At 46.0% G+C, this 70,738-nt stretch overlaps 3 protein-coding genes across 3 annotated transcripts; all 3 read right to left on the minus strand.

Moving 5' to 3' along the window:
- Positions 1-5,790: 5,790 nt before the first annotated feature.
- Serpina6 (serpin family A member 6) lies at positions 5,791-16,172 on the minus strand. Its single transcript, XM_032908858.1, has 5 exons — positions 16,045-16,172; positions 12,937-13,543; positions 10,807-11,077; positions 7,724-7,868; positions 5,791-6,176 (listed from the first exon to the last, which is right to left on the minus strand). Exons 2-5 carry the CDS (start codon positions 13,523-13,525, stop codon positions 5,991-5,993), a joined length of 1,191 nt encoding a protein of 396 aa, XP_032764749.1. The 5' UTR covers positions 13,526-13,543; positions 16,045-16,172; the 3' UTR covers positions 5,791-5,990.
- A 10,095-nt stretch (positions 16,173-26,267) lies between these two features.
- Positions 26,268-33,502, minus strand: LOC116904880 (alpha-1-antiproteinase-like). Its single transcript, XM_032907480.1, has 5 exons — positions 33,266-33,502; positions 32,203-32,828; positions 29,768-30,038; positions 27,612-27,762; positions 26,268-26,552 (listed from the first exon to the last, which is right to left on the minus strand). Exons 2-5 carry the CDS (start codon positions 32,825-32,827, stop codon positions 26,352-26,354), a joined length of 1,248 nt encoding a protein of 415 aa, XP_032763371.1. The 5' UTR covers position 32,828; positions 33,266-33,502; the 3' UTR covers positions 26,268-26,351.
- A 12,949-nt stretch (positions 33,503-46,451) lies between these two features.
- Positions 46,452-52,617, minus strand: LOC116905870 (alpha-1-antitrypsin 1-6-like). The gene is made up of 6 exons (XM_032908859.1): positions 52,549-52,617; positions 51,066-51,158; positions 49,897-50,525; positions 48,497-48,770; positions 47,537-47,684; positions 46,452-46,740 (listed from the first exon to the last, which is right to left on the minus strand). The coding sequence occupies exons 3-6, from the start codon at positions 50,522-50,524 to the stop codon at positions 46,552-46,554; spliced, it is 1,239 nt and encodes a 412-aa protein (XP_032764750.1). The 5' UTR covers position 50,525; positions 51,066-51,158; positions 52,549-52,617; the 3' UTR covers positions 46,452-46,551.
- Between the last annotated feature and the right edge of the window lie 18,121 nt (positions 52,618-70,738).

A 70,738-nucleotide genomic window follows, 5' to 3' on the forward strand; every position in this document is an offset into this window, starting at 1 on the left:
AGTGTAGTTGTCCACAGTGGCTCACCACCTTCCTCTGCCTCAGTGGGAGCTGCCCCTCAGGAGCTGTCCACAGTGGTAATATCTTTCTTGTCTCAGCCTACAACTTTCATGAAATACCACTATAGGAGCTTCCCCACAGGAGTTGTCCACAATGGCTGCACATCCTCTGCATGTCCCCATCCCCCAAGCCCCCCAACACCCTTAGCAGTCCTGCAGAGATGGCACTCAGCAAAAGCAGGCTGTGGCCAGGAAGACTTCTTACCCTAATCCATGGGCCTGATACAGGGAAAAGGGAAAGGGAAAAAAAACCCAGGAAAACTCTGAGCAGGAAAACCCACCAATCCCTGAGATTCCCACAAAACTCCACCAATCCCTGAACAGGAAAACCCACCAATTCCTGAGCAGGAAACCCACCAATCGCTGAACAGGAAGAACCACCAATCCCTGAGTGCACTCAAGCTCAGGACTTGAAATCCCACAAATCCTCACACTGCCTTGAGAAGCTTCACTCCCTCAGTAATCCTACATAACCACTGCCCCTTTGTCCAATTCCCTGCTGTCTGCTCCCTGGGAGCAATGGCCAGCCATCCCTGGGGTCGTTCCTCCACAGCCCGGGCCCTCCAATAAATCTCTTTCACCAGATTCCTGCCTGATGTGACTCTCTCATTGGAAGAAGCCACAGAGAAAAGGAGCACAGCTGAGGCCCCTGAACTCCTTAGCTCAGGTAGGGATTCTCTCCTCCTGGGAGCTACAATGCTCTGCTGAGGAGGCTTATCATAACTGTGTGGTTCCTGGGCTCCCATATCTCAGGATACCCTCTTATCAGAGCAGGAACACAAGGATGTTCTCCTTTTCACACTTGTGTAGCTTCATTTCTTTTTACATTTAGATCTCTGATCCTTTTTATTCTTTTTTCCATTAATTTGTCCACTTTACATCCCGATTGTAGCTCCCCTCTTTATGTCCCCCACCACAGCCTGTCCCCCACCATCCCCCTCCTTTACCTCTGAGAAGAGGGGAGGGGTTCCTCCTAGGCACCAACCTATCTTGGCACCTAAAGTCACTGCAGGACTAGGCACATCCTCTCTCACTGAGGCCAGTCAGCGTAAGCCCCAACTCCAGTTGTTGGGTGATCCTCATGAAGATAAAGCTGCACATCTGTTATGTACATGCACCCCAGGGGTGGTCCAGCCCACGTATGCTCTTTGGTTGGTGGTTCAGTCTCTGGGAGCCCTCAAGGGTCCAGGTTAGTTGACCCTGTTGGTATTCCTGTGGAGTACCCACTCTCTTCTGGTATCTCAATCCTTCTCCTAACTCTTCCACAAGAGCTCGGTCATATGTTTGGCTGTGGGCATCTGCATTTGTTTAGGTCAGCTGTTGGGTGGAGTCTCTCAGAGGACATTAGGCTAGGCTACTGTTTGTGAATCCAGGCTGACAGATACAAACATAGCCTGAGGCCCCAAGGTAGTTGAAGGAGGAAAGCAGACCTACAATATGTCCTTATTGATCATCTGAGGACAGTTCTACACATTCCTCCCCAAAATCGTCAGAGGCTGCTACTGCATTCATTTATGTCCATGTCACACAGGGTGTCCAGGCTAGCAGTGACAAATATGGCTGTCAACAGTGTCTTCACATGTTGTATCGTTGTGACAAGGCTCTGACCAACAATGAGGCATCAAAGTCTCACAGTGTGTCCCGGTGACTCCACTACCCAATGCAGGCACAGTTGGAGCTGTTTCTTCCATCCACACATAGACCTCCATGGAGAGGTGGCTGACTGGCAGGTTCATCAAAGTTGAGTTTACAGTGGTCTTCATGGACTCCAGGTACACGGTCACAGAAGTAAGATCCAAGAGGACATGGCTGGGATCCCCACTTGCCATTTTTGAACTCACAGTTCACACCAGAATACTCTTGAGGACAGACGCACACGTATCTTTCCTATCTCACCGAGGCATACAGCCTCATTCATGTAGGGATCAGAAACACTGTCACCCGCTTCCAAGCCACCCTTTTTATTCCTGTATGATATCTCACATGTTGAATAGATCAAGGTCTGCTCTCCCCATCCCTGTCCCTGATTCAAATGGTTATTCAGTTGTCCCTGTTATTTAAGCCATTCATTATCAAATATTATTGTCGTTTGTGCTTGGGTCATTTTCAGATTTTCTATTTTTCCCCTTTAATTATCAATCATATTAAATGATGTATTAATCACAGTAAATCAGTGAGCTAGACTTTATAATCAAAATTTAAACATATTTTAAAATTATCTTACAAAGCAGCAGTTTTCCTTTGTTTGTTTGGTTTTCCACCCACACTTTGCTTGGGTCGATTGTCCCTCATCCCATTTCTAAAGTTCTTATCCTACACCATCAGTCTGCCTGTGTTCATGTACCAGCATTTTGCCTATGACGTCTGTTCCCTCCACTATCTCTCTGTCACAATATCCTCTCCCCTTCTTCCTGATCCTGTAGCTTTTCCAAATTACTGTTGTCCTGGAATCCTTGGGCATTTTCTAAATAGATTTTGATATCATATTGTCAGATCAATGAGAAAATTTGTTGGTATCTTTACTGGAACCCAGTAAGTTAATATATTACATTAGAGAAAACAGCATGTTTCTCACTCAGGAAGGGGTAACTCTCCACTTGTTCCCATCTAACGTTGCAGATTTAAGGGGCATCTTGCTTTACTCAGTGTGGGTTTGGAGCATTTTCACACTCATTCCCATGTTGCTGTATCTTTTAGGCTATGCTGGCTTTGCTCTGCCACTGCATGGCTTGTTTGGCAGTTACTTATGAATATGAAAAGTGTCATTTTATGCTCATTATAACCCAACATCTTGATGAATCCGTTTACTGAGTTTGTGTGATCATTGGTTTTCCTGTGTAGTTTTTATATAGACTTTGGCATCGTTTGGTCTATTTAGCAATGCAGGCTATGGCTACAGCACGAAAAGGCTTAAAGTTTTATCCCCCGCACCCCAGTTTTGCTTTCTTATCTTTAATTAATCGCCTCATCTGATAAATAATCCTAGTACAGTGTGATGACAGTGGATATAATCAGTATTTATTTCTTAATATTTGCTTTAGTAAGATTCAATTTAATGTAAGAAAGATTCTGGCTGTAAGAATCAGGTATGCATGAGTGTCTACTTGGGCATTCAAGATATATAGTTGAGAAAATTAATCTTTCAGCTATTATTTTTCAGGGTACATATTTCCATCATCTGACTACATCTATACAGCTACATACCCATCTTTCTGACTATATTCTGTATCTCTAGAATCTATCCTCCTCCCCACCGTGTGTGTGTGTGTGTGTGTGTGTGTGTGTGTGTGTGTGTGTTTGTCTGTCTCTAATTATCACCTGCTCTGTCTCACTTATTTGGTCTGAACCAGGAAAGTGAATAAGCCATTTCATTCCACAATGTCTCTCTGGTACCCTCTACTGACAAAAGCCGGCATTGTGCCCAGCGTGGGATGCAGAAGCATTAAAAATGCACTTAGATTTGCAGAGCAGTGATGATGGAAGGACTTACAGCTGGTGAGCAATAAATTAATAATTTGCATGCCAAATTGTTATGGTTTCTGTTACAACAATTTAAAGACACCTTTGAAACATTGCCCCCTTTGCCCACAGATTTACATCTCTGATGCTTTTCCTTCTCTCATACAGGTCCAAGTTCCCACCTGAAATCATCTTCCTGCCCAAATAACTACTCTAAAATTTAATAACCATAATATGTTTTATCTTTTGTCTTCCAACATTCATGCTGTCACATGTTTTTTTTTTATTTATCTGCGCACCATGTGTGTGCAGTACCCACATAGTCCAGAAGAGGGCGTTTATCCCCTGAAACTGGAGTTAGAGAGCAGCTGACAGGGTGGTGCTGGGACGTGAACCCAGTTCTTCTGGAAAAGCAGCCAGTGCTCTTAATTGCTGATTTGTCTCTCTGGGCCCCTTGTCTTCATTTATGAAGGTTTTTTTTTTTTTCCTTCTTTCTGAAAACTGTTATCACTGCCCTCCTTCACTCCCAGAACTTTAAAGACATCTTTCTTTATATAGTTTTCAAGAGTTCTAGTTTTTAGCTTGATATTCTAAGTATCCCTGAATTTACCAATATGGACCTAACCATCATGTAATGATCAAACCCAGCAAATTTATAGGTTACTCTATTGTGTAGAGACTTGTGAAGGAGTTGACTGCTTACCTTATGGTAGACAGGAAACAGAGAAACAGACTAGAGGAAGTGGCTAGGGTACGGTGTAGCACCCAATGACATACCTCCAGTGACTGTTCCTACCAACTCAGCTCCATAGTCTACCTACCCCACATTCCAATAATGCTAGGATATTTTCTCCACTGGTTTTTTTGTCTCCTACATCCACCCTCTCTTGTGGCTCCAATTTCAGATGATATTGCTATGTGGAAGCCTGAATCATAGGCAGTTTTATCGTTACAGTATTGGTTTTATAGTATCCCGGGAAGATATATACGAAAAAATATTCAATCAGCCACCATTGTCCCCAACCAAACACAACCTCCTCCTGGCATTTTAAAATATTAAGTGACAAGGTAGAGAAATTAACTCTTATGTCTTTATCCCTCCCTCATTTGTCTTTTAAACCTGGTTAGCTTTGTTTATGAAGTTCAATGCAGCAACCCTCTCTTCAGAAATTCCGGTTTTAAGTATACTTCATCCTTTTGAGGTTTGTTTTAAAACTGTATACTTCATGATTTAATGATTTCAACTTTGGTGCTCAAATCTTTGATTCACCTGGAATTGTTTCAAGGATGAGAAGAATCACACCCTTCCTTCAGTCTCTACTGGTTCCCAAACAATATATGGCTTAATAAAATATTTCCCCTATTGATTTCAAATGACACTCTTGATTCATGCTCAATTTCCACTTATAAAAAATGCATATTCTGAAACAATATCACACATGCAACCCACACATGTTTAAGAATGGTTGAGATTATGAACTTAGTTTGGTTATTCTTTGGCTTGCAAAAAATGAAGAAAAACAAAAACAAAAACAAAAGAAAACTGTAACCCTGGTGGGGCAAAAACCGTTTTCTGCTCAGGGTCACATGAGGCACTCTGGGTAGAGGAAGGGGAACTGCCTCAGCATGGCTGGCCCAAGTCTTGGGAGTTTGCATTTGTGTGTGTGTGTGTGTGTGTGTGTGTGTGTGTGTGTGTGTGTTGATTTTTGTAGTAAGAGAACCATCAAGTATTAGAATTGATACCACACATGTGTTGCTTTCTTCTCTGTCAACTCGGTCCGTCCACCATGACCCTTCCACTGTGCGTCTAAAAGTTGCCAGCCCCTCTTCCCCAAACTTTCTAAAGACAACCACACTCTTCTGGTTTCATCTTACGAGCACTCTGTGACCTGGCTGGGCTCTGTCTCAGTCCAGTCTCCCCCTGAAGCCACGCACTACACAATGGACCTGTGACTGAGATCGAAGATGCCCATGCCCATGTGTGGTTCCTGTCAGAATGAGAGGTGGCTTTGTTGGCTGGACTCACCTCTCTTGTGGTAGGACTATATGTTATGAACTTAATGTCTTACCGATTCATTTTGATAGCTAGTATTTGAAACCTATCAGGGAGTCACATTAGGTCAAATGGGTGGAACCTTCATGAATAGGATTAGTGCCCTAGACCCTAGAGAAGTGAAAGACCCTAGACACCCTAGAGAGTTTTCTGCTCTTCCCCCATGTGAAGACAGTGATAAGGCACTGCCTATATTTAAATCAAGAAAGGGGACACCAGAGTTTGCAAAAACATCCTTTAATAACTGTTACCTCTTTCTCAGTGCTCCCTTCTCAAGTGACTTTGTCTTGAGAGTAGCAACAAGGGCTACTCATTGCTAGTTATCTAAAAGTAGATTGGGTTGGGGAGACCCTGAAGAAGACTGGGGAAAGGCTTCTATCCCTCAAAGTCAGATGGCACCAAGGCTTCTCAGGACATGCTCTTAGGCTGGATTTACCACTCGGCTCATCATCAGGCTGCTCCATGTGAACTTGTCAAAGATCAGGATGACGAAGGGCCTGTTGAACTTGATGGTGAGTGGTTTGGAGCGCAGGTGTAGGGGAGCCCCATTTCTAGAATTAGGCAACACATTCCCTTCATCCAGTTGTAGCATGGCCTTGTGGACCACCTGTGAGAAACGGTGAAAAGGCAGGAAGTAAATCCCTGGTAGGAGGCAGGAGCTGCTCACATCCCATCACATGGGCATCTCACTGTGTGTTCCATGGAAGGCGAAATAGCCAAAGTGCTCAAAACATCATGTGTTTGCTCTGTAGCAAAACAGCAGTTCTGACCTCAGACTGCACCCAACTCTCTGCTAGAATGGCAGGTCACACCCACCACAGGAGGTCAGAGGAAGTCTTGGGCTCTTCTTACCAGACCCAGGGCTTTAAGAGATGGCCCTCTGTCTAATCTGCTATGCAAACAGCAGAGTGGATCTTGTATGATGTGCTTGTGCCTACTTGGCTTAGGAAAGCCTAGATTGAAGCAGAAATGTAAAGCCCAGGTTGTTGGGGTGTTCATTTTAATGATTAACATTCTGTAGAAGTCTGAAGACAGCCAAATGGTCAACAGCTGGTTTAGAAATCCTGGGACAGATCCCACCCTGACAACTAAACAATGGATGACAGTCAATGTATTCTTTGTACCCCCTGGGGGGAAACTCTCTCATCGACTTCATTTCACAGCAAGTCTGAGGGGCTCAGAATCTCTCTGGGATGGGCTCCTGCAGCCAGGCAGAGGCTGAGCCATGATTGGAATGCACCTCTGCAGTAGGTCTTAAGGACTTGAGATTTTGAGTTGACAGGTCGAAGGTCAAGTATTCCACTGTTCTTGCTGCTGCCAATGATTGTTTTTCTGCTAACTCTGTGAGCACTTTGAGCTCTTCACCCTAAGTTAAGGATCCCTCTGTGTACTGGGACAATGTGTATTACCCTTGAATATGAACTTAAAGCTCCCATCATTAATCAATGTCCTTTAGGGCTTAGAAAAGTCAATTCTTCAACACTACTATGCAGTTATACTGAAAAGTACCCCTTCTTGTTTTTTTTTTAATAAATTAATGATAAAAAGGAGACTTTTGTGTGGCTGAGTCTTCTCAAGGACTTTCCCATTCACACAACACATTAATTGAACTCATACATCATTAAATAAGGTTTTCATGCACCCTGAACCCTTGTGTTTGGAGGACAGTGTCCACATCTGAGTAATGGAAGCAGATCCAGATCCTAGCACAGGTACATAGTAGATATTCAATCAAAATGTCCTGAACAAAGTTATGAATTCAGAACACCAAGCAGAAAATTGAAACATGAAATTGAGTAGAAGGCCTGGTGTGATGTTAATGAGACCTCCACCCTGTCTTCTATTTCTTTTTGCCAGGAGCTGCTCTCACTTCTGCCATGACAACTTTGTTTTCCATTGTTCATCCTCTGTGAGGCTTCATGGGATGGGTAGCCGCCCATCCCATGGTAGCCAAGATGTCTATGACCCTCACTAGTCATTAGCTTTCTGTGTGGTTATTTTCTTGCTGAGCCTCTGTTTACTGAACTGTGCTTGAAGGGGCTTGAACCTGGGGTTTGTCATTTGGGACCTATGGGATCTTTAATAAATAGGCTGTATTGCTTGCTATTAAGATTTTTAGTGTAGGTTTTGGAGAAAGGCTCCCAAGACACTTACCTTTAATGTCAAGGGAACATCTTTGGTGTTGCCTGAGAAATCTGATTGGTTGGTGAGCAAGTCCTTAATGTTCAGGTCTTCCAGCATGTCTTTAAGGTCATAGGTATCAGACATGGAGAATTTCGGGATGTATAGATTCACCTGCCTGCTCAGGGTGAAGTAAAAGAAGTTAGAGGGTTCAAGGTTAGGTCTGGCAGTAGGCAACACCATTCTTTCTCAGACAGATGTTTACTTCTTTGTGTGATCCCACCAGCATTTGTACCACCAGCCTAACTCACTCACTAGGGGTATAGGGAAAGGTATCCCCTGGATGATTCCTTTCAAGAAAACATTATTTAAATTGTGGCATTGTTATTACTTGCTGAATTTATTCAGATTTACAGGGAGGAATATCAGAAAATCAGAACAGAAAGGTGTGGAGAATACATAGGTTGGCAATGAAAGTAACTTATCCTGGTTAAAGTTGGGGATAGGATGGGTTTAGATAAAGTGACCATATTTTTGTTAAAGAGATTAATGTTGTTAATGAGAAACCAGGAACTCTTCACTGGGATAATAGAAAAGAGCCTTGAGTGCCAATTCCCACTCACTCATCAAGAGCTCTAAATTATCATTTGAAAAGATAGCACCTGAAATAATAGAGTTTTCAAGATACCTGTAAGAAAATAACTGCCTAGGAAAGTATCTTTTAAGTATCAGACACAAAGGCACATGTCTGTGGTTCATTTCAACCAGACAGCAGAACTTGACATCATCCACATTATAGAATTTGGTAGCATGAGAGATGCAAAATCAAAGGGTCATAGTGGCTGGCACTAAGTTTCCAGAAAGTCTCTGAGACCAAACAATGTAGATCCCAGAATGTTGAAAATGATATGACCTTGGATGGCTGCCAAGGAAACTTTAGGCACAGAGTGGAATCATCCCAAGAGAGACTTCATCATCTTTAGACAGAAAAAGTGAGAAAATGGGGCTACCCAAAGCTGTCGGAGCCTAGGTCATGCCACCAAGAGATCTAGATGCCAGACATGAAATTGCAGGATATTGTTTTTGTCTTTCTGAATTTCAGTCTTGCTTTGTTCTATCTCTCCTCTCCCAATCCAGACTTTTGTCATTGGAAATTTTACTCTGTAATGTTGTTTATTAGAAGTATGTAAACTGGTTTCTTAATTTTACAAGGATTTACAGTCAAGATCATTGTATCAACTGCATCACGTCTCAAAGAAACTTTTGACTTTTGAGCAGTGTCAATAATATTAAACCTACTGAATTTTTAAAGAAGTATTAAATTCATTTTGCATTATGGGATAGTTATGCACTTATGGGGGCCAGTAATAGGATTTAGTAGTTTAAAAATGGTGTTTTGAGTATTAAGTTGTCAAGAGATGAACTTGTAATGATTATTCTTCATTGTGGATTTTAGAATCACCTAGGAGATACACTTTTGATGGTGTTTCCAGAGAGGTTTAATTATAGACGGATGACCAATTCTAAATGAGGGTTGGGTGTCTTGACTGAACAAAAGGGAGCCAGTGTTCTGCTTCACCACAGATGGGTCCAAAAACAACAGCCAAGTTATTATGGACTGAAGCCTCTGAAACAGCAGATAAAAACATATCTTTACATCTTTTTAAATGTTTCTCTCTAGTATTTACGATAGCAATGAAGAAAAAACCAACACAAAAAATTGGTACCAGGAATGGGGTGATTTCTGCGAATACCTGACAATGTGTTTAGAAGCCTTGAGAACTGGATTGAGGAATTTGGAAATGTTTGGAGATATGGGCTACAGAAACTCTACAAGTCTATAGAAAGGAGTTTGACATGTGATTAGAGTAGGAGCTCAGAAGATCAGAATGAATCATATCTACATAGGACCTATATGGTCCTATACAGAGAGTAAAGAGTGCTCATGTTTGAGTTTCAAGTGGGAACAAGAGTGGAGTGGGAAACAGGACAAAAGAATGTTCATGTTACATTCCGACAATCCACTCTTTGTTCATGCCTTGAGACTTGCATGCATTTAAAGATGATGAACAAAATCACATAGCACTGGACATTTCAAGGTAACTCTGCAGTCAGGCCATGACATGGATTCTGCTGGATGCCTTTTATTTTTTTGGGCACGGGGGTAGGTAGGGTGCAGATTTACAGTGATGGCAAGAACAAAAGAGCAGAGTGGAAAGATCTAAAAAATATATACAATCTGGTCAGAAAAAAAGCATGTTAAAAGTTGTGAACAAGGAGGGAAGGGCATGGTTGTTAAAGATATTTGTATAATTACAAAGAAACGAACCTGGACTTTATGTCACAATCTCGTAATCTTAGCAACTCCAGACCCCAGAGCAGGAGTTTGATGTGTCAGAGCCTGCTTGAGGCACAGAATGAGTTGATAGCCGGTCTGGGTAAACTTTGTCTTTAAAAGGGGGTTATTGGAGATAAAGTGCAATAGTAAGTCTAGAAAAGAGAGACCCTTGGTTTAATTTCGAGTACTGAATTTTAAAAATGAAATAGGAGCCACACCTTGAGGTAAGATCATACACACCACAGCGTCCAGACATAAAAGTATAAACTCATTTACAAGACATTTTCTTAAGAAAGAAATGCAGCTAGAGCATCATGCTCGCACGGGGCACCTAGACATTTGTTTCTCCATGAGTTTTTCCACTATGGTCCATTGCCCAGGATGCAAATGCCAATTGCATTGTATTTTACAGAAGCTCCAAAGATCTACACTGAGGCTTACTTTTATAGTAAAGCCAGCCAAGAAAATTAAAAAGTTGGGAGGTTAGTGTTTGGTGAGCTCCCTCTATAAGGAATTGATATAAAAATATAATATTCAAGATGGGTATGGCTATAAAATTCACAAGAAAGTACGACTGGATTTGTGGCATGTCCCAAGTTACCTCTGGATAGAGGGATCATAAGTATAACTTCTGGGCTAGAGAACCTCACAGCTTATGGGAAAAGTAAGACCTGAGTGTGCGTGTGTGGGTGTATATTGAAGAGAAAAAAACTCTACCTGCCTCATTTCCCAGAAACACATACCTTACAGAAACACACAAGCTGGCTGCAGGGCTTACCTTGGGGTCATAAGCTTGCCCCACCTATCAATTGTGTCCCGACTAAGTGCAGCGATGACAGTGTCCATCTGGCCCTGGTCTGGAAGAATGAAGAAGGCAGTGCCATTTCCCACATAGTCCATCTGTATCAGCTGGCAGGGGAAGACTGAGTCACGAAAGTAACCAATGCTGCCTGACTGGACCATCATGGGCACCTTCACGGTGCTTTTCTCATTCACATAGAAGTCCTCCTCTCTAGTACTTTCTGGGCTGAAGGGAAGTTCCCATATGCCTGGAAAGATGTGAGGGAGAAGAAATGAGGTGGATATCAATGATTAGGTCTGTAGACTGTGAAATTAAAAATAATCCTTGGATACCCTCTTCTGGGGCAACAGGTCATCAACTGTTTCTGTAGGAACCAGCTCTGCAGCCACCTGCAGTGTGCCAGGAATAGCTCCAGATTTCCAGAGTTTTGATTATTCTCCAGGGGCTTAATGCCTGTTCTACAAGCAACCAAGTGGAGCAGCAGCAGGAAGCTGGGCTGTTCTTTCCCCTGCCTCTTGGATGGCTGAGGATTAGCTCTGCTTGAAACTGGTTACCAAACCCAGGAGGTTAGGGACCAGGGGCGAGGAGAGAGACAAAACAGCCTTGGGTCTCGGATTTAGGATAGGTCCCACTTAAGCTAAATGCTTGCCTGAGCCTCTGGGTCAGAAGTAGGCCTCAGTGCTGAAAATTCTAGTGGTCCTAGAACTCAAGCTGTGAACTCAGGGTCTCTGATGGGAAGACAGAGGACCTGGTTTTGGGAGAAATGAACCACCTTGACAGTGTGGCCCATTCCTGGAGGAGGCTCATGCCTCTGCCGCTTGGAAAGAGAGCAGACAGTGAGGCTTCCTGTGCATAGAGTTGGGATACAGAATGCCATCAGGCTCTCAGTCCCCTGTTACCCTCAGCTGGTGGGGTCACCATCCAGCCTGTTTGCTTGTGGTATTACTGGTCAGTTCTGTCGAAAGAACGCTGCTTCTTAGAAGGAGTCAAAACTTGTCTGATGGCAGCACTTCCCCCTCAGCTTCTTCTGTCAGGAGCTAGTTCCTCACAGAGTGACCCATTCCATTTTCCTGACTTCCATGGTTGTCAGCTAACAAATGCATACAGCTATTTTTCTGCCATAACTTGTCATAGCACTGTATTGGGAGGCTCATGTGGGCTCTGGTGGAGGCAAGATGCACAAGGACAGGAGGAATTTGATATTGGAGAGAGAGAGAGAGAGGAGAGAGAGAGAGAGAGAGAGAGAGAGAGAGAGGTATGTATGTGTTTGTGTATTTGTATGTGTGTATATGTATGTTGTGTATGTGTTTGTATATCAGTATTGTGTGTGTGTGTGTGTGTGTGTTTGCTATGTCTTGAGAACTTAGAGGAAGAAAAGAGCTGAGGCACAACTCTGAGAAGACAGAAAAAGTAGATTTTAGACCAAGGCTTTCGACCTTGATAGTCTGAATATTTAGGGATCATGGCACCATGGGGGTGTGGGGGCTGTGTGTATTTGTTTGTGTATTTGCGTGTGGTCTCTGTGTTTGCTTGTGTGTGCATATGTGTGTATGTGTACCTGTGTTTGTGTACATTATGGTTAGTATTGTGAGTGGCCATGTTCAGCAGCCTTTTTGGTCTCTACTTATTGGACACAAATAGCTCATCCTATCTCACCCCTCGTTGTGACATAAAAAACTGTTCCCCAAGGTTGCCTAATGTCCCTGGGAAGGAGGAAGCATCATCACCTTCCCTTGAGAATCTGTACTATACAAGACTTACAGATTTGATTCTAAGGGATGAGGTGTCTCAGGGATGAAGCGACATTAGATTGGTAGAGGGGCACACAGTGATGACACCTTCTTGGTTGTCCTGTAGAGGTTTCATTCCAGGAGGTCTATCATGAGTTCTAGAATCTATAATTTTAGCAGTTCTTTTAAGAAGTGTTCAAGAACAGTCCTGTGGAGATCCTAGTTCCAACCTGGTAGAGACTGGCATTTGTTACGGGGTAGGACCTGGTCAGAGATGGCTGAGAGCTCTAGGCCATTTTGAGTGGGATGGCTTTGGGGATTCTAGAGAAATCTGCGGTAGAGGGAACTTAGCATGATAAGGAGGGGAGAGCAGTACCTCTGAGGAAGATGTAGTTGACCAGGATGAAGGAGGCTGGACTATCCAGGTCTGAGAACACATGCTCAATTTTCCCCCGTGTCTTATCCTTGACATGCTGGTTGATCTGTTGCCTGGCTTTAGTCCAGTCCTCGAAATCGATGGCCAAGGCCTCTGACTCATAGTATTGTTTGACGTCTGCTAAGAACGAGTCCTTCAGCTTCAGCTTCTGGAGGAGGAACATGGCATTGCCCATGTTCATCTCTAAGCCAGTATCAGACTGCTTGAGAAGGTAGTTGAGGTGCTGGAAACTCTGGTGGATCTTAGCTTCAGATATCTCTGTGAGGTTGAAGCCTAGGCTCTGGAGAAACTGAGTGTGGGCAGAGCCAAGGGATACCATGGCCAGAGCCATGGAGATGCTCACTGGGGAGATTAAGGTGTTCTTGTCTGGATTTAGGGCCACTAGGCGTTGGTACAAGTTGAAGGCAAAGTCAACATTGGTGGGAGCCAGGCCTCGGTGAGAATTTGAACTCTCATTCGTTCTGGCTTGGGCAGTCCAGAGGCCACTGGTGCAGAGCCAGAGGAGGCAGGTATACAGGGCGAGTGACATTGTTCAGTTGACCAGGCCCTGCCAAATCAACAGTGCTTGTTAGATGCTATGACAGTCATACAGTCAGGGGCACAAGGCGCTGTGAAAGGCCCACTTTGTCCCTATCCTTCCTTCACATTGGCTGTGACCCAGGCAACCCAGAGCTCTGGGCTTCAGGATCCTCATTTGAAGATGTGTTTGACTCAGTGTGGTTGCTCAATGCCTAACACCCCCCAAGCATTTTGCCTATATTCTCATGCAAGTTTTGTTTTTAAACCCACAAAATAAACTTCATTAATTCATCTGTAAGCAGTGAGAAACTCTCACAGGTTAAGGTACCTACACAAATCACATATTCAACATTCAAGGGAAAAAAAAAAAGAAGGTTAATCAAGGATAGAGGATCTGTGTCTGACCAAGTTTTCCTTCAAAACAGAGCGCTTGCTAAATCACACATAGTTTGCACATTACTAAATTCTGCAAAATGGGTTTCCTTTGGACTCCAGGTCAGAGGGAAAAGTCACTGGACATCAACTGGAAGCTGATGGAGTGACAAAGGAAGCCACCAAAGGGCAGGGTGCAGACAAGTCAGCAAGCTAGGGGCCAATGGAATGTTTACTGTGCAAACCCACCCTTTAACATTCTGTGTGGTTTTTAAGAGCTTTGATGTTGACTTGATGGCCTCTGTGTTAACCACTGTATACGGCAAAAAAGAAGCTTCCCTGATAAGGTAGGCTTGAGAGTCATGCTCATCCATGAGCAAACCAGGCTCTGCGTTGGGGGCATCTGGGAGAGGGAGAATCAGTTCTCTTTAGTAATGCCACTCCTGAGAGACTAGCCAGGCTTTGGTAGATGGCCCTACTCCTGTGCACCCACTGGCTACATGAAGCAGCCTCTACATGAAGTATCTTTTTTATTTTTTATAGAGCACGTCAAAATGAGAAGGATATAGGATATAGGAGAGTCGGACCCGAAGGAGAGGCAAGGGCTAGTGGACTTGGTCGGAACACACATTCCTGTGTGAAGTTTTCAGACAACAAGATGAGCTATGGATCCAAATTAGACATCAGTGTTTTGAGGGTTACCCAATCCAGAAAGATAGCATCTGTGACTGAAGAGAGGTCAGGGCAGGACACTGCTGTGCAGAAGCTGAGTTTACAGGAGTCCCCCCAGTGCCCCTATGGGACTCACCCTAACTGATGGGGGCTAGAGGTCCTCATGACCCATTCCTTTACTCTTACGTTGGACTGCTCGCCATCTGGCTGCAGCACTGCTGAGTGTCACAGCCCCCTTCCCCATTCTTACTCTGTTGCAAGCCAGGTCAGAGGTTAGGGCAGGACAGGGCAGGCAAGGCAGGGCAGATCACTACAATCCCCTAGTGTTTGCTGATCTCTGGCCTGGCCTGAAACCTGGAGATAAAGATGGCCGTCTTCTGACTCTGCTCCCTGTGGCTCCACTGTAGGCCCACCCCTTCCTTCTCTTCCCTGGCTCATTCCCTCCCGGTCTTTGAGACTCAGGTGCTTGGTCATTGCTTCCAGGAAGCCGTTCTCCACCCCTTCTCTCTGTCCCCATTCTTGTGTTCTATACAGGGACATCTTGGTTTCAGCACTGGGTCATGCCTATCTATGAATCCCCTTTGGGGAAAGGACCCCAGTCAACAGTAGGCTGGACCTTCTTTCTCTTCCTGCTGTTTCTGGGTGCAACTGTGTGCTTCGCTCTCCCTCTGTCAGATCTGCAGGCTGGAGATTAAATCCCCCTGCTGCACAAGACTGTTATGAATGCCTGGAGTGGCCGTCATCAGTGTATGACTTACAAACTCACTTTGTGAGTCATCCTGTACCTCATTGCAGAGCTGGGTGAAGCAGAGCTTCCGTGTAGGACTGGGTGTGCGTCCGTCCTCAGAGCCACACCTCTTGCTTTCGCTATGAAAACCACTTGGCCAGCAAGGTGACTCTTTAAGGCCAGCCAACACAAAAGGCTAAGGGTCATGTGTTTCTAGTAATATCTTCCTTGCCATTCCTCTGTGTCTGGGACCAGGAAGGGATTTAGGCATCACAGCTCTTGTTATGATGCAGAGTGAAGCAGGTCCTTCTCCTTCCAGCTGCATCGCCCCCATTATAAGTTACCAAATGAGGAGTTATGGCAGAGGGTGTGTGGGCACTCTTTAGAGGGTCCCCGTGTATACCAGCTGTGCACTACGACCCCACCCAATAGTGCTACCTGGCACTAATCCATCTGAGGTCTGAGATTCCCTCCCATTCCTGGATGCTAAGGCTGCTCCACCAGGCAACAGGTGACAGCCTCCTGCAAGGTAAGGAGTCCAGGGGAACTCAAACCCCAGTGGCTGAACCACCGACTGTAGGATCTGAGAAGTCCTCCACATGGTTGCCTCATGCCATAGCTAGCTGCCTCTCATGCTCATCTATTAAAATCTCAAGCAAGCCACAGGCATGGCTGTGTTCTGGAGTGCAGCAGATGTCGAGGCGGGGATCATGGCAGGAGCAAGAGGTACAGAGTGCTTGCTCTCAGGGGTGACTCACGTCTGCTACTGTGGGGTCCGGTTGTTCCTTCTGGCTGTGCTTTGCTGCCCAGGAATCCTAGCACACGTACAGTAAGGCTTCGGGGAGACTCCTACTAAATCTTGTTTGCTGGTATCTTGCTGGTTAATGGTTAGAGGAGAGGGGGCAGTGGCCTTCACCATTTGGTGGTCCCCACCCCCTGAGCATCAACCAATGGGAGGCTTTATAGAAAGTGAGGGTAAACATGTAATTCTGCAGATTAACTTGACACTGCATCCTGTCCCCTAGTTTTATTTTTAATATCAAAGTGTGGCTGGAGTTGCATCAGTATTTGTGGTTGCCCTGTGCCAAACTGGCAGGGGACTCATTGGTGTTGTTAAGAAGTACCATGGCGGGGACTCTGTGGGGAGCCAAGTGCCTGGCACCAGGAGGGGAAGAATCATGCAAGGGTGGGAGAAACAGAGAGGCATGAATGAATGTGTGGCCATGCAAGGACTTTCCCTGGGCTATCTCAGGCCTCCCAATGATTCAGTGAACAGACTGCTACTATCTCCCTTCCTTATGAGACTGACTTGACCTAGTTTTGTTTTTGGTTTTAATTTGATTTTTTCTGTAGCTACCAGGGACTGAACCTTATGCATGCTGGTCAAGGACTCTGCCACTGAGCTACATACCTCAGCAGCATCTCGTCTTTAAATAAGGAAACTGACAAGGGTTGCAGACGAAGTGAGCTGCCCTGCAAACATTTCCATCCTCAAGCCCAGCACCCTTCCTCCCACCCAAGTGTTTTATTCCCCAGATCGACACATGCATCAAAGTTACAAGAAATATCATTTGTGGTTGTTTGTCTTTCTTCATGAATAGGACTCCCAGAGAGTGGAAAGGGTTGCAGGGTCTCCAGTCAGTCGCTATGGCGTTCTTTTGCTTCTCTCTCATTCTGTAGTACTTCCACGTTCATTCTATTACTTCCTGTCATTGCTTGGGGAGAAAGAGTCTTCCGGGGCCCCAACTGATATGGTCTCCCGAACCTCACAGGCTAACAGCAAAGGAAAATATATCGATTGGTTGGTTGGTTGATTGACTGATTGATTGACTGCCTCAGAGTTTCTTTCATTCCCTCAGAGGACAATGGATAGGGCTATTTGTCTATCCCTGGACCAGCCACAGTGTTCAAAGGCATGTGCCTCTGTGATTCCCCACCCTCAGCTCTGAGCCCCCAGCCCCAAGTACAGAGCCCTGTGTCCCAAACCCTGAGCCTGAGGCCTGGAGCCCCGAGCCCCAAGCCCAACGCTCAGAGCTCTGTGCTTGGTGGACAGCAGCACCACTTCCAGTTGAGAATGAAGGAAGCTGCTCCCATGGGAAAGAAGAAAGGTTGGAGGTCATGCCTGGAAGTCTGGGCACTCTAGTTTTGTTAATTGTTACTCTTTTTAAGCTTTCTATTTCGTAATCCCATTTTGGACTTGACGGCCCAGGATTTATCTCCTTCTAATTTGTAGATTAAATATTATTCACAGTTAGCTGAGTGTGGTGCTGTGCTCCTTCAATTCTGGCACTGGGGAGGCAGAGTCACTGGGTGATATCCTGGTGGGCACTCCCAACAGGCCCGAGCCACTCTGCTTCCACAGGCCGGTGTTTGCAGCCCACACAACCTGTCTCACTGGTTTGCTCATTTTCTATGACTTTCCTTGGCATGTTTCTGAACATTCCCAATTCCTGGTATCCTTGGCATCCTGGGATATCCCCCGATGCTCAAATGTTACACCTACAGTTCACACATTATTAACCATCCCAGGGGCTCTTTTGCGGGAATTTGTTCCCACTGCATGCAGTCCACCTCCCTGGCCTTCTGTAGGAATGTGTGCAGATGCCTAAGTGAACCTGTAACTCTTGTATTCTCCATATCTGTAAAACCAGTACCATGTGGATGATGTGAGGGTCAGCCAGGTGGAGAGAATCACGAAAGACTCAGGAAGTCAACAGAGAACTCACAGGGCTCAGGAAACTCCTGAAAGTTACAAGATTCACAAGGCCCCGTCTCAAGGTTATATAACTGGTAACAATTACTGGGTAGAGGAGACTCTTCCACAGACTGAGCACCATGTAAGTCTCCTCATTCCAGAGCTCCAAGGAGTCTTTCATTGTGACCCACCATGCATGCTAGTGTAGGAATTTTGTTGATAGGGTTGATTTGAGTCACCACAGCTCCCATGAGTAGGCCTAGTAAACTTGCTGATTGACTAAATGGACCTTGGAATATTTTCTTGGATCTGTCACAGTGGGACTTTTCCTTAGTAAAAGTCACACAACAGCAGTGCTCTTTGGAATCTCATGTTCAGAAAAACTGGGCCCAGGCCTTGCCTGGCATGGGAAAGATCATGTCAAGCCAAAGATTACTGTGATCATTTTTCAGAGGAGTCATTTGGCTGGCCTTCCCCAATCTGGCTATTTACTCAAGGAGTCATGAGCTATGTTGGCAAATACAGATGTCAACCAGTGCCATGTGTCAGTGTGTGGGTGACATAGGGAGGCTGGGTGCTCTCCAGAGGGCTTCTAACACTTTTCTTAAATCCTGAATTGAGAATATGGAACCTGGGCTGTGGTGTCACCGACACTACAACCTGTCTTTTGGGCCATGAGACCCACCTATGTCCTTTCCTGTTGGTCATAGCCACTGGGGCCATCTGTTCTTACTCTTGATCTCAGGCTTTGGGGCAAATACTGAACCAGGTACTCCTCAAGCCCCCATCAGCTATCATGGGAAGGCCACTTATTTTGCTTTACTCTCCACGGCTTTCCTAGTGAGGGGTCTGAGTCTATTTAGTTACCTGCTTTGTTTTCCCTCTCCCATCATACTGAGTTCTGTTTTACTCTTCACTCCGAGGCATGCAGCTCACTGAGTTGAGTGCTATGCCTGGCACCTCTCACAAGCTCGCTCGCAGCTCTGCTATTGGATGTGCATTGACTGACTGGCTTTTCCTTTCAGGAACCCTATGGGGTAGATGTATTTTCATCCAGGGAACCATAACAAGAATAAAATCCAGACCTCTCAGTGGTCCCTAGGATCGTTGCAGTCCCCAGAATCTCTCTGGAATGTCATGAAGGTTAGCACCAGCAATGCATTAAAAGAGCATAGGATAGTGTTGATGTTTTGTAATTTACTTACCATGGATGCCAGTGAGTGTTGCTACCTCCACTGGGCATTTGGGAAACTGGCAGAGATGTCAGACAAATTTCCTGAGAAACTTGGGCCGGGCAAATGGACTATGAAATGAATTTATGAAACTATGCACCACAGCCAGAGCCCATGTGCCTCCCACTGACCTCTACCATCCTTCTTGGTTCAGCTCTCTCTTGCTATGTCTCACACGGGGGCAAAGGTCATGGCAGTCCAGGTTTGAGCCAGTGGAATTTTGTGGACCACATCCGGTGTCAGAGTCTGAGGGAGTATGCTGAGCTGGGCTGGAGTGGTTGTGTGATTGTCTGCCATTCCTTCAGATGTGTCCCATGGGCTCACAAGTTAGCAGTGGCTCAGGGAAGTTCCAGAAACATGAGGTAAAGGAGGCAGATTGTGCCGGGGCCATCATCTCTTTCTTGAGGGAAATTGAGTTCTACCTGAAGCTCTGTCGTGATCAAGGTCAATGACCCTCAACAAGTTGCCTCGAGTCTGAGGCTCAGTGTATTTATCTGTTTTCCATTTTTGTAATGAAATGCTAACAGCTGTGAAACTTCAAAAAAAAAAGTTCATTCACTTCACAGTTGTGGAGGCTCCAGGGAAGTGTTCTTCAGCCTTCTTCATGCTGCCGCCCTCACGATATGGGGACCCCAACCCTAAAATTATTTTGTTGTTACTTCATAACTATTTTTCTACTATTATGAATCATATTGTAAATAGTTTTGAAGACAGAGGTCGTGACCCACAGGTTGAGAATGGCTGCTCTAGGGAATTTTATGGTCATCATCTTGGCTCTGGTGAGAACCTCAGTATGGATGGCATCACAGTGGTCAGAGCAGTCACAGGTGTGAGAGATCACAAGGCAGGACAAGCAGCCAGAAAGCAACTGGGGAAACAAATAAGGACCTATGCTAACCTCTTCTGGGTGAACACCCTCAGTTAAGAATTTGCCATCAGGCCTTAGCTGTTGGAAGTCATATCACCTCAATACTGAAATACCAAACTGTACACAACAAGGCACATCCAGATCATAACTTTTAGCTTTTTAAATATTGTGTGTGTGTGTGTGTGTGGTGTTGTGATGTGTATGTATGTGCATATGTTATGCAAGTGTGCACACACATATGCTAGGCTATATATGGAGGCCAGAAGTTGAAATCTAAAATAACTTCCTTAATGAATTCCTTGTTTTTTTACTGTGATTAAACTGAAATTGTGAGATCCAGGCATGGTGGCACATACATGTCTTTAAATCTCAGCTCTCAAGACACAGAGGCAGGCAGGTGTCTGTAAGTCCAAGGCCAGCTAGGGCTACACAGTGAGATAGAATTTCCCCTTCCTTCATCCCTCCCTCCATACCTCAGAGAGGAGAGAGAGAGAGAAGAGAAGAGAGAAGAGAGAAGAGAGAAGAGAGAAGAGAGAGAGAGAGAGAGAGAGAGAGAGAGAGAGAGAGAGAGAGAGAGAGAAAGACTGAGACCGACCTTGGGAGAAGCATAATGAGTCAGTATCTAGCAAAGACAAATAAACTCAGACAACCAATGCCTGGGAAGCACCTTAGAGATCACTAGGACAACTTGGTAAGCTAAGTTTCCATCTCGGCCCCCATCTTGGGTCCTATGTGGTACATCCTGGAGGATTATTGTGGTAGGGGGTTCTGGAACTGTTTGAACAGAGAAGAAATAGAGCCATGGTGATTAGTGATGTCTGCCATGAGCGTGAGGGCAGAAGGACTGGCATAATAGATCAGCATTTGCCATTCACAGAGGCCACAGCTCTCGTTGTGCAGATGAGGAAATATAGAAATATAGAAATATAGAACCTGGACCTTCCCAAGGGTCACCCACTGGAGTCAAATGAAAATTATTTAATAAATCTCATTTTGTGTGTTTTATGCTCTATACCAGAAAGTCCTCTTTGCTCTCCCATGGCTTCTCTGGGCATTAATGGGAAGCCATAACCAATTTCCAGCCTGTCCAGTGAGAATAAACACCTGATAGCAACTGCACATTGAATTTGATCTCTACACATGCACACCCACATGCCTCTGACCTTCACCTGCCTCTGTTTATTGAGCAAACAAACCTTTGAGCCAGTTTACTGAACCTCACTGGCTAATCTCAATGCTGTTTCAGGGGTCTCGTCCCCACTGCTTGAGCACCTACTGTATACTTGGAGCTTTAGCTGTAGTGCCATATCCAAAAAGCAACCTCAAACCCTAGAAGGAACTATGAGTCCCCCTCCCCAACCTTTGTGAAAGGCGAAGAGGACTTCAAGTGTATTAGCCACTTAGTCACTAAGACATAGCTTGTGAATGGCTGGCTGAAGGAGTGGACCCCAACCAACATGGCCAAAGTCAGTCATGATAACAACTCCATGCTTATTGCCTGGGTCCCGGTCATGAGTTCAGATCCTAGGGAGTCTATCCCTTCATCCCTCCCAGGGCAGATGTCAGTACATGCTCATTCCCCAGGGTCTGACTTTGCAAGAGGGGTTTCCTTTCCCCAAGCTCTACTGAATGTCCTCCTTACATGGCTACTTAGGTTCAAGGACAAAGATCTGCTCAGGATGCGTTCTTCTCCAGGTTCTTCCTTCTGTGAAGACTAGACAAAACCATCTATGCTACCCTTCTATGATAGCCACAGTGGAATACCACAAACTAGATGGCTCAAAACCTAGAATTCCTTGCCTCTGCCAGTATTGCTGGGTTGAAAAATCACTGTTTCTTGACATCATCAGGCGCTTGTGCAGGGTCACTTTGTATTTTCCCCTCTTGAACTTAGATTCCGTCACTTCTCCCAGAAGCTCCTGTTTCAGTGTTGTGACTGACATTAGAGACAAGGTTTCAGTGTTTCACAGCCCCTTGCAGCCTTACGGTGCTGTTTCTAGATTCTCAGCAAACTCTCCAGGAACATGCCTGGCAGCAAACCCATGCACATGCATCTATGAGCACCTATGCATATCCAGTCTATGAATATATTAAGATAAAATGTCAATTCATACTTATACTTCCAGCTATCAGCCATAGGATAATTAAGTTTTGTTTATATTTGTGTGTGAGTGTGCCTGTGTATCCATGTGTGTCTGTGTGTGCAAGCCTGCGTGCACCACAGTGAACCTGTAGAGGTCAGAGGACAAGTTGTGGGGGTTAGTTCTCTGGGTTAGGAGAAGGAGGAGGAGGAAATAAAGAGGGAAGAGAAAGAAAAAGGAAAGGAAGAGAGGAAGAGGAGGGAAGGAGGGGAGAGGAAGGGAGGAGGGGAGGCAATCGTGAGAGGGAGGAGAAGGAGCAGGGAGTGAATGTCTTCTAACCCCAGTTTCCTTTTCATCTGAGTAACAAACATTCTGAGGTCAATGTGTTGAAAAGATCATGCATTCTCAATGAGATTTCCTAGGCACATTTTCTTCTTGGATATTGAGTTTTTAGTATCTGAGTTTCTAACTTAATGATTCTATTTTTAATTTAAGGCTTGCACAAGGCATGTGTGTGTGTGTGTGTGTGTGTGTGTGTGTGTGTGTAATTGAATGCAGGTACCCTCAGAAGTCAGAGGTTTAGAATTCCCTAGAGCAGGAGTTACAGGGGGTTGGGAGCCGCCTTACGTGGGTGCTGAGAATTGAAAGCAGGTTTTGTGCAAGAGCAGCCCATATTCTTAACAATCACGTCATCTCTCTGCCCTACTGTTCATTCCTGATAAATGTAGCACTATGTACTTGTGTTATATTTTAATCAACTTGACACAAGCTAGGGTTGTCTGGGACGAGAACCTCCACTGAGAAAATGCTTCCATTATTTTGGCCTGTAGGCCAGTTTGTGGGCAGCGTTTTGAGGACTAATGTGGAAGGGCCCAAACCATTGTAAGAGGTGGTACACATGGCAGGTTTGTCCTGGGTTGTACCAGAAAGCAGACTGGGCAATCCATGATGGACAAGCCAGGAAGTAGGGTTCCTCAGCTCAGTTCCCTCTTCCAGGTTACTGCCCTGTGTTCCTGCCTTGGCTCCTCTCAATGATGGCCTATAATCAGGACATGTAAGACAAATAAAACCTTTCCTCCTCGAATTGCCTTTGATCACCATTTTATCATAGCAATAGAGAGCTAAAATTATGACAGAAATTGGTACCAGGAATGGGGTATTCATGTGAGAGATTTGATCATGTTTTGGAGACTGTTGTGAAAGGATTTTGACATTTTGGCTTGGGAAAGCCATTGACTGTTCAGGATTAAGGAGATGCTGTGGCTACGAGGAAGATAATACTGAGAGAAATACATGCTGGGTGTGAAATGTCAGAGGGAAACAAAGTATCAGGGCCATTCATGTGATAAGTTTTATTAAGACAGTATGGAAGTGAAAATTTTGTGCTGGTTAGGTTTTGTTTTGTTCTGTCTTTGTTTTTGTTTTTTTGTTTTTTGGCTTTTGGATAAATTGACATAGCTACAGTTATTTTGAGAAGAGGGATCCTCAGTTGAGGAAATGTCTCCATGAGACTGGGACAGCCAGTGTGACAATTGCAGGCTAGGGATGAGAAATCAGCACTGATTGAGAAGAGGCCGCAGCACTGCGAAGAGATCTTTTGGAGTATTTCTCAGGATAGCACAGAAGGGCTGTGTCTTAGAGGAGGTCAAGTCTGCATCTCATGCTGGCCACTGACTGTGATCATGTGTAAGAATCTCCCACATGGTACTGGTTTTGACAGGATGAGGGCTTCAGGGTTGAGGTATGGTGGAGAGCATATGAATATGAAGCTTGACATAGGAAAAGACAAGGAGAGATCATTGGTGAAGAAGGTGCAGTCTCATTAGCAGTGTAGACACCAGAACTGAAGGGATCAGGCTCACCCAGGAGGCCAGTGGTGAAGTCTGTGAAGACCCAAGCATACTGGTGCTGTTAAGACTGTGGGGAGACTACCAATGCCAAGGTCAGCAGCAGTCGTGGAGTGGAGCCAACTTGAGCCTGTGTGTTGTGAGTGGCAAAGCCTGAGAGGTGGAGTTCCTCGGCCTTTTGGAACCCTGAACATTATGATTGACTCCTCCATGTGGGACACTGGGTGACAGGATTTCTTTTACACTGCTTGTTTCTTTGTTTTGTTTTTTCAGAGTGTGACTGGGCTCTGAGTTTTCACTTGGGGAATAATGCGTATATAAGGTTTTCTTTTTTAGTTTTTATTTTACTGGGGCACAAAAGTAAGAGATGTTGGGTAGTTTAAAAAGATTGAACCTTTAAGGACCGTTAGTCTTTTGGAAGTTTGAATGTGTTTTAGATTGTGATATTGATATAAAGATGAGATTTTCAGGATAAACAAGAAAAGGAAGGCCATGGTTTAATAGAGATGTGTCACTTGACACATTTTTTTTTTGTCTACTTTTGTGGAATTTTGCCTACGTGACTCAAGCTCGAGTCATCTGGGTAGAGGGAACCTCCATTGAGAAATGTTTCTATAAGATTAGCCTGAAGGTGAGCCTGATTAATGATTGATTAATGATTGATATGGTGGTGCCCCCCCCAAGTGGTGGTCTTTGTTGGTTTAATAAAGCAGGCTAAACGAGCCCTGGGGAACCTTGGTGATCTTTTTGCAATCAAACTCAGATTTCATAGAGATTTCGTATCCTGGAACAATTTTTATTCCCCCTCATGTGAAGTCAGACAAATTCTAATTTCTAAAATCAGTAGTGAGAATAAGCAATTTTATGTCTGTCAGACTGTCTCTCTATCACTACCTATCTGTCTATCTATCTATCTGTCTATCTATCCATCCATCTACCCATCCATTTATCCATCTTTCACTCATCAGATAAGTGTATCATCACTTGTTATATCAATGTCTATGCTCAATGCATCTATAAATGATATATTTATTATCTCTGTGACATCTATAGTGACACTACTCACCTATTTATCATCTGTACCTACGTACCTACCTATTACCCATCAATCACTCTATTTAAATATAAGGGCAGACAATATTTAAGAGCCTAGTTGTATCCCAATTGCACAGCCTTGGTGACAGGGAAGGTTTGCGACTAGGGAGTCTGAGGTGAGGACTGTAGCAGCGTCTGAGTGAGAGACATAAAGCTCAACAAGGGAGTAAGTGGAGGGGTGACCTCGGTCTGAGCGTGACAGGCTCCTGATGTCACAGGAGGAGAGGCAGGGGTGGATGAGAGTAGTTGTTGGTTATAGAAGTGAGGCCATGGGAAGCAGAAAGTGATTAGAAATTGGGGGGGGGAGCCAAACCGTAAGACTCGGTGGGTACATCGTGCTGGGGCAGAAGTGTGCTGGAGTTGCATACAAATGGAATGATCTGGAATGTTAGGAGGTAGCTACGTGTGAGGCCGGTGCTCAGCTACCGAGATTCCCTGCAGCTGGAGCCAGAAGTCTGGGAGACTCTGGAGAGGCAGCAGCTGTTGTATGACTGTCTGTGGGTCACTGGAGGCACAGGCAAAATCCCTATGATTTCCTATCAATCTGAGCAGCTTGTTCACCATAGCTCATTGGCACTGCTGGGAGAGCAGACACCTGACAGTAAGAACATGCATCCTGTGGGTTAGAGTTAACACATCCATGCAGACATGACGGCTGTGAAATGGTGCCACATGGGCCTTTGGGATGGGGCTCTGGAAGTTGGAGACACGCCTCTGTCTTGATCTCTCAGTTTCGTGACTACTTTGTACACAGTTGGCGCTCAATGGATACTGACTGTAATGCTTTGTGTGAAGACATCATCCTTCATGGAGGATGGCTTCCTCCTGGATAGAGCATGGGGAGTTCCACTGTGGCAGCAAAGCTAGAGCAGATAGCTGTGGGAAGATGGCCTTCAACACAACTGAAATTTCAGCAGCTTCTTTCATCCAAGAGACCCAGAGAAATTCCCCTATGTTTTCCTTCTAAGGCCCATGTCAAGGAGATAGAAGATTAGCTGACCCCCTTGTGAGCCAGTGGGCCAGGTAGAGTCCAGCAAAAAGCCAGGAACAGACAGTCCTGAGAGTTCTGTTTCCTAAACATAGTTCCAGGTTGCTCTTAACAGAGTCACTACTTCCCTCCACGAAATCAGCCTGCCCCACAGTCCAAGAACACCCCTCAGAAATTCTCATTTGCTGTTTTATTAAGCCAAACGTCAAAGGAATATGACTCTGCTACATCTCAGGTAAAGAGGGGAAAAAATCAGAATTTAGGGAAATTGTAGAGCGTCCATGTTGATTCTAGTGGGATTCACCACTTTGCCCATGAAGAGAATGCTGTTGCTGGGTTCATCCAGGATTAGTAGGAGGAAGGATCTATTGAAGTGGAGAGTGGCAAGGTCTGGTTCGGGCTGGGACTCATCCTTTTCCTCTCCGTCCTCATTCATGGTCAGCTCCACTCTGTGTAGTGCCTTTGGAAACCAAACCTCACAGTGTTGAAGGAGTCGACCCCACCCCCAGCGCGTTCCATTGACTCTCTCTCTGCACTGGGTCCTGGATGCTCAGAACAGAAGCCTTGAGCCATCCTTCTAGAGGAATGCATATGATGTTGCAGAATGGAGGAGGCTAATTTCTGCATTTCTGCGATCTCCAGAACACTGGGGCTTGTTCTCCACTCTGCCTGCACCCCCATAACTTCCCCACACACCACCTAAGGTACTACACAGTGACTGATTTCCTCTCCTGGCTGTGATCCCGGCAAAGAAGGAGCCTGGGTTTCTGAGGAGCTGGGCAGTCTCAACTGTCTGTACTCCTGTGTTGCCTCTGTGGTCCTTCCCCTATTCATTGCCCAGACTCCCGGAAAGATAGCTCTCGCTCCTGCCCCATCTTAAGCCTGGAGTTTCCACCTGTGCAGTTCATCTTCTCCAAAATCCCTTTCCAAAATCTCCTTATCTCTGAGGGCTCCTTTCTGTTACCCATTAGCTCGTTTCTCTAGTGATCTTCAACACTCGCCTTCCACTGGCTTAGAGCCCATCCAGCCATTTTCTGACAAATCCCCCAATAGCCCTCAGACCCTACTCATGGAATGTGACCTAAAGGCCAAGGCACTTAGTCAGTGACTCCAGGATCTGCTCTCTGGGCTTCCCCTGCAGTTAGCACTCTGGAGAGTGGGACATAGGAATTACACAAACCGTTTTTTTTATGAGACACCACTCTCTAGTGACCATGATGGCTCCTTTGTGTCACCAGAGGATCAGACTACATTCACACACCCATCATGGATGCACCCAAGCTTCTGTCTCTCCCCTCAGCAGACAAGTTTGAGGACCCAACTGTTTATTTCCCCAGATTAGCCACCTCTGAGGGACAGCCATGCTCAGGACACACCTAGAGTTGAGAGTCACCGTTTCCTCCGTTGACTTCAGAGAGTGCCATGAGTTCTCATTGTAGCTCTATAAATAAGTTAGGAAGGGGAAACCACACGAAGAAGCATTCAGCATAGGGGGCCTGGCGACAGGATGTTAACCTACCGTGCTGACTGTCAACGGTGCCTTTTGCAGAGTGATTCTTGAGAGGTCCATGTGATCGTCGAACAGTTTAATGTTACTGTTAACGTGCTTGAGCTTTTCCAGGTGAAGAGCAATAGGTAGGGAGAATTTGGGGAAAAACAGCCACCTCTTACTGCTCAGGAGGATGGAAGAAGAAAACAGAGTTGAAATCATGTTGTCTTAGAGTCCACCCCAGCCAGTGCACTCTCAGCACACAAACAAGAGCAGCCGTGCCAGGGACTCCTCAGGGCAATCTGCTTCCTCTTGGCAAGTGGTCAGTGGGTGTGCTCTAAAATATGAGATGGGGAAATCTAAGAGACTATGAGTCTGTTGCAAGCTTTAGGAAGCAGAGCCAGCCTTCCTGGATCCTCCCAATTCCTGGGCAATGCTTGGGCCCTAGTCATGAGATTTATCTCTCAGTCAAGAGAATCCATCCTTATGAAAGGGGTCGCATGAACTTTGCATCCTCCAGCAATAGAATCTCTCCTTGTGCTTATCACGATTCCTTCCTCTCTTGAAGGTTGTCCTGAGCATTGTTAACTAGTCAACAGAACTCACTCTTACTGTAAAGGTCACAAGTGCTTTACTACTTTGCTGGAGAGTTTCTTTGTGGCCATGCCTTGTGGTAATTGTCACGTGGAAAACTATTCTCAATTTCTTCTGTGTTTAAGTGTGTAATAGAATAAACCGATAGGCCAAACTCTGGAAGTTCCCACCCAGTGCCTACTGAGGTGGTGCTGTCCTAAGTTGCATTCTTTACTTCATAGGTTAAGGGATGGGACACCAAGGCACACCGGTTTTAAACCCTGCCAGTCCTTGAGCTGTAGTGTTACTTCTTGTGGACAGGCTGCAATGGAATGTCTGTCGGTGCTTCAACAGCACATGCCTGAGGCAGGGCTTCTCAAGTCTTTAACACAAGCACAACTCCCCTGGACCCGCAGAGCTTGAGGTACACCTAAGAATTCAAGCTCCCCACACACATCCAGATGAAGCAGAAGATGCTGTCACAGGCTGGCCTTCATGTAGCAAAAGCATTAGGTATTTTAGAGCAGCGAGTCTCAACCTGTGAACCCTTTGGGTGTGTTGAATGACCCTTTCACAGGGGCTTGCCCAAGACCATCAGAAAGCACAGCCATTTATGTTAAGATTCACAACAGTAGCAAAATTACAGTTATGAAGTAGCAAGGAGAATAATTTTTTGGTTGGGAGTCACCACAACATGAGGAACCGTACTAAAGGGTCGTGCGGAGGGTTGAGAGCTTCAGCTCCAGAGATATTGGGCAAACTGATGTTAGAACAGGACAGAAAGAGACAAATGGCTAGAAAGCCAAGCTTCCCTGTGCTGCCTTCTAGACAAGGGACCCAGTAAAGAGGCTAACTTCTGCTTCTTAGCGGTCATCCAGTCACAAGTGGCAAGGCAAGTAAGTATCCAAACACCAGTTCCATAGCGTCCTGGTCTGTTCATGGCCTTCTTAATGACACATTGATCTTTCCTCTCTGTGGGGAAGTAAGTGTAGGTGATGTGTGTACATATATGTGGAGGTCAAAGAAAGACAACAGTAGTGCTGTCCTTTGTTTTTTTTTTTTTTTTTTTTTTTTTAGACAAGTCTCTCATCAGTCTGAAGCTCAGTGTGTAATTTGTCTCGGTTAGTGCTTTTGGTGGTTTTTGGTCAGGTTGAAACAGTTAAGGGTCATCTGGGAAGAGGAACCTCAACTAAGATGGAGAAAATGACTCCATCAGATTGCCTTGGTGCTAGGATAGCTAGCTTTTTTGTACAGAGGTTTTCAGGGTTCAGTGCTGGCTCTCATACTTGCAAGACAAGCCCTTGACTGACCCAAACCATCTTCCCACCTCCCCTGCCCACTTTTGTATAATTCTACAGTAAATCTCTCACACAAAGATACAGTTGACTGATACCGTGGTGACGATGGTGATGGTGGTGATTTTGTGTATTTTTTCCCTGACTTTGGAAGGTGTGGATTACTGAATCCTGTCTGACCATTTGTGTGTGACCAACTTCCAGATCCTGTGTCATGGTCTGAAGACTCGAAGGGTCCTTACCTTAAGTCCAGAGCCATGGTGATCATGGAAAAGGTCTGGTAGCTCTGGGGGAGGGTGGAGATAGTTGGATTCTTACCTCGTGGGAAAGGACTGAATCCATGTTTCAAAACTCTGCTCCAACAGTGCCTTCTCACTTTCCTCAAATTTTCCATCATCGGGGAGAATGAAGATGCCTGAGATACTGCAGGTGAACGGCAGCTGGAGGACATAGCTGTGCATCTGGGAGAAATACTGCAGCTGGAACCAGCCTACTCTCTGCATCATTGGTACCAGGGTTTTGGTTCCATCTTCTAACCAGAAGTACCTCATCCTTGTGTGCTTCCGGTTAAAGGGGTATTTCCACTTCCCTGATAAGAAAGGGCACAGGGATCAGAGGGGGCGGCAACATCTAGGGAACAACAGGCTTTGTCTATTGGGGGGGGGGTTTCCAAGGCTTATACATGCCATGAATGCTCCTTGTGGCAAGTCACGCAGGCACATGTAAGCAATCCCTGTCCACACATCTTATGAAGGTAATGCAAGCAACACGACTGATTAGAAAGACATTGAGCTAGCAGGGGCTTCTGAGCAGGGAGAGAAATCAAACAGAAGAGACAAACTCATATACACATAATGCTCTAGAAAGTCACACTAATTAAAGGCTTAAGAGAACATCGGTCAAGCCATAGAACAGTTAGGAGAGGAACTTTGCCAAGAGAATAAGATGAGATGCGTGGAAGCCTGGTGGTGGGAAGGTATTGCTTTAGGGGACACAAGGCAGATGAGCAGCTAGAAGGGAAAAGACCATGAGAGGTGAGGCCAGAGAGGGCAGGAGTGAGTCCACCAGTTCCTGGGGCAATGGTGGAAGTAAGGACAGCTGGACGATGTAGCTGTGCAATTTGGCAAAATACTGAGGCTCAAACCAGCCTATCCTGTGCATCATTGATACCAGGGTATCGGTCCTGTCTCCTAACAAGGAGATCTCTTAAGGACAGCCATGAGCATCCATATGGTGCTCTAAGCAAAGCCCCGAATACAGTTCTTTCACACAGCCATTGCTCAGCAATTGCTAGAGACCTGTTTCAATATTATTGTGCAATTCCACCAAGTTTGAGTGCATTCTTCCCCCTGATGTCTGCAGGAACAGCTAGACTACAGTCCTGTGGGCACTGGTCCAAGAAGTCCTACAGCCCAGCCTCCCCTGAGCCCTTATTCTGACTTCTTTCCCTACATCTGAGGTTTTGGCATGGACTCTGGTGGGCAGCTCTTGCTGTCTCTCTGGGCTGGCCCTAAGTACCATGGAGACACTGACCTCAGAGCTCCGCTTGTGGCCAGAGGAACTGGAGAGGATGAGAAAGATGACTTTCTTGCCTTGTAATCCTGACTGGATATGGCAAAGGTGGGTTTTACAGAGGAACCTGTCCTTCTGCATAAAGCAGCCTACTGTCTTGGGAACAATAACCAGAAAGTCACGAGAGAGTTATTAAGAGAAAAGAGGTACGAACTCAGAAGCAAGTTGTTTCCTCCAGCAGTTCAAACCTGGCCATTTTCTGAGGTTCTAGGTTTCCAAAATGCAAGCCTGCACTTCTTAAAGAGCCAGTCCGCATACTCACCAGTTACCTGGTCATCCAAACTCCCAAGAAGCCTGCCAGACTCCATGGACCAAACCAAAGCTTTTTTTTTTTAATACCCATTACAAGGTAGGAGGCCAGGTTCTATCTGAATGTCAGCGGGACAACAGTTGTTAAATAAAGGTGACATTCTATGCTCCCTTGTTTTTTTTAAAGCTGACAACTCTCCCTCCAGTGAGCTGGACCATGTCAGCTGCCTACAACCCTCCTGTGCTTTGAAGGCTCCCAACTCCATGTCAGATTCCCATGCCTGCTAGTACCATCGGGTCGCTATCCTAACCAGGTCCTACTGTCTCAACCCTCTACTTTCTAAGTTATTGTGATGATATTGAGCAATATTGCTTAGTAGGTCTTAGTATCTCTGATCTAGTCCTTTGAGTCCTTAGGTGGTATTGAGCAGTACTTCGTTCCTACATCCTATTCTGCAGTATTGCTCAATACCTTCCAAATGACCCAAAGGACTACATCAGTGGTTCTCAACCTTCCTAATGCTACAACACTTGTATACAGTTCCTCATGTTGTGCTGACCCCCGACTGTAAAATTACTTTTGTTGCTGCTTCATAGCTGTAATTTTGCTACTATTATGGATTGTAATAAAAATATTTGTGTTTTTGGACAGTCTTAACAGACTCCAATGACAGGGTCATTTGAGTCCCCAAAGGGGTTGGTCCCAGAGGATGAGAATCTAATCACTAGAGTAGCTGGGGTTGAGGAGATTAGAGAGACAGAGGTGTGGAAAAGATTAGGGAGTTGACTCAAGAGGAAGGTATCCAGAGGTGAGCAAGAAAAGAAAGCTGCCCCAAGCTGAGATTGCAGAGAACACCCAGAAAGAGCGAGAGGCTTGGAGGAAATCTTGAGTCAGCAGGATGCAGATAAGGTTTCATTCGTGGCTCACTGACCTTTAAAGAAATTATAATTGGCCAGAAACAAGTTAGTTGGTGGCTTCAGAATTCTCGGCAGCTTTGTAATTTTGCTGTGGGTCTTGGCACGAATGGCCAAGTCTATCTGCTTTTGGGCCGACCCGTAGTTCCCAAAAGAGATGAGGACGACATTGCTGTTGTAGGAGCTGTTGGCTAGTTTGACAAAAGTCTTTGCTGGCTTTAGAGTCTTGTCTATAAAGAGCAAACTTCCGGTGTAGATCCCGCAGTTCTTAGTATGTAGCAGGTTACTCAGCAGCTTCCCATACTCACTGGCTGCTTTAGTATCCAAGGCTCCTGTGACTGTGAACCCTAGATCCTGCAGAACCTGGTGTCGGGCTTTTGGCTTATCCTGGAAGGCCAGCAGCACAAGAGGCACAATGATGCCGAGTGGAGAAAAGATTAAGTTCTTGCCTCGTTTGGGCTGTGGTAGCTGCTTGTACAGGCTCAAGGCAAATTTTTGATTGTTGAAGAATAGGGGTGCTCCTTGGGTCACTGGTATTTGTGACATGTTTGAAGTCTCTGGTGTTGGTGGTGTCTCTGGGTCGCAGGAACAGGGGACAAGCCCAGCCAGGAGCAGCCAGAGGGACAGGATGGAGAGTGCCATCCTAGATAAAGAAATCAGTAGGATCACTCAGTTTGGCCCTGTGGTTCAACAGGAGACACACTTGAAGTCTGAGGTCTTGGGACCCGATCAACCTCTCTGCTCTCTGCTGCCCTGCCCTCTGTGGGTCTTTAGATTGGCTTTGGTTGGAGAAGGGCTGGGAATGCTAAGGGACTGGCAAAATCTTGAGCCCACTCAGGCTTGGGAGTCTGATCAATCTGAGCCTGGTGGTCAAATTCTGCCCCCTCTCAGTGGAAGTCCCAGGTATAAGCAGAGTAGGGGGAAGTTGATAGATACTCAACCAAACTGTAGAGCATAGCCAGTCTGCTCTGACTGTCCCCTATTTGAGTTTGGGGGTTTAGCTGTGACCTCCCATGGTCTGAGTATAAGCTCTCAATATCTGTTCAGCACCAAGTCAAGTTCAGCCTAACACCTACTCACCTGAAACCTGTCTGCCAGTGGCTGCCCAGGTGCCTGCCTTTGCCCTTCTCTGTCCTGCTTGTCCCTTGAAGTCTGAGGTCTTGGGACCCGATCAACCTCTTCTGTACCCACTGGCTTGCCCTTGAGTTTGGCAAGAGAGGAGAGGCTGGTAAATCTTACATTCCCTTGTTTGTGCTGAGCCACACTTCTGCTTCCTACTGCAGGCTAAGGAAACCATGCTCCCTGGGCCCAGCTCCTTCCAACCATTCTCTCTCTACTCTTTTAACTTGGGGCAGTTCCATGCTCTTATCCACCTCTGTGGCCCACCTCTGGATAGCTCCTCCTTGAGTTCTCACCCCAATGCTTTCCAATGTCCTTCCAGTCATGGAAGAGGGCTCCATGCAAAGCCATGCAAAATCTTGGGTTCAGGGAGGTCAGGGAAGTGAACTGCCCTACTCAGGGACCACAGCCAGCTAATGCCAGAGCCTGCTATAGACAGTCTGTGTCTCAAAGATTCAGCTTTATCTTTCACTGCCTCCCACTCTGAATGTGACTCTATAATTAGACCCTCTGAACACTAGCCTTCCAGGCCCTGTGATTTGCTGCCCAGCAAGGCTGGGGAACTCTTGGAACTGACCCCAACAGTGTTCTCTGGTCATGCAGAGGACTGTATCTCCAGGGGCAAACTAGGAGCTCCGGGGCCCAGGCCTCAGGCCAGAGTAAAGTAAGTTTTACTTACAGGGTATACAGTGTGACTCTGATGTACCCGTAGCTGCCTGGACAGAGGAATGAGGGAACAGCAAACACTACTTGCCAGTCCAGATAGTCATGGCCACAGAACAAGGTCAGCATGTACCTTCCTTGGACAACTCTTCCAGGCCCAGTGCAGTGCTCACTGGTGTATAGGGCACCTGGAGGCACAGAAGCTGCTGAGCCAGCCTGCTGCAGAAAGGGTCATACATGGGTCATGTCAAAAAAACAAGACCAGAGACATCCTGGGACAATTCTCTCCTATCCCATCCATTCATCCTTCCGTTCCCTCACACCTGAAACACTTCCTTCCTTATATCTGACTATGGCTAGGCATTGAGAAGGGAGTAGGGGTGTGTGTGTGTGTGTGTGTGTGTGGGTGTGTGTGTGCGCGTGTGTGTGTGCAACTCATTTCAGTAAGGTGGGTGTCATTTGAGAGCACATCTCCCCACCACATCTACCTTTTGGGGCTGCGATAAGGGTGCATGAACAACCTTGGTCTGGTGAGACACCATACTGGATGCAATAACCTTTGATAGTGGTTGTGCTCTTGTTCAACTCTTTCTTGGTTCTTGTTCTCTTATATAGAGATTGGAAGTTGGCACACATAGGTGTACAAAGCAACACAGTACGTTTATCTGGAGAGAAGCCATAGTACTAATTACAGGGGGGTACTCAGTAGGTTTGACAGTGGACACAAGAGGAGTACTCAAGGGCCCTAGGCTGTAGCCTGGAGTCTCCATTTATGGGGTGTAAAGGAGGGCAGGTCTGGTTACTTAGGGGTGTAGCTCGGGTGGTTTTTTTATTTTGGCTGATAGAGTAGGTCACACATTTTGTTCCCCACCCCCTACTTGTTTCTTCTTATATGCATCCTATTTAAGTCCTGTGCATGGCCAATTATGCATATGCAAAAGATGATGAATAGAGTAAAAGTTCACTTGAAGGACAGTCTGCACTCCTACCAAAAACCAGTTCAAGTCAGATCAAGCCTACTTGAAAAGAAATTGCACTTGACTAGAACTTTGTTGTTAGGAGCAGAGATCCTTCTACTGTTCTTGAGACAGAGTATGCATAACACTTCGAAGGTGGATTTCTCAGGATTCTGGGTGCATGTTTTGAGGAGAGAGAGAGTAGTCTGTGCAGGTGAGGGAGGTGTGTCTCCAGGAATGAGTAGTATTTTTTCCATGTGGAAGCACAGGCGGTAACAGATCTGTATTTTAAATAGGAAGAGCAGTGGCTCTAACTCATTTGTCTGCTAGGACATTCCTTTTGGATCCCCACAAAAGGCAGTAGTTGTATTTTGCATGGAAGTCCAGAAAGGGTTGAGTGAGTTCTTTGAAGAGAAGAATATGTTGACAATGAGGGAGGCTGGCCAAGGTGGGCCTTGTGGCACCAAGAGTCATGTTCTTTTCACTCTAGTGAACAGCTTCGTGGAAACCAGTACGTTTTGGGTTGCCACAAAGGCTGATAGAGGAACAGAACACTGAGGGTTGGTGACGTTCTTGAGTGCTGAACATCCTGAACATCAGCAGCTTACATCTGAGATCTCCACACAGACAATACCTCCCTCCCCGGACACACATTTAGTCCTTTTCTCAGTTTAATAGTTTGCCCTGGGGGGTCTTTGGCCAGATTTTCTGAGGATGAAATGGGCAATCGTTCTCATCTGGTACACCACTTCCTAGAAAATGCATTTGGGACTCTGTCTCTTTGTGGGAGAGCACTGTGATCCACTAACCATGGCTGCAAGGTGAGCAGAGGGCATGTGCAATCATCTGTTCAAATCCTACTCCTAGATGTTGTATAAACCATGTATTCATTATTGAAATGAAATACCCAAGGCAGGTTAGCTTAATGAAAAAAAAAAAAAGGCTTACGAATTAGAGAATTCAAGGATACACTCACGGCATTTGGGTCAGTTCTGCACATAGCTTTCTCGTTGTCAGTGTCCTAAGGCAACTAGTGATACCAAGTAGCAGGGAGTCTATGTCCACACCTACAGGTCTGGTCCCTCTCCTACTTCTTTTAAAGCCATCAGAATTCTGTCTTGGGAGCTCTGCCCTAACTTATCTTGCCCTATTCACTCTCCAAAGCATTCATCTTTAGACCCTATAGGTCTGTTTTGTTTGGATGATGTTTGTACTATTAACAGATGACTCTGGAGGCTCACCCCATCCATGAGTCTGGAGGACTGGTAGTTCTACTCATGCTAGTGCAGATATCCAGGAGTCATAAAAGAGACAGGGAGGCGGGGTTAGGCTAGACTGTGGGACCATATGTAAGATAGAAGAGAGGATGGAACAGTAGGGCAAGTCTTGATGAAGGACCCCACATACTAAAAAAACTAAATATTCAGCACAGAAAACTCCGGGGAGAGGGTGAGGATAGGTCTTAGTCAGCAAACTAAGTTTGCCATGTAAGTAAGAAGCCATGGGTTTAGATTTCCAGGATCTATGTCAAAGCTGGGTGTTGTCACACACCTGTAACCCCAGTACTGGGTGAAGGCACAGATGGACAGATTCCTGGAGCTCACTGGATAGCTAGCCTACATGTTTATTTTCAAGTTCAGAATCAATCAGAGAATCCGTATAAAAAAATAAGGTTCAGTGTGATATAGGAAGACGTCCAGTGTCAACCTCTGGCCTCCACATTGCCATGTACATGTCTGCATGTAAGCACATAGAGACAGAGACAGACAGACAGACACCTTTAGAGAGGCATAATGAGTCAGTATCTAGCAAAGACAAATAAACTCAGACAACCAATGCCTGGGAAGCACCTTAGAGATCACTAGGACAACTTGGTAAGCTAAGTTTCCATCTCGGCCCCCATCTTGGGTCCTATGTGGTACATCCTGGAGGATTATTGTGGTAGGGGGTTCTGGAACTGTTTGAACAGAGAGGAAATAGAGCCATGGTGATTAGTGATGTCTGTCATGAGCATGAGGACAGAAGGACTGGCATAATAGACCAGTGTTTGCCATTCACAGAGGCCACAGCTCTTGTTGTGCAGATGAGGACATATAGGTCGGAAGAACCTGGACCTTCCCAAGGGCCACCCCACCGGAGTCAAAATGAGAATTTTTTTCTTTTTCTCCCCTCCATCTTTATTAAATTGGGTATTTCTTAATTACATTTCAATTGCTATTCCCTTTCCCGGTTTCCAGGCCAACATCCCCCCAATCCCCTCCCCATCCTCCCCCCATTACCGCCCTCCCTCCAACAATCACATTCACTGGGGTTTCAGTCTTGGCAGGACCAAGGGCTTCCCCTTCCACTGGTGCTCTTACTAGGCTATTCATTGCTACCTATGCAGTTGGAGCCCAGGGTCAGTCCATGTATAATCTTTGGGTAGTGGCTTAGTCCCTGGAAGCTCTGGTTGGTTGGCATTGTTGTTCATATGGGGCCTCAAGCCCCTACAAGCTCTTTCAGTCCTTTCTCTGATTCCTTCAATTGGGGGGGGGTCCCATTCTCAGTTCAGTGGTTTGCTGCTGGCATTCGCCTATGTAGTTGCCATATTCTGGCTGTGTCTCTCAGGAGAGATCTACATCTGGTTCCTGTCAGCCTGCACTTCTTTGCTTCATCCATCTTATCTAGTTTGGTGGCTGTATATGTATGGGCCACATGTGGGGCAGGCTCTGAGTGGGTGTTCCTTCTGCCTCTGTTCTAAACTTTGCCTCCCTATTCCCTCCCAAGGGTATTCTTGTTCCCCTTTTAAAGAAGGAATGAAGCATTAGCATTTTGGTCATCCTTCTTGAGTTTCATGTGTTCTGTGCATCTAGGGTAATTTGAGCTAATATCCACTTATCAATGAGTGCATAGCCTGTGTGTTTTCCTGTGATTGGGTTACCTCACTCAGGATGATATTTTCCAGTTCCATCATTTACCTATGAATTTCATAAAGTCATTGTTTTTGATAGCTGAGTAGTACTCCATTGTGTAGATGTACCACATTTTCTGTATCCATTCCTGTGTTGAAGGGCATCTGGGTTCTTTCCAGCTTCTGGCCATACCATCCTGAATGTGCCCGATCTCATCTGATCTCGGAAGCTAAGCAGGGTTGGTCCTGGTTAGTACTTGGATGGGAGAATTATTTAATAAATCTCATTTTGTGTGTTTTATGCTCCATACCAGAAAGTCCTCTTTGCTCTCCCATGGCTTCTCTGGGCATTGATGGGAAGCCATAACCAATTCTCAGCCTGTCCAATGAGAATAAACACCTGATAGCAACTGCACATTGACTCTGATCTCTACACATGCACACCCACATGCCTCTGACCTTCACCTGCCTCTGTTTATTGAGCAAACAAGCCTTTGAGCCAGTTTACTGAACCTCACCTGGCTAATCTCAATGCTGTTTCAGGGGTCTCGCCCCCACTGCTTGAGCACCTACTGTATACTTGGAGCTTTAGCTGTAGTGCCATATCCAAAAAGCAACCTCAAACCCTAGAAGGAACTACGAGTCCCCGTCTCCCGCCTTTGTGAAAGGCAAAGAGGACTTCTAGTGTATTAGCCAATAAGACACAGCTTGTGAATGGCTGGCTGAAGGAGTGGACCCCAACCAACATGCCCAAAGTCAGTCATGATAACAACTCCATGCTTAATGCCTGGGTCCTGGTCATGAGTTCAGATCCCAGGGGATGACAGTTGTCTATCCCTTCATCCCTCCCAAGGCAGGTGTCAGTACATGCTTATTCCCCAGGTTCTGACTTTGCAAGAGGGGCTTCCTTTCCCCAAACTCTACTGAATGTCCTCCTTACATGGATACTTAGTTCAAGGACAAAGATCTGCCCAGGATGTGTTCTTCTCCAGGTTCCTCCTTCTGTGAAGACTAGATAAAACCATCTATGCTACCCTTCTATGATAGTGGAATACCACAAACTGCATGACTCAAAACCTGGAATTCATTCCTTTGTTCCGTTACAGAGGCCAGACTTGCTATTGACAGAATTTATTCCTCAGCCCTGCCCAGACCTCTCCTTGGCTGTCAAGTGCTCATCTTCTTGTTCACCATTCACGGTGATACCTCAGTAGCCTCTCCTGATGGTCCACTGTGTATTCAAGTCACTTACCCAGGTCCATGTCTTCTTACCCAAATTTCCCCTTTTTATAAGGATACCGATTATGTTAAAATGCACCCAACACACTCATTTTCACTCGATTTCCTCTGGGAAGACCCTGGTTCCAACATACATCCTTGTTCTGTGTTAGGTGAGGTAAGAATTTCAACATATGCAATATAATTTAATCTACATCAGCACCTGTCCAAACCTGTCTTCACGGGCAACACCACAAGGGAATGTTATACTGTTATGGAAATGTCCAAGTGTTTAACCATGTGGAAGTTCACCCACATGTTGGACCACCCAATGTAGGCACCCGTGTGTGGTGTGCAACTTGTATCACTGTCTGTGATCACCCCCTGAACAAATATGGTGACCCTCCAAACAAATAACAGGACAGCACAAAGTTCATAGAACCCTTGTCTCTTATTACAAAGATGCTTGTAATTCAGAATCATTCACTGAACCTTTAAGGATCTCACACAGTGTACACAGTGTCTTACCCTGAACTGACATATACACAGCAAAAGATGTGTGGGTAAACATGTAATTTAGACGCTCGATCGATGACAACTTGGTCGACTTAATCAGCCTAATTTCTGGGGACGCTGAGTCGCCAATCACCCTCAAAAAATGTCCAGACGTAGCAGATGCCCACTGGGAAGAAATATCCCTTTAGAAGCAGTTTTGATGGTTCAGCTATTAAAGTGGTTCTTTTAAATATGGTTTTCTGTGGCAGCTCTGGGGCTGACGACTCCTGTTTCCTCAGCAGCTTTGTTCTTGCTAACTTTTCTAGCTCTTGTCATCCCTTCATATAACCACAGAGATTAAAGCCCTGTACTGGATGGAGGATGTAGCTCAGGGGTAGAGAAGTAGCCTTCTTGCATGCTGAAGCCCCTTGTTCCAGCCCTCAAATAGACGCCTGTATGTTTGCCAGGATTGATTGGGATTACTGTGGAAAACGAAAAAGAAAGTGAGGTGATTTAGCCAACAAGATGAACAAAACAACCGTTTGAGGATAGTGCTTCCCTGGCCTGGAGTGTAGGTTAATATTAACAGGCTCAAGGTGATGTGAGGTTGTGCAATCGAGGGCCTGAAGACCAACTCCCATGGATGGTCCCACCATTCACCTCATCTCCTGGAGTTGCCCTCCATGTAATGCCCAGGACTGGGGAATGTCCGTCCTGGGCAGTAGAGTGTCACCACCTGCTGTGATGATGTCACTCTGAACCAAGCAGGTCAGCTGGTGTCGCAGCACCTCAGTATCTTTTCATGTAGCTGTGGGTGTTGGCAGCACAGGGTTTCTGAAGCCGTTGTGTCAGTATCTCTGAGCACAAGAACCACGTGCACAGGCAGAAGAACAATGTGTACAGTGGGTAGGAGGTCTGGGGTCTACAACCTTTAGTGTTGCCTCCATCCAACTCCACACACCACTTAAAAATGATAAACCATTTTTTGGGGGGGTGGGGAAGTGGGTTCTCTGTATAGCCCTGGCTATCCTGGATCTCACTTTGTTGACCAGGTTGGCCTTGAACTCAGAGATCTGCCTGCCTCTGCCTTCCCAGTGCAGCATTGTCTGAGTGTGTCCATTTCAAGGGCAGAGGTGGTTTGAAGGAGTTGCCTCCATGGTTAGAACACTTGAGGAACACTGTGTTCTCCTTTCCCACTTGGGTGGGAATGTGGTAAAGGCTCTGAGAAATCCTTCAGTTGAAGACTGATTCAGAACTCTCCAAAAAACACCTGACCAAGGGCCCTTACCAGGTAACCAGACAAAGTTAGGTCCTGCAGGCCAGGTCTTCATTTGGGTAAGAAGAGAGCTGCCTCCTGGAGCATCCTGGCCCCTGGAGCATTCTTCCTCCTGGAGCATCCTGGCCCCTGGAGCATTCTTCCTCCTGGAGCATCCTGGCCCCCCTGCCTTTTATTTTCCCAGCAACCCTTCCATTTACTCCTTAAATGTATGTTTTTTTAAATGTTAGAGAAGGAAGTGACGTGGTGTGTCCCCACCCAGGCATCGTCTCCACTGCTCTGAGAGAGCTGTCTGTTCACTGACTTCAGCCATGGCAAATCCACCTCTTCCCTCTTCCTGCCCGGTGGTCCTGTCTCTTCATGTGCAGCACATGATCCAGATGTCCAGACCTCCTACACAGATCATTTCTCTCCCACTGTAGGTCTCAGATACCATTCTTAGCAGTGGACAAAGGGACTGCTGAGAGCTGCCTTTTGTGACCACTGCATCTGAGCAGGCTCCTCACCTTGGTGCTCCCCACATCCAGCAGAGCATGCTTCCCCATGGGGTTCATCGCCTTCTCCCTCTTCATGCCCCTGCTGTATGTGTCTGAATCTCTCAGCCACATCCTTCCTATAGACATTTATTTTTGTCTGACTTGTTCCCGGTGGCACACCAGTGCCTGGCACATAATGTATGCTTAGTAAACAGTCGGCAGGTGAATTAATATTCATGCTCACAGAAGAAACATATGCACACGCTTTCTTTTTACTAGACTTCCTTTAGCTTTCAGCAATCTTCCTATATCAGCCGCCACAAAACCTTTCATAAAATCTTGCATGAGTATGAGGTATATATGTTTGGGAGTGGAAATATATGTTGTTCCATATGTATGGAAGTCAAAGGACAACCCCAAGTGTCTTTTCTTTCTCTTTCTATCTTCTACCTTGTTTGAAACACAGTCTCTTATTGGCTGCTCTAAGTTTAGGGGGCTCTCAAGCTTCTAGGGATCTCTTGGCCCATGCTTCCCATCCTGTATATTATCACACATGGCTCTTATGTGGGTTCTGGAAACACAAACTGGGGTCCTCATGCTTGCATAGCTGTCTCTTTACTCAGCCACCTCCCCAGCCTCACATATAATGTTTCAGTTCAGGGATGTCCTGGGTTATAAAGAAAGGACTCCATGTGGATTTTTCCTCCTCTTTGAATGACGCCGAGTGGGAAAGAAGGTCATGTTGTGTGTCAACAGTCCTTGGTGGTAAGTTCCTAGGCATGGGCTTCCAGAGTTGAAAGTGAGAGTGTTTTTCTCTTACCTATAATAGATCTTGCCAAGCTGTCTTCCTAGGAGCCTACACAGACTTCCCTTGCTTTGCACAGCAGGGCAGGGTCTGTTTTCTCACCTGCTCATAGCACTGGACACCAATACCATGCATCTGTGCCGATCAGAAAGGTGGGCAATGGCAGGCTCTTAATTGGACTTACAGGTTTTGTAATTGCATAAAGTGAGGAAATCTTACAAATTTCCACTGGCCATCTCGGTTTATTGATCTTTCTTTTCTTTTTCTTTAAAGTTTGCTTTCTAGTATCGGTCATTTGCCGGGTTTTCTCCTTGAGGCTTACTGTTTTCCTGATAAACAGATTTGAAAGAAATCTTTAAAATGATGGTTATACTTGCTATCAAGACTTTCAGTTTGCTGTGTTTATGACATTTCATAATAGCCCACAATGTAGTAGGCACCTTGAGGCACCTTCATTCCTATCATGTCTTGGTTGATACTCTCTATCCCACTTCTCCTTTTCCTCCTTTCCAGACTCTAAACCCTCCTACCTCCAGTATTTCCCAGTTCACTCTCTCTCCATACATGTGCTCTAAACCTCAGCCCTTCTCTCCCTTAAAGCCTGTTTCCCTCGCATGGTCCCATTCTAGTTTCCCGGTGTCCACATCCTTGGGGAGCCGTCTGTAGGCACTGGCAGACAGCGTATGCGATGTTGCTAGTAGACGGCTTCTGGATCTTAGCCCCCTTACTGATCATCTATCTGATTGTTGGTTGATTACTGATTACATCCTACTATGACGAGAGATGGAATAGCCGTCTGTCTGTCCACTCTGTTCAGCCTCTGGTCAGGAGCTGTGATGTTTGGCACATATACATACATGAAGGCTATTCTGTCATGGTGAGCGGCACTAACTCCCATATACTGTTTATGCTTTGCAAAGTCAAACAGCAATTCTTTCGATGATTTCTGGGGATAGTCTTATTCTGAAAGGCTGTGTCTACTTGGTGCCTCTCTCCATTTATATTTGCTGTGTTTCTATGTCTGCCGTGAACGTTAGTCCTTACCACCCGCACTGACTGTGCCTCTGCCTGAGGTTTTCCCTTGCAGCCTTCTCTTCTGATCTTTTTCTGGCCCTGCCAGTGTCTTCTTTGACTGGCTTGCTCCACTGCATCTCTAAAGACTATGTTACACATCCCAGCTCCCCTTCAGATGGGTCCTTCTGCCATGGCTGCCTCCCATGTCTGATGCACTGCAAACATCTAGGGTGAAGTGAGATACAAAGCAGTAGGAACAGGCCAGGGAACCAGGAAGGCACCAAAGGTGAAGGATGGGGTCATGGACCCAGATAAGAAAGAGGGAGGAGAGGGGCAGAGGGGCAGCCAGGTTATCTGAGGAGTTAATGAACACACCTGACCCCCCACCCTTTCCGGAGATCAAAGGGGCCCTGGGACAGGAAGATGAACCTAGAAGGCAAAGGAGTGAGGATCTTGGACTGTTGCCAGAAGCGGTTTTGGGAACTATGCTTTTATCAGCCAGAACTGATGGATGGGTTAGGGCTTATCCAATTCCAGTCAAGGTGTGGGTATGTGGCAGGGCTTAGATTCCAGAGGTATTGGTTAGGAGACAGGTAAGGCAAGAACAAGAGGAGCAGATGTCCTGTGTGTTTCACACCCTCTGCCATAAGAGACCAGAGAGCAGAAGGCCCAGGGTCAGCCTAGGTCTGGGAGGTTGCTATAAGTTGGAGCAGGTTAACATGCCCAGCACTCACTCATAGGCCCACTATGTGCTGAGAGCTCAGATGAAGGCTATGTTCTATCTCTGTCTCTGCCACAGTGGAAGCTGGGTACCTCAGATTCCCTCTTGTACAAAGTGTACTGAACTAGGTGGGAGGCTGGCAACTCCCCCACATGGGCTTAGGAGGAGGCTGGTGAAAGACGTGCTAATCAGGGTTCCCAAGGCTGGCAGAAGACACGTGGGCTGGATGCGCTGCACCAACTGTCCCTTGTGCTCTATCTCTGGGGAATAATGAATTGAGTGGGGAAAGGAGCATTCAGTCCTATGTGCCCAGGGGACTGTCAGTGGAGAAGAACCTAAGGGAGCTTGTGAGCCTGGCCATGTGCTGCTGTGACCTGAGGCCTGGCTATTCTCTAGGTTTGGTGCAGAAGAAGCAGCTAGAATTTTTGGAATCGGGGAAGGGAGAAAGTTCTGTGGCTATCTGAGTCAACCTCAAGGAACAGCAGAGTAAGGCAAGAAGTTCACGGATATCAGGGGCCCATGGCTGTGCCTGAGCCATGGTGTCTTCAGTAAGAGCTCACTGCTTACTACGACCATGTGTGCGACCATGCATGCTACCATTCCTACCCTGTGCAGGTCTCACACAAGGACCTGGCATAGGTGCCCTGTAGTTTGTTTGTTTGGAACAGAGAACAGATAGGTCAAGTGCCTAATGCCACAGAAGGGGTCTTTGGTCTGGCTGAGAAAAAGCTGGTGGTGTCCATTCCAGAAAAGAGGAGCTTTTCCTTGAAGGTAGAGAGAGTAAAGGCCCTTGATTCTGCCCTGTCCATCCACTCCAGGTATCATGCCTCCCAGACAGACACATGCTCTTTAACATGGATATAGATATGCACAGAGACTATAATGACAGAAACACACACATACGCATACACATCCACACACATCCACACACAACAGGGAACACACCGACTTTCTCCCCAGAGCCCTAGTTCTGGCACAGAAGGAAAAGCTGTTCATATAATGAAGGCTGTCACCCAGTGACCTTGCTCTGTGCTCACGTCGAATGTCGAGGACAGGGATTTATAACTGGCTGCCAGTGACAGCCGAGAGGCTCAAGGAAGCATCGTGCCCTAAGTCAAGGCCAGAGTGCTCCAGCATGAGATGTTCCGAAATGATGCCCAGAATGACATAAAGTTTGGATAAACTTTAGCCTACCACAAAACCCTGATCCCCAGCTTCTCCTTGTGCCCAGGTGAGCAACCCCATAACTGTCAAGTGGTAGCTCAATTTGGCTTGCTTGGCTTCAGTTTGCTAACGAGAATGGTGCCTCATTTCTCATCAGATCTGCCTCTATGGGCATTGAGGGGAAAGAACATTTTCCAGTACCACCCTGGGGGGTTTAACTCCCAGTGAATTCTCTCAACAGAAGGACATCATCCCTCATGATGGCACAAGAGATACTGAGATGAAAAAAAAATAAACATACCAAATCAAAATAGAAATTTTGAACATTAGAGGAATACAGAGGCTCTGAGTGCAATGACTTCACAGAGGTCATACAGAGAACACACATCCAGTGTGTGTCAGTCTCAACTAGAACCCAGGTCCTGATACCCTTCAGTCCAGAATCAGTGCTGCCCTTAGGATGGTTTCAACTTTGGTGGAGTTGGTGGAGGTCAGAGGCACTAGGACATTGGTATAAGAAGTGTTGCTTCTAGAGAAATTCTTGAAGTAAGTTAATTACTGAGTCCTGTGAGATCACACAGCCATGACATCTTTTTTAAAATCTAAAATGTAACAATCTTTATAGTTCAAGCCAGTGCTTTCAGTTCACATTTATTCAGGGGATCAGGGTTGTGTGAGGGTGGGGATCTTCAGATGAGCTTGAAGCAGACAGCATTCCCACAGCACAGAAGTGATCTGGGTAGTAGGCATTTCCTGGGAGGGGGATTCTGGCTTCTGTAGGCCATTAGCAAGGCTGAGGGTTGAGGAGGATGGGACAGACTGCTTGGCCTTGATGACAAATGTGAATCCTGAGATCAACTATGAGGCACTAGATTTATATTTACCCTTGGAATACTACACTGAGAGCCTGGAGATGGGGTAGGGGTAGGTACATAAGATGTCAGGAAGATGTCAGGGGGACCTAGGGAAAGGATAAGTGTCCTTTTTATGTAGGTATCTATCCTTGTTATGACCTTTTAGAGTCATTCATACAGCATTGCTTCCTGATCAGGGAGGACAAGGGGAATAAAGTAAGTGACTTTGCACCCAGTGGCCTGATTGTCAGGAGAAGCTAGAGGGAAATCACCCAGAGACCTCTCTGTTCATTGGAGAATCTGTGAGTCCCCTCTGGCAGGGAAGGGATGACAGCAACAGAGTCCGGGTCCTGCTTCAGCCCTGAGGAGGAAGAGTTCTACCAACTATCTCCTCCAGCCTTTCTCAGGCATGTCCTAGTGAGATGGAGAGGCCAGGCTCAGTGAGATGACACTGTACAACCAGAAGGGTCCATAGTCCCCTCCCTTCAGTGCTGGAGATGAGACATCATGGAAATCTAAACAAGGATGTAGGAGACCCTGGGATGCACTGTGACTTGGAGACGCCACATACCTCAGGACAGAGGAAGACACACACACACACCACAAAGAGAGGGATTTGCTGGTTGCACTCAGGCATGAGTGAAACTATCCCATGTTTAATGTCAGCAAGAAAGGATCGCGGCTCTCAGGAGAGGGGGCTGATTCCCAAGAGCAGTTAGTGTTTGGGATTTACCACTCTGCCTAAAAAGAGGGGGACATCATTTGTTGGATCCTTGATGAAGATTAGGAAAGGTCTGTTGAACTGAACATAACCCACATCGATCGACCCGTCATTTTTGAAGCATGTACTTCTACCAGGTTTTGACCCCTTGTCATCGATGGTCAGCTTGACCTTACTTACCATCTGTAGGGAGAGAAGCAGAAGCAAGTCAGAAGCAGGCAACACCTGCTCTGGCCTAAGGTAAGCTCTCATGTGGAACTAACAAAGGCAGAACCTGCAATGGTTTGTGTCCACCCTTTATGGTACTGCCCAGCCATCTGCCTGCTCCATGGTGGTGACCCAAAGTCCCTTTCCCCTTCTCTCTCTCGTCTTTGTCCACTTTGGCCCATTCCCTTTCATGCTCCTTTCCTGACAGTTCACAGCCTCATAGCAGGAGGGTTGTTTGTATTTCATGTCCTTTGTACAAAGTCCCCTTTTCCAGTGTGTAGCTGTGAGCTCCCTGGGGATAGGGTTTCTGAAGAGGACCTCGAGTGTCCTGAACTACCCATAATGTCCCTGAACCAGTGATATCTTTGGAAAACTCAATAATACTTCTGACTTTGTGGTTGACCAGTTGCTCTGAATGCCACAGATGGAAAAATTCTAGGATAATGTCCCATGTAAGTGAGCCTAAGCCTCTCTGTATGAATATAAGCAAAATGAACCCCAAGGTCTCAATGGGCCTGGGCAACTATGAGACTGAGGTTCAGGGAGGCCATTCAGGGGAGCTACTTTTATTATCTGAAGCACAACAATCACCGTTGCAACTTTGGCCTCTGACCCCATCCTCCAGATAAATCCCGAAGTTCCCTCTGGAGGAGCTCAGCCTTGCCTTGGTCTGTACCCTTTCCACTAGCTATCCTTAGCCTCACACCTGAGCAGTGCCTCTACCCTGTTTAACTCAAACAGACCCAGGAACGTGACTGTGAGGTGACCTTACCTTGAAGGGCTTTTGAAGTGTGTCATTCATGACCGCTGAGCTGTTGGCATCATTGTTGAAAACATAGGTGATTCCTAGTAGGTTCATCATTGATTCCACATCATGGGTCTCAGACAATGACAGTTCTGGTGTCTCTAAATTAACCATCCTGGTGTGTAGAAAAGGAAGCTTTTCTTTAGTGTGGAAGAACCAGTACCTTTGTCCTGGTGGTCCCTAAAATACCATCTCCTAAGAGAAACCCTTCAGGCAGACTCAGGGGGTCCACATGGAACCATGTTCCTGCAGTGTTTGGTCACCCCCTCTTACTCAGCTAGATTTTATCCCAAGAGCAGCCAAGTACAACTGCTCACTGGCGAGGGTCTATAGTTCACCTTGGGTCTGCCTGAGTGTCCTTGTGTTTCCTGTAGCCCACATCACACAACAGGCAGCAAGGCCCAGGCTTGTTTACAGAGCACCAGAAGCACTGGTTTGTGGAGCATGGCTCTGGAGACCCAATAAATCCCATGCAAGTGTGTCAAAAGAATTGAGTCATGCCCTTATAGTCTTATAGGCATGCATTTCCTGAGGTTTTCCATACTGGTTCCTCCTGTCACCAAAACATCCTCATGGACTGTCTAACTTGACCTCTAATCTTTAGTGTGGCCAGGGCCTGAGAGCCATCTCCATCTCCTTGGCTCAGCCATAATATACACTACATCTATGGCCAGTCTGCTGGCCTCTGCATCTCTGGAATGAGTATATCCATATGGAGTGTTATCCCCCAAGGGCAACATGTTTATCTCTTTATATTGAGCACTGTTTTTGTCAATGAACCTGGCCTGAATTACAGAAATGAACATGGAGTCTGCTTGGAAGCTCAAAGTGGCTGTGGCCCCAGCTTCTGGTCAGTCTTTCAGGGCCTTTGTCATTTAATGATCAGAGGTTGGGTGCCTCTGGGTAGTTCCTGGGTCTGGGGATCACCTTAGATTAGATTGTCGTCTCATTCGGCGGAAGTGTGGGTAGGTCAGTCTCTGTTCCACCTTTTGCATCTGCCCTATATCAGGTATGATGAAGTAGGTTGTGAAGTTGCTTGTGAGCAGAGTAAACACCAGCACCGTGCTAGACAGATCCTCCACTCGGAACAAGTGATTCAAGTCCACCATATGGATCATCGGTACCTTGATTGTCATCCCTTGTTCTAAATGATAGTCCTTCTGTTTGACAGATCGGCAGCCAAAGTCGCTGTTAATTTTGGCTGGAGAGGATGAAGAAGGATGTGAGACAGGGGTGGGCCTAGGTCTGTGCGAGTATATCAGAAGAAAAGAAAAAGTAACAAATGCAAATGACCAGAGGTCCCTAACTCACATGTGTACTCCTTTCTTTTGGAGGCTCCTTGTCTTTTGTTGACAACGGTTTAGTCAATATTCAAGGCAAACCTTTACGGTACCTTGAGTCCTTTCTTGAGCCCACAGAGAGTGCATATGCCTGGGTAGCCTTCCTGGTACCGTATAAGATAATGACTATTTTGGCCATCAGAGTAGGTAGGTGCCTTGGAAACCTATCCTTGAAGTCATCAGAATGAGTAGACCCCTCAGAGACTCTGGCCCCATGTTTTCATTGGAAAACAAGGGATCATAGGAAGGGACTGAAGCTGTGTTTGTGTGCTGTGCCTGGTAGGACTTTGTCCAGGGGAAAGGGAGCTCTGGTGAAGAGGAACAGCCCTTAGCTTTGACTTCTTCTCCAGGCTATAGACTCCCCGGGGACAGCTGCTCCTGACCTTACCAGTTCCAAGCAGGACCTGGTCATGCTTGGGGTTATTTAGTTGATCAAGTGTCTTTGTTCCACAAAGTTCCATGCACTGTGCCACCTCACTAATTTTTTTCATTACCTCAGAGCTATGGGCTATCTCTGTGATATGGATAGTCACCCCACAAACAGATAAAATGGCTTGCCCAGGGTAGACAGGAAATGAATGGATGGAAGCCACATTTGAAGCCAATGTTTTCAGACTCCAAATCTGAGCCTCTCTACCATGCTTACTGTTTCCTATCCTATGGAAACTGCCCTATGTATACTGAGCTATAATTTGTTTTAGAAAATACTACCTCTTCTCTTGTTTTACTCACATAGATTTCAAAAGAGCATTTGTATACAGAAGAGAATGATCTGCCAAGTCCAGCCTAGGGGTTGCTTTAATACATCATCCTCCAAACTCATTGACTGCTGGACACTGTGCTATTTAACAGTGAAAGACTGAAGAAGATACATGCAGGCATCCTACCCCCCTCCATTTGGGGATTTCAGGAGACAGAACATTGGAATGTGAGCATCTATTTGTATAGATGTCCTGGAGAAAGCTCAGCCATGTGATACACCCTTACCATTCCAGATAATGTAGTTCACCACAGCCATGTATGTGTCATTCTCCAGATTCTTGACAATGTTCTTGATTTCCTTGTTGCTTTTTGTCATCATGTAATTGTTGATCTGTGTCTTGGCCCTCCTGCAGTCTGTAAAGTTGATGGACACGATGTCAGAGTGGTATAGGTTCTTGACTCCTTCCACAAATTTGTCTACTGGTGTCAGGTCCTGGTGGATGAACACACCGCTACCACTTTTCAGTGGTGATAGCTGTTCAGGCTGGTGGATGGCACGGAGCAGATACCGGAAACACTTGTGGATCTCAGCTTCAGGCAAGCCTGTTTTGTTGAGCCTTAGGATTTCCAGGATGCGTTTGCTTTCGTTACCTTTGGCTCCCAGGGACAGCATTGAAATGGCAGCAATGACTCTAATAGGGGAGAATAAGATATTTCCATTTACTGACAGTTGAGCCATCTCTTTGAACAAGGTGATGGAGATATTGGAGATGGTGAGAGCCACCTTCCGGCACTGGAAGGGATCAATGTTTGGGTCTTCATAGAGGTCTTCATATTTAGTCTTGGTTATGGGAAGCAGACAGCACAGGCCAACGAGCAAGAGGAGTCCACGGGAGAAAAAGGGTGCCGTCATCCTGCAAGACAGAGGGAGGAACACAGCCTGGATTCAGAGCCATGACAGCTTCCACTAACCAATGATTGACACAGGTAAAAGCAACCACAGTTTCCTTTTCCTGTGCTGGGTGCCCAACCTGGGCCAGGCACTCTCTACAGCCTCGTTATGGAAAGACCCAGTGATACCTCTCAGGGCAGGCCATGTCTTCCTGGTTTGTACTTACCTGATTTATAACAGTACCTTGCCTTCCTGTCCCAGTCTCAACTGGGGAGTTACACAGTTCTCCACTCCTTGATGAGAGCATAATAGGCCAAAGGGGTTAAAGAATATGTTTAAGATCCATGAGCAGGGATTTTGGCGGAGCCTCGTCCATACATAGAAGGTTGTTTGGGTCCTACTTCACTCCCACTGACAATAATTCAATGCAAAAGAAACTGCCCCATTTGACAAAAAGCCATGTCACCGGAACCCATGTGACCTGTCACAATTTCTGAGCTTCATTTCACAAACAGAAACACAGTGAAACTAGGTACACAAATACAGACATGGCTACTGGTACCTGGATGCGATCTTGGGGGAAATTTGTAGGTTTGGCAAGCTTCAGCCTTTAGGACCAGCCTAAGTACGGTGAGGTCGGACTCAGAGCAGGAACCTGAATAAGAAAGAGGGTGGAGGTGTTAGAAAGGCAACAGCTCAGTGAAGAGTTAATGAGCACATCTTCCCTTGTAGATCAGAAGTTCTTCCCAGGTGATCAAAGGCAGGTGGCCCCGGGGCAGGTGGAAGAGGCCTAGGGTCCTGGGCTGTCCATAGAGTCTTGAGAAACACATATTTAAGGATGGCAGTTTAAAAAAGAAAACCTATTTTCTCCTCTAAGAGAGTGGAAATCATGTAAGTCCTCGAATCCACAAGCACAGGTTGAGGTCTATGGCTTTGGGCGGAGGGGCATGGAACTGTGTATGGAAGGATGCCCAAGCCGAGACTGTATTGGGTGCAAATGGAGGAGATGGATAGGACTACCTGAGGTATTTCCTCAGTCCTCTCCACCCCAGGTAGAGACCACTCAAAGATAAGAGATCTAGCTCAGGACCTTCTCAAGGAGGGAAAACTACCAGGCCACCCGACCCAGTGTTCAGTAGTGGGTATTCTGTGTGCTCAGAGCCCAGAACAGAGACTTTGTTCTCCTCTGCATTTGTCCTCAGGACTTGAATCTCTGCCTCACCTCCCTCTGTGTGGAGGAAATATGGAGGTAGGTGGTAAGGTTGCCCACCCCATGGGTTTAGAAGGAGGCTGGTTAAGGACTTACTGAGTAGTCTGTGGAGGCAGCGAGAAGCTTGTGGGCTGGTCATGTAGCACTGGCTTCCCCTTAAGCTCTTAGCCTGGGGACTTATAGGCACAGAAAAGTGTGGGAGACACTTGGTCCCTATGAGTGTAATGACATTTCATGCTGGAGGAGAGCCTTGGGCAGCTTGTCATCCTGACCAGAAGATGATGTGCCATGTGTCGCTGTGACCCAAGCACCTGGTTATCTTTCCCTGAGCTGACTTAGTGAAGCAGAACTGTCCAGTGCCAACCTTCTTGAAGGAAGACAGAGGGAGCCCTGTGGCTATCGCAGCCTACCTCAGGGAGTTACTGAGAGGAGGTCATGGGTTTGTACACATGCCAGGCCTTGGTATCTTTAATAATCATTACCTGCCTGACGTCAGTGAGTGTTCCCACTCCCAGCCTGGGAAGACTCATGTGCGCACTAGAACCTGTGTTGTGTCGCATTCAAGCCCAGTTGTCTAGGACAGACTGGGGTTAATAGCCCGGAGCTTCAGAAATGGTCTTTGCTTTGGGGTATCAGAGAGAAATGTTGGCATCCACCCTATGGAGGATTAGTTTTGCCTAGAAGACAGGGAGGATAAAATTCCTTCATCCTCATGCATACATATATGTAATACCCTTTCAGATACACATGTTAAAATACACACACAGGGCCACAGACCCAGACCCAGATCCAGACGTAAAGCATGCACATAAGCAGCACATCCTGCCTCTCTCACCTTTTCCATCCTATGCCTGGCAGGCGTGCGAGGGTCCTGAGGCTGCAGGGGCTGTCATCTGGTAACAGCATACTCTGCACTCACTCAGTGAGGACACAGTTCTTGGCCTTTTTAAATGAACGGACCATATCCTGCTGTAGGCTTGCCTACGTTTTGCTTGTCTGTCCATTCATCCATGGACACGTGGCTTGGGGTTTATCTCAACTCGTGTGTGCCATGCTGTCCTGAGTGTGAACGTACCTTTTCACGGTCCTTTCCTTCCTTCTGAGATAAAGGAGAGAGACAGTGCTGGAGCATGTGCTGTGTGGGTTGGTTCTGATGATTCAACTTGATTGGACTTTGAAAGCCCTAGGGAATTGGTGAGGTGCAGACAGCTAGTGGTGCATCTGAGGGGTTTTTCTAGAGCTGATTAGATCATGAGAGCTTTGAGTTCATCTATGATCTGATCTCTGGATGAATTCATATGACGCCATTTAGGGGGAAGTGGGGAACTTCCTGGCTGGAGGAAGTCTGTCACTGGGTGTATGTCTGTAGCAATAATTGTAAAATGCCTTAGTCCCAAATGAGCTCTCTGCTTACTATCATGTCTCCTTTGGACTGAGAAAGCAAAACCATCTCATTTTTCAAGTTGGTACAGATTTTTGTGTGGTGATGTTAAAAATGCAAAGTTATATTTTTACAAAATCCTGTGTATGTGATTCGAACCTGGTTTAAACTATTCTTTATACAATGATGAAGTTTCAAGGTTGTGGAGGTCTATTCAGATTAAGAAAAGCTAATTTAAAATGTCTTCCTAACTAGTTATGTCTTTGCTAGTACATAGTCACTGTAAGCTTGTTTCTGACCTGTCTTGAATGTAGTCTGAAAAGGATGTGTAATAACCCATTTCCAGAGTTATCAATAAAGTAAAACAGCATAAAATAGCAGTAGAGCCCTGTCCAATAATTTCCCAGTTATCCATATTCAAATAACATCTGAATCCCTGTTATATTAGGGATCCAGTTGCCAGAAAACCAAGAAGCGAATTGGGCCTATGAGGCTGGCAGAAGGAGCAAGGAACAGCATTCATCCACACATTCAAGAATTATAAAACATCTTAGTCCTAATGAGCTCTCTGTTTATTATTATGTCTCTTTTCAGGCCAAGAAAGCAAAAACAATTTCATATTTAGGTTGGTATGGATTTTTATGTGATGATGTTAGAAACTCAAAGTTCTATTTTTATAACGTCCTGTGTATGTGATTCAAGCTTCCCTGCTGCTGCATTCTATTTCATAATCATTAGGGACTTGAACCCAAGAAAATGTGAGGTGTCCCATGGCAGTGTGCCAGGATGAGTGTCTAGATGGCTCATGGAGAACCATGAACCTGTGGACTAAGTTGATCTGGGGAGACAGTTTCCCATCCATGCATCTGTATCGAATGTTGTTCTTTCAATAGAATGACTAAGGCAGGCACTATTTTCATGGTTTTTTAAAAACCTTATTAGGTACGGTTATGTGTCATATATCTCAAGGTGGCCTTGAACCTAAAGTTTTCTGTGGAGTCTGAAGGTGACTTTGAACTCGCCTTCCTATAGTTATCACCCAAGTGGCACGGCTGTGGGTATGAATCACCATTCCCAGTACAGGTAGTTGAACCCAGTAAACACTACCAATATCTTTACAAAAAAATTTTTTTTAAATCCATTCACTGCCTCACTCCTGGTCACCACCTCCCAAAACCCTTCCCCCATCTCCTCTCCCCATCTCCTCTGAGCAGGTGGAGGGCTTCCCTAGGTATCCCCCCCCCAACTCTGGCCCTTCAAGCCTCTGCAAGGTTAGGTGCATTCTCTCCCACTGAGGCCAGATAAGTCAGCCCAGCTATAAGAACATATCTCATGTACAGTCAACAGCTTTGGGGATAGCCCTTGCTCCAATTGTTCGGGACCCACATGAAGACAGCTGCACATCTGCTACATATATGTGGGGAGGCCTTGGTCCACCCTGTGTATGTTCTTTGGTTGATGTTGGGTCATATCTTTAGCCTAGTTTTTACATTTTATTTTTAGCAGATCCTTAGCTGCCAAGTCCCAGAACCGATTGGCACTGGCTTGTGGTGGATGACAGTGGACCTTCAGGGATTCAAGGATTGTTCTCACCCATTGTAAAAGATTTCTATATGGACTGCTAACCTTGGAGTACCATGCAGCATTAGAAAAGCACCCAAGAGACAGTAAAACAGCAGCATAAGGAACTGTGTCATCGCGGGGTGGGTTTTGAGATTTCAAAAAGCCTATGTCAGGCCCAGTCTCCCTCTGCCCCATTTGTGGATTACATGTAAACTCTCAGCTCCTTCTCCTGCCTGCCTCCTGCCATGCTCCCAGCCATGATGATCATGGACCAACCCTCTGAAACTGTAAGCAAGCCCCCAATTACATGCTTTCTTTTATAAGTTGCCTTGGACATGGCGTATCATCACAGCAGTAGGACGTAACTAAGATATGGTGGAATAATTATATGGTTGATGAGTAGAGCCAACTATGCTCCACAGGAGAGAACCCTTATTTGGTGTTGTAGGTCTCAACAAAAACCTGTGGCTCGGAAGGTAAGAGACCCAATAGGAGGTTGATGTCATTTTTTTTGTTGTTGTTGTTAAATGCATGCAATATGTTTGTCAGTTTGCATTCTAAACGTATGTATTTATTCACATGGATTACTGCTACTGGTAGCCTAGGTCAAGAAAGCTTCTTTTTGCAATGGATGGCGATTACCACATGAAGTTACCACCAGTCAAATTGATAATGCCAATGCTCAGCTCTACATGCAAGAAAATGACCATATCATCCAAGCCTCAGGGATGGTGGAAGAGGAAGCCAAGGAAGGGGCCATATGTTATGTAGCTTCTTCCCCCAGATTGAAACACTTTCTCATGGAGGCAGAGGAACCTCAGAGGCCCAGGAAACAAGATTCACCAGGCCTTTCCTGAGTTGAGATAAGCAATGCATAAGTGCCAAGATGGGCGTCTCTTCACTGGTGTAGCTGCTTACAAGGCGTGTGAGGAACATCAGTCACACTGCTTTCCAGACATCTCATCCATGTGGATGTGTGATGCTACCCAGAAATTCAGTTTCCTAAAAGTCACCCACACTCCTGTAAATATGTACACACTCATGCTCTTGTAAAGAAGACCAATGGAGTCCTTCACTCTTTCGCTCACCAAGCAGGACTTGGATAAAAATTTATTTTATTTGGGTTTGTCATTGCCTTCTTTATCTGGGGTGACTAGAAATAGCCTCCCTGGAAAAATTCATAGTAGTCCTGAGCTTGAAGTCATCTAGGACGAGAACCTGGTAGAGAGTAGAAAGACTAATGCTCAAGTGTAATTCTTTGTGTGTAGTGGGGGATGTCTTACTATGGCCATGAACAAAGGAAGGTTGAGGGTTTCATCTTTGATGATGACTAGGAAGGACCTGTTGAACGAAACAGTGGGGACTTTAGGCCACAAAGAATCATACATATATGGAACTTCTGGGACTTCTCTCTCTCTTGTTTCAATTCCCAGCACAGCTTTATGCACAGCCTAGGGGGAGGAGAGAGAGAGAGAGAGAGAGAGAGAGAGAGAGAGAGAGAGAGAGAGAGAGAGAGAGAGAGAGAGAGATCAGAAACTTTAGGCTGAAGCAAGACTCATGTGGGGAGCCTTACTCAAGGAGGGCCTCCTTTGGCCATCTCCTCCTAGACAGTCTTACCTTGTCCATCACCTCCCTTCTCCATGATCACTCAGAATATTCCCTGACTTGGCCTGCTTTTTCATTTTCAGCTTCTTGAGACTCTGACTATGACCCTCAGAGTGTCCAAACTCACCAAATCTACAGCTCATGTTCAACCACTCTTGTTTTGGGTTTACTGATTTTCCAGGAGCTGTTGGCTTTCTTGATTAACTTACTCATAAATTGGACTTTGTGGTTCACTTGTCACTTTGTGGAAGATTCTAGAATGTTCTCTGAAGTAACTGAGTCTAAGACTTCCAATAAGTATGAGCAAACTAAGACCCAAGCAGTAAGAGGCCTTGGGCAAAGATTGTTAGCTAAATACCTCAGGGAAAAACTATGGTACCACCTGCCTGAGAAGTCATCTCCCAGCTCTGACCTTTAACCCCACCCTATCTAGCTACCTCCTGAGACCTAGACCTTGCTCATGTGCCTTCTCCTTCCTCAGCCTCATGCCCAAGTTGTGCCCTCTGCATTTCCTTCTGCCCTCTAGATATCTGGAGCTACTCATTGGTTAGGTGGCCTCACCTGAGAAAGTTTCACAGGACCATCTGTTGTGATTTTTGACAGGTCAGCCTCGTTGCTGAAGACCTGGGTGATGCCCAGCGTCCTCATGACTGCTATCAGGTCATAGGTGGCAGAGATGGTACATTTGGGGAAACGTAAGTTGGCAAACCTGTCATAGTGGGAGAAAAACAAAGTCTCATAACCTTTCCTGTTCTTCTGGGACCCACAATGTTGTGAGTGTTTTCTTTCTCATTTACTGCTTGTTGTCTTGGACCACAGCAGTAGCTCCTCAGGTTCCACCTCCTCTGAGAAGTCCTCCTGACAGATTCGAGGTGCACAGATGGAACCATGCCTCACCTCTTCCTTGGTTGCTAGGAATGCTCCTGAGAGTTAGCAGGAGTTGATACAACGGAGTGACATCTACTCAGACGGGAAAAGCAGGGTGACCCTGTCCACTGAAGGAGTCCTGGGAACCAACTGTCCTTCAGCTCTGTGACTAGTTCTAATCTTGGCCTCATCTCGTCCTTTGTTCTCTGCTGGGGTTCAGGGCTGCAGGGCTGTGCTCAGCAGAGTGACACATCTACCTACACTTGCCTCAGGCTGGTGAAAAGGATAGCAGGGCCTGCGGTCACTGATAGAGAACACACTCTGACAATTTGGCTCTTGGAAACCTGGTAAACCACACTCAAGTGTGACAAAAGAACACAGCCTCCTAAAAATGTGCCCCACGTGTCTACCCTTAACCTTTCCTTCCCTTGGCCTTTTTAGCCAAGCTCTGCCTATGTCCACTGTGAGAGTCAACATACCCAGATGAACTCACTCTCTGAGAGAAGTTAATTTTCAAGGAGAGTCCAAGGCCCAAGCACCTCATACTCTGGGGCACAGGTCAAATTTTTAGCAGACTATAATTTTCATTGAGACTGCATCAATTACAAGTATTCTAGACAGAAAGCTTGCCCAACAACAATACATTTACCAATGTCTATTCCTGCCTTAGGGTTTCCTGGCCAATGGACTGCATGTATCCAAGAACCTTATGGAAATTCCTCCCACTTCCCCATTAGCCTTTCCCTGGCACTCTTCTTCTTCAATGTGCTGGTGGCAGTTCTTTGCTGTCCCCTGGACAACTGTCTTCTATGAACATTCTCAGACTGACATCCCTTATAAACACTCTGTCCTGGAAATTGTACCAATTGGGGTCTTTGTCTCAAAGCCCATCTTCGTTCACATACTCCAGCAGTACATATTTGGAAAGCACAGTGTGCATGATGGGAAGGCAGTTTCTAACACCAGGACCACAGAGTTCATGGGGAGTATTGCTGGGCTATACAACCTGGTCAGCACAGCTTTCAAGAGGTTCTAGGTCTTAAATAGTAGCTGTGACCCAGGGATGGGGTCCACCTGCCATAGCTGGGATGGTGGCTAGTCCTGAGGTGACTGACCTCAGAGGATAGAACAGTTCTGAATAGGTCCACGTACTGGGGAATCACCTTGGATTAATGTGCCTCTGAATGCTAAAGATGTACTCATAGCTCAGGTTTTGGATCAGCTGCGGCATCTTCCCAAGGTCTGGCAGGATGAAGAAGGCCATGGCATTCCCTACATAGTGCTGTATCAGCACCCAGCTGGACAGACTCTTATCCTTGTGCAGGTAAAATTTACCCAAGCGGTTGATCATGGTCACAAAAAGCACAGCGCCTGTGTCCAGGCCGAACTTATCTTTTATAATATGCTCAGCCTGAATTTCACTGTTCTGGATTCCTGAGGAGAGGAAAGAGGCTATCAGCGAGTGGTGGTATCAGATCAAGTGGTCCCCTGGCCCCCTTTGACATGCTACCCTCTTAACCTCAGCTTCATCAAGTATAAATGGCATGCTGAATGTTACCACAAAAGTCTGCCCAAGGGACTTTATGATGATCACCTGGAGCTGTAGAAAATATAGAATACTAATATTGGGAATGTATTGGACTAATTATTGGAAAATTTGCAACTTCCTCCCTCCCTGCTTTTTTTCTTTTGGATATTAGGCCTTATTGAGAGTTTCCTTAAGACTTGCTTGTGGTAGAAACTGAACTAAGGACCTTCCATGTGCCCAGCCACCTCTCCATCCTTGAAGTACAACTCTGCTTCCGCCTGGAGATTCTCAGTGAACATTGGAAGCTCCTCAGTCAAACTTCAAAAGATCCCTGCCCCTTTCAGACAATCGTCTAGTCTGTATTCAGGGGATAGCTAATATGTGCAGATGACAGGACAGAGTCTCCTTGGCTATGCACGAGTGTCACCACTGAGACCATCAGAGAAGGCAGAGCCTCAAGGACTGAACTTATTGGAAAGGAGTAGACGATGGGACTGGGGTGTGAACAAGATCCAACTTTGTCACAGCAGAGTTGTGCAGGACTCTGCCCAGGGACAAGGGTGCCATGATGGAGGGAAGACCTTTGGCCTTGATTCCCAGCCCCTAAATATGACCTAAATATTCTCAGACAGGATGTCAGGCTTTGGGGGCCAGGAGTGAGTTGCGCTGGGTAACTATTAGCTCTTCCATCACCAGGGAGCAATGGTTAGCTTTCACTAGGAAGGTGAGATGGTTATATCCAAAACAGTAAAATGATTTATTTTTTTGTTATTCTCTTTTGGATACCATGTTTATTAAGTAGTTGAGGAATAGGGGCCTTCATGCCCGATGAAGTGAATTTGATCGCTGGAGCCTAGATGTATGTAAGAACCACAGTAAAAGGGAGGAATTGACAACCACAGGTTGTATGTGGTGTGACCTCCATATGTGTTCTAGGCTTGTGTAGATAAGCATGTAAATCAAGGTAAAATTCTACCTCTTCTCACTTATGGCTAATGATAGCCATATTCCCAAAGCATGGTCATATAACTCATTGTGTGACTTCATCATCATCAAAGGTGGGGCTAGTCATGATATCCACGACACACACCTTATTCATCATCATTTCTTACCCCATAATGAACCCATAATGACCCCAACTGTCCCAAGATGATTATCATTTATGAGCCTACCAGGCTTCTCCCCAGCCTGTCTGCTTTGACAAGTACTTCCTCTTGGTTGAGAACAAGAACTTGAACCCCAGGGTTCTGACCTCCATGGTTGCCCTCCCAGTGCAAGCCCTACCTTACCTTCAAAGTAGATGTAGTTCACCAAGGCCAGAACTGTGTCTAGTGGCAGTTCCCTGACCACCTGTACTATATGACCATAGCTTTGCCTCTCCACTTGGTTGTTGACCTGCATCATGGCCTCTTGAATGTTCGTGAAGTCTATGGGAATGGCTTCCGAGTGGTACGACTCTGTAACCACGCTTTTGAACTTGTCTAACATCTTCAGATGCTTTTGGATGAACAGGCTGCTGCCCATGGTCAGCTGGAGCTGCTGGTTTGGCTGGAAGAGTGTATGGAGGAAATGTTGGAAGCACTTGTATATCTCCTTTTCAGTCATCTCTCTGAGTTTGAGCCTCAGCCCATTCAGGATTTGTTGGTGAGTGTTGCCCTTAGCTCCCAGGGAGAGCATTGTGAAGGCAGCCACAATGCTCACCGGGGAGAACACAATGTTGGTTTGTTTGGGCCAATGGATTGCCTTTTGGAGCAAGAACAAGGAGATGTCGGTGATGGTATGGGTAATTTTCTGGCAATGGGGGAATTCCTGGTTGTTGTTGTCATGGTTTGAGGCGCCTTTCTTTTGGTAACCTTTAGTCTGGGAGCCAGGGAGCACACAACATAGACTGGCTAGCAAGAAAAAGTTGCAATAGAAAGAGGGTGGCATTGTCCTGTAAGACAGAGAAGGGTACAAAAGCCCTAAATCAGGACCAAGATAACTCTTATGGACCACCCCAACCATTGACAGCAAGTAAAAGCAACTAGTTTCCTAAATTTGTGTGCCCAACTGGGCTAGGAATGCTCTGAAGCCTCATGAGAGCTCGGGTAATGAGAGCTCAGTTACATTAACTCATTACTTTGGTTTTCATTTTTAAATTTTACAGTGTGTGTGTGTGTGTGTGTGTGTGTGTGTGTGTGTGCTGCTCAGAGCTACACCTCAACTGCCCCCTGGTCACCTGAAGTCAGTCAAAGAGAATCAGGACCCTCTAGAGAAACATGATTGTAGGGGGCATGAGGAGGGGACAAATCTGGACTCTGATTTGGACTTTGACACCAGCCATTTGGTGACAACAGATACTTAAACTTGTCTACATCTCGTTTTAGATGAGGTAGTTAGAGAGAGTAAGAAGAATTAAAGGAGAGATTGATCTTTCACCAGGATGTGACCTTGGGGCAGTTCTGGGGGTTGGGTGGGGTGGTGCAGTGCCGGGGGGGGGTAGAGTGGGTTGGGGTAGGTTGGGGTGGGTTGGGGGGGAAGGATGAGATAGGTTTTGTAAACTCCTAACCTTCAACAGTAGCTGGGGGTATGGGGATGGAATTTGGGGTTATGAACCCAGATAAGAAGGAGTGTGGAGGAGGGAACAGAGGGACACACAGGTTATCTGGAGAGTTAATGAACACATCTCTTCCTCGTGGGAGTGGGAGTTCCCATGAGGAGATTAAGGGCAGATAGCACCTAGGCAGGAAGGTGGAGTCCCAAGAGCAGAGGAGCCAGGACTTCAGATGGAGCTCTGGAATTTGGATTTGCAAATCTACACCTGAAAGGGATCCTTTCTTTTCTAAGGCAGTTGAGGGCCATTAAACCCCAAAGCCATACTCTGGGTCCATAGCTAGGCCTGGGTTCCAAAAGCATCGGGGAATAAGAACCCCAAAGGCAGAGCAAGTGTAGGGGAAAAAAAGAGTGGGATTCCCTGAAACAGATCTTCTGAGGTAAGTATCCAGAGGAAGGCAGAGGGCCTAAGGCTAGCCCAGGCTGAAGAGGCGCTTCAACAAGGGACCAGGTCAGCCCTGACCAATGCTCACCAGTGTCCCCCCATTGCATGCTATGTGCTGGAAAGAAGCTATTCTTGTGTCCTGGTTCTGCCCCCACAAGAACTACACTGAATGCCTGTTTCCCCTTTTGTGCGGATGGTGCCGACCCAGTTTGGGACGCTGATTGATAGTGCCCAGGTGTCAGCTAAGGAAGGGGCTGGCGAAGGACTTACTGAGCTGAGTTGCTGGGGCCAGTGGGAGGCTTGTGGGCTAGCTGTGCAGTACCAGCTTGTTCCTTATTCTCTTATCCTGGGGCTTTATAAGGTACTGAGGGCACAAGATACTTGGTCCTTATGTGCCCCAGGACCCTCTGTGCGGAAGGAGAGCCTGGGGCTACATGTGAGCCCAGTCAGGTGATGGTGTGACCCGAGGGCCTGGTTGTTCTACCCTGAACTGACTTAGTCCAGCGTAACCAGCCAGAGTGACTCATCTGGAAATGTGGCCATTGCAGCCTACCTCAGAGAGCTACTCAAGGAGGCCATGGGTCATTCTGGAAAGTCCCTTGCATACAACAGCAATGGCCTCCATGAAGTTTGGACCTCTCCCTCCTTCTTTTTCTACTCCACACATCCTTTCAGTCTCTCCATGTGCTGGAGGTAAGACTCAGGGCCATCCTGGAAGCTTATGCTCAGTATCACGTACTTCTCTTCTGCCCTCTGTGTCCCACATGTCCCCCTCTCTGAGAAAATTGTCCCCCTGCTGGGCTCTTGGCCCCACCCCGAGTTTGCAGCATTAATTACATGGAAAAAGGCGGTTGGCGATATAATCAGAATAGGAATGTTCACACAGGGAATGTCTTTGGATTTGGCCTCTGGATATAATCCCAAGGAGCCTCATTGGAGAGTGGCTAAGAGAATATCCAGATGGAGATACAGGAGGCAAGGCCAGGACTATTCCTTATGGGGTGCAACCGTTCCCTCCAGCCCCATGGAGCAGCTGCCTTCCAGATGGTACCTGGGCCTCAGTCTTGTCATGAGAATGTCTACACGTTTGCCATTGGCTAGGGTCCACCTTTGGGTTTGCAAAGAGTATTTTAGCAGGCTTCTGGGAGAGGACGTGATGTGTAAGCTGCACCTCTCATTTCTGATTCAGTTTCTATCTAGGATCTCAGAAGGCCCTGCCTCTATCCCTACTTCATAGTGGGTCTCAGTGGGGTCTACACTGTCAGCCCAACGCCTAGCTTTCAGGTTCACCTCTGATTCCCACGTTGTTTCCTTAACACAGGTGAGGGAATGTGAGGACACAGCTACTTCATCCTTCACTGAGCTAAGAGTTTTCTTTGTATCCTACTTTGATCTCTCTGTCCCAGAGCAGAGAAAGCAGGATCTTTGCTTGGAGGGGGACCCTCACTGGGGGTGCCCAGCACTCCTGCAGTGGTGTAGGTAGTTTGTCTTAGAACAGAGCAGTTGAGGTTGCGTGCACATGACTGCAGTGATGGGGCATATGAGCAGGCTTGGGCATGTGCCACAGAAAGGGGACCAAGGCAACCTGTGTACCCAAGGCTGCCCCAGATTCCTTTATTCACATTGAACTGGAAAAAAAACCCCAAAGATCTCCAACCAACTCCGTGGCCACAGATTGTGTCATCTGGGTGAAGCTGCTTTTGCAGACAAGCAGGAGATAAGACCACAGGGGAGGAAAAAAATATGGAAGGTTTTGGGTTATATGCTGAAAAAGCAGGGCGTCATTGGTGGGATAGCGGTGCTGTGTGATGGGAAAGCCCTGGAAACTAGAAAAGTAGATGCACCAGCACAGCAGGTGCCCACTACTGAAAGCTGGAGGCAGGGTACAAAACCTGCCCCAGGGAGGAACCGTGTAGTCTTCAAGCAGTAAAGACATAGGGGCAGGATGGCCCAAGCCCTTGGGCCACATCCTACCCAGTGTGACCTGGAAGCCAGACTTCCTGAGATCCAGTGCTCGCTCTACTGGCTTTCGTCTGTGTGTTGGAGGAATTCTTACTTCCTTTCTCTCTCTTTATCATGGTAGAGGTAGGACTCTTCTGTGCCTGCTCCACCACTGTGTCTTGGAAGTGTGTTGCTCATTTTGACCTTCTGCAGGGCATCAGCTCAGTTTACCTCGACTCGAAATTGAGCCAATGTACTTGGGCATTGAGCGGTGCTGCAACCGTTAAGACTTTGTAGCTCTTGCGGGCACAAGAACCATGTTTTGGTTTTTGAAATACAGAGAACTGTGGCGACTAGGAGCAGAGACATTGGTGGTTTGAATGTTGACAGTTCCCACCCAAAAGGCATCTGTGGTAACATCCCACAGCCTGTGGTAGAGCATAGTGGGAGGTCCTTAAGTCTTTGGGAGAAGGTTCACCAAGGGGATTGTGGGACAAACCCCTCTTTCTGGTTTGCCACATCTCTGTCTGTTCCCACGGCGATATGCAGCCTACACTAGACAAATAAAGCTACTTGATCTTGGGTGTAAATCATCAAAACTGTGAACAAAATAAATCTTATCACTCTATAAACTTGGCTGCTTCAGGAAGGTATTTCAGTCACTTGAAGGGGAATTCAGGTACCTTTTGCTTTTCCTTCATGTGCAGCTGCTACAGACCCTGCTTACAACTCCTTATCAAAATCCCCTGGCTTCATTCAGGCACAAGGCTTGGTGAATGTCCTATGACTGGTTAAATTTATCAAAGATATTTGAGCATGAAAAAGTTTCCATGACTGGACTTCCTCCATGACTGTATTCATAACTGGTAGGTTCTAGTTTTCTTTGCAGAGAGGTCAATCTGAACCACACAAATGATCCAACTATACCAGTCACTTTTGGGTCAAATTGAATGAATTCAAGCATTTCTACCTTCTGTTCTTTCAGTAAAAGGCCCGAGAGCATCATGATGGGTCACCACTATGGTCATGGGCTGAACCACCATTTTCTGCAGCCATCACAAGAATCTGCTGAATATTAGGATAGTAGTCATGACATCATGGTGCCAAGTTAGTTAGACAACACGCTTATGTTTTATGTTTTTGCTGTTCCCATGACATTGAGACCATGTGATACACAAATGACAATGGTTGAATATGGCTTATAAATTTACTAAAATTAGCATATGTTTTGTGTGTGTGTGTGTGTGTGTGTGTGTGTGTGTGTGTGTGTCGAGGCATGGTGTCAGAGGACAACTTTGTGGAGTAGGTCTCTCCTAACTTAATACAGATTCCAGGAATAGAACCCAGGTCACCCATTAGGTTTTACTGTTACCTGCAGAGCTATGTGTCCTACCTAGGGAGGTCACACATTTTTGAGTGAGCACAGCCCTCTGCCATGCCATCAGAAGTAAGAACACCTTAGAGGCAGCATGATTTTCCTGTACTGTGAGTGGAGAGGTTTGAAGAAATACAACCAAGGACAGAAAACCTCAGACTGACTGCATATGTCACAGCCTTTGAGCAATAGGCTTCATGTACGTTATACCCACAAAATGGAAGCATGAGTCAACCTGGGTTGAAGTCTCCAGGGTATCACTACTGGGGAACACAGCAGTATTTGCTTTTATTCAGTACCATGTGCAGCCCCATGAAGTGCTGCATTAGGCACGGATGTTCCCTCCACTTGCCTGATTGGCCAAATTCCAACATTTTCCCTTCCTCCCTTTCCTTCCCTTCCCTTTCCTTCCTTCCCTTCCCTTCCTTCCCCCTTCCCTTCCCTTCCCTTCCCTTCCCTTCCTTCCTTCCTTCCCTCCCTCCTTCCCTTTCCTCCCTCCCTCCTCCTCCTCCTCCCTCCCCTCCCTCCCTCCCCTCCCTCCCTCCTGCTCTTCCTCCTTCTTCCCCCTCCCTCTCTCTCTTCCATTTTTTATTTTTTGGCAGTCTCATGTAACCCCACTGGTTTCAACTCACTATGTACCTGAGGATAACCTTGAGCTTCTAATCCTCTTGCTAGGGTTACAGACATGTGTACCATGTCCACATTTCCCAGCCGTCTTTAAATTTCATACATTCAGTGTTCTGTTATGACCATCACCCAGCTGCCTGGAACCTTGGTGTACTCAGCAAAGCTGTGGTAAAGGCATGTGACCTACTGACTACCTGATTACGGACACCATTCCATAAAGCTGCAAGAGAACCTATTTAGAAGAAAGGGAGAGAGGGGGGGGGCTAGTAGCAAAGTCCTAAATCATGTAGGGGTTGGTAAAATAGATCTGGTCTCCATAACCTTCAGGGTTGGAAAAGAGCATCACCTAGTGGTTCCTATGGATCATGACTTTTAAATATAGGGTGTGCAGCTGTAGACCTGACCCTACATTTCTTCTCTACAAGTTATTCATCGCACATGTTTTTGCAGCAAATGAAACCTAAGGCTATACAGAGAATTTTGTGGTGGTTGTTACTATAAACATCCAAAGGTCTTGGAGTTAGTAGGAGAGTTCCTTGTCTCATTTGCTTGTTTGGGTCAGCTTGGCACGAGCCCATTCCCCCCAACCCCAATCATTTTGATTTCCTCCTACATTGTAAGTCTTTGGTAAAGTCTTTCATAGATTGTCACCCTGCGAGGAGATGCAGAGTGTTGAAAAGGCTGGAAATGTAGGAGATGCTAAGAAGAAAGACTCATCATGGCAACAGACTTTGTGATTGGCTCCACACTGGCTACAAGTTTCACTCGATTTACTATGATAGAATACCCAGACAGAAAGCAATTTAAGGGAGAAAGGGATTGTTTTAGCTCACAGCTTCAGATCATTGTCCATAACTTTGGGAAAGTCAAGGCAGGAGCTTCCAACGCACAGTCAAGAGCAGAGAGAGAAATGAATGCGTGCTTTCCCGCTTGCTTGTGCTCAGCTTGGTTTCTCCACTCTTACACAGTTGAGGGCCCTGTGCATAGGGAATGGTGCCACTCGCAGTGGACTGGGTCTTCCTGTATTAATTAAAATAAGAAAATCCCCTACAGACATGCCTCTGGGCCATTCTCAGTGACTCTTTTCAGGGATGACTGTAGGTTGTGTCAAGTTGACAGTTATATCTTACTATTTATTATATGACCTATGTCCTACATGCCTAACTTCTTTGAAGACTTTGCATGCCTAGCTTTGTCTTTATGTTTAATGGGTGTGTATTCCTAGGGGCTAAGAGGATCCTCTTCAGTTGTCAAATGTGAATCCATGCTTTTATGATCTTAATTTTAGCTGCAGGACAGGTAGTGAGAAAAAATTGGTAGGCTTATTTCCAGTGAAGTCAAAAGACAATTGTCCTCATATGTAAATTCCAGGAGAACCAGCCATGGAGTTCTTGACTGTGAACAGTCTGGCTAGCTAGCATCAGCCAATGGGCAGTGAAAAGCTCCCTTTATTGGATGAGAATAAACTCTTGCACAGTATACTAAAGCCTTATAACATCTAGTCACCAGTATTGAGGAAGGTGGGAGATATTTGGAGATGAGCCAGTAACTACCTCCCAAGGATTCCTAGTACCCAAGGCATGCTTAGGATTGTACCACTAGAGGGTGTCTTGTGCCACAGATTCCTCTGCCTACCGCTGTCACTCCCAGCTGCCAGACACCAAGAAAAACACGAGTCCTTTAGAGACCAGCACTTGCAGAGATTCTCCCAGTATTCCCATTATCTCTACCTGGGTGGAACAAAAGAGCCCCAAAACATCTCATTGGTGCTAACATCTCATTGGTGTTTGTTAGTAAAACAAAACAGAAATCCCAAAAACCCCAACTAAACAAACCCAACCAACCAGAAGGCATCTGCAGCCAAGGTCGTTGGTGTAGCCATAAACATTGCTGATAGAATTATGGAGCTGCACAGAAGCCCCACTGATGAGTGCATCCAGGATTCAAATGAACACACCGCACCTCAAGGATACCCAGCCCCACCCATAGGAAATAGAGTCTTGCCATTAATCAAAACCCACAGGGTTGGAGAAGACAGACGTTGCTTAGAAGCAGACAGACACACAAAGATACAAGGAAGAAAAGGTTAAGGGGCGTGATATCTCCAGTGGGACAAAGGAATTTCCCTATCCCAGATCCCCCAACTCAAAGAAATTTAAGAGAGTCTTAAAAATGGAATCCAAAATAACGTTCTCGTGAGCACTCGGGAATACACAAGAGAATCCAGATGAACAGTTCAGTGACATAAAGAAATAGTTAAGCTCAGAATGAGACACTACAAAAGTCACAGATATCTCAGGAAAAAAAAAACAACAGTTTTTGTAGATAAAGAAGCCAATATATGTATTTTTAAAAATATCATTGAGAGTCACAACAGCCATCTAGATCAGGCAGAAAAAATGAACGTCTGAGCATATATTATTATTATTGTTATTGTTATTGTTATTATTATTATTATTATTATTATTATTATTATTATTATTATTTTGTGTCAAAAATTGAAGCTAGCTCTTTGCCCGTGTTGGGCATGTACTGTACATGAGATGCACTCCCTGTGACCTGTCTTAGGCATGTAAGCCAGTTAGGGGTTGTGGAGTGAGAGAATCAAAAATAGGTTTATCTGATAGGACTGTTGATACTCTGCTATGCAAATATATATTCTCATTATGGTGATACTAGTGAGAGAAGAGATGAATAGAAAACGAAATTAATAAAATAGTGCAAACGTCCTCGAGTCTGGGAGAGAAACATGGACTCCAGCTCTAAGAAGCTCACACACTCCCAGCTGCACCCACAAGTGCATTCAAAACAAGTTGTTAAATATCAAAAGTGAGAGAATCATAAACGTGGCAAGAAAGCAAAAGGGAATGCTTCTGTATTAGTCTGTCTTTTTCAGACTAATAACAGAAGTCTCGGTGGGAACCTTGCAGTTCCCCGGAGGATGAAAAGACAATTTCAGACTGCTACAGGCAAGTAAACAAACGAGCACCTGAGAACATTGTATCCTCTTCCAAGCCGCGGTCAGAAATGAAGTCCTTAGACAAGCAAACCTGTCTAATGCTGTGATTTTCCGTGGTCTCTCTTCCTTATTACAAGCTCACCGCCCTTAGTTTAGGGATTCCAGGGTTGCCTGGTCAGAGAGACACTTGTGCCATGGATGTGTGAGGGGGGAACACACCGTGATGTAAAACTACCTCATAAGAGTGTCTAACAAAGCATACCCCATTCCTGGGTCAGTTGGGTACAAACACGTAATGGTGTGATGGCTCAGTGCCTTGAGGATCAGCCTGAGACACAGGGGAAGGAACTGACCTTACAGTCTTACTGTTTGTGCTCTACCCATAACGAGTGCTTAAATCTGTTTTAAAACACAGGTCACCTGAGGTGGCATGGTGAAACTTGACCAACAAGAGGACCGTGGATTAAAGTTCGCAGAGGGGGAAAGTCCCTGTGTTAAGAGATTCCGCAGGACTGATCGCCTGGTTAGACATTTTGCGGCTATGCAGTGGGAATGTTACAGGTCTGGGGGCAAATTATCCTGGGCTATCTTTAGCCTCTTTAGTAGCCACTTTATGCCTACCTCCTTGCGTGACTGAATTTACAAGAACACATTCCTAAAGCTAGCCACCAAGGTCTATTCTCTTATTTGGCCACTTCTTCCTCCTGAGGCTGGCTACCAAGGTCTAGCTATCAAAGTATTGAAGTCCAGCATTCACACTTTTTAAAAATTCCTGATTATAGCTTTCTTTGTTTTGTCACACACACACACACACACACACACACACACACACACACACACACACTACATGAAATTGTTTCCATGGTAAAATGTCTTTGGGGTAAGCTAACCTGTGTTTCTAGGCCACAGACACTCACACTTGACTCCAGAATAAACTCCTGTTCCCTCTGATGTGAGATCTATGATACTGTGTTAGTGTTTAGAACAAATTGTGCTTCAAAGCCCTCACCCAATCCTTACCAATGGCCATCAAAAGTTACTGTTTTTTTTCTTCTGATTTTCATCATTCTTATGGTGTTTAAAAGACAACTTGGAATCCTGGCTGCTCCCTAGAAAGCCTCATGTATGAGGGTTAACCCCCTGTACCCTAACAAATATAGTAAAAAAAAAAAAAGATTCTCAACAAAATATTGGCAAATCAGATCCAAGAGAACTGAAAAGGGAATGATGGGTAACATGTTCTTGAGGGACTTAAATGACCTTCTCAAGGATGATTCAATGCACACTCATCACTGAACAGGATCCATTAACCAACATAAGGATTAAAATTATATCATCATCTTGGCATATGCAGAAAAAGCATTTGGGAAGTGCTACATCCAGTCATGACCGTCTTAGTTACTGTTCTATCACTGTGAAGAGACGATATAACCAAGGTAACTGTTACAAGGGAAAGCATTTACTTGGAGCTTGCTTACAGTCTCAGAGGTTGGCTTGCTATCATCATGGCCAGAGCACAGCAGAAGGCAGGCATGGAACTAGAGGAAGTAGCTGGGAGCTACATCCTGCTCTGCGTGCAGAGACAGATACCAGGCCTGGCATTGACTTCTGAAACCTCAAAGCAGGTGGTGCTGAATGGTCACTCTGGGGCTAAGCCATTTTCATGGCTAGGGACTATTGTCATGCACACCCTGACTCAACTCCTCATGACCTGAGGCTATCACCCAACATTTACCAACTTTGGAAGGGTAAAGAGAGGGGAGAGGAGATAGCTTGGGGGGAGGTTTCTTCCAAGAGCAGGGAGGGGTGGTGACAGTCTCAGCTTGGAAGGAGCACATCAATGTCCCATCCAGGTGGGATAGGGGCTGGTAGTTTTCGGCCATGAAAAATTCAGTGACACTCTGGGAGGTGAAAACTTGTGGTCTTTGTTGGAGAAACTTCATGAGCCAGTTGAAAGGGCAGGAACCAAGGAGTAAAGTTAGATTAGTCATCAAAAATAGGTCTGTCGAGAGCCAGTCTATGGCCCCCAAGCAGTCAATTATCTGTCAAATATTGTATGGTTTTTGTTCTTTTGAAGATAACTTTATTTATATATACCATCAAAGGGCCTGGGTACAACAAAATGGTAGATTGTTTGCCCTGCATTTGCAAAACCCTGCGTTTCTTCCCCAATAAAATGAAGAAGGAAGAAGAGGAAGAGGA

The sequence above is a fragment of the Rattus rattus genome, chromosome 7 (genome assembly GCF_011064425.1).
Source record: "Rattus rattus isolate New Zealand chromosome 7, Rrattus_CSIRO_v1, whole genome shotgun sequence".
In the NCBI taxonomy this organism is placed as follows: Eukaryota; Metazoa; Chordata; class Mammalia; order Rodentia; family Muridae; genus Rattus; species Rattus rattus.

Bases quoted from the DNA above. Each gene is read 5' to 3' on its own strand.
- Serpina6 (XM_032908858.1), bottom strand. From the start codon at position 13,525: ATGTCACTCGCCCTGTATACCTGCCTCCTCTGGCTCTGCACCAGTGGC. The intron at 11,078-12,936 runs GTACTGCTCTCC...ACATCTTTCCAG, and splicing joins CAACTACATCTTCCTCAGAG to GCATATGGGAACTTCCCTTC. The intron at 7,869-10,806 runs GTAAGCCCTGCA...CACCCTGAGCAG, and splicing joins GGCAAGCTTATGACCCCAAG to GCAGGTGAATCTATACATCC.
- LOC116904880 (XM_032907480.1), bottom strand. From the start codon at position 32,827: ATGGCACTCTCCATCCTGTCCCTCTGGCTGCTCCTGGCTGGGCTTGTC. The intron at 30,039-32,202 runs GTCAGTGAGCCA...CTTTCTTATCAG, and splicing joins CAATTATAATTTCTTTAAAG to GGAAGTGGAAATACCCCTTT. The intron at 27,763-29,767 runs GTAAGAATCCAA...CCTCCTGAGCAG, and splicing joins ATTCAGTCCTTTCCCACGAG to TAAGAGGTGGCTGTTTTTCC.
- LOC116905870 (XM_032908859.1), bottom strand. From the start codon at position 50,524: ATGACGGCACCCTTTTTCTCCCGTGGACTCCTCTTGCTCGTTGGCCTG. The intron at 48,771-49,896 runs GTAAGGGTGTAT...CATCCTCTCCAG, and splicing joins GAACTACATTATCTGGAATG to CCAAAATTAACAGCGACTTT. The intron at 47,685-48,496 runs GTGATCCCCAGA...TCTACACACCAG, and splicing joins AGACGACAATCTAATCTAAG to GATGGTTAATTTAGAGACAC.